The sequence below is a fragment of the Rattus norvegicus genome, chromosome 6 (genome assembly GCF_036323735.1).
Source record: "Rattus norvegicus strain BN/NHsdMcwi chromosome 6, GRCr8, whole genome shotgun sequence".
In the NCBI taxonomy this organism is placed as follows: Eukaryota; Metazoa; Chordata; class Mammalia; order Rodentia; family Muridae; genus Rattus; species Rattus norvegicus.
The window spans coordinates 27359009-27419956 of NC_086024.1; the positions used below are offsets into that span (position 1 = coordinate 27359009).

The 60948-nt window shown below is 46.5% G+C and overlaps 1 protein-coding gene across 1 annotated transcript; it reads right to left on the bottom strand.

Annotated features, from left to right (window-relative positions):
* Positions 1–33700: 33700 nt before the first annotated feature.
* Ehd3 (EH-domain containing 3) lies at positions 33701–58437 on the bottom strand. The gene is made up of 6 exons (NM_138890.3): positions 57816–58437; positions 47160–47336; positions 42625–42722; positions 35544–35956; positions 34894–35058; positions 33701–34332 (listed from the first exon to the last, which is right to left on the bottom strand). Exons 1-6 carry the CDS (start codon positions 58040–58042, stop codon positions 33805–33807), a joined length of 1608 nt encoding a protein of 535 aa, NP_620245.2. The 5' UTR covers positions 58043–58437; the 3' UTR covers positions 33701–33804.
* Between the last annotated feature and the right edge of the window lie 2511 nt (positions 58438–60948).

Consider the following 60948-nt stretch of genomic DNA (forward strand, 5'->3'; position numbering starts at 1 on the left):
ACAGTACTTTTCTTTTGAAAAATGGGAGTGTATAATTCATAGATCCCAGAGCTCTAGAGATGGGAAAACGGACAGCATGGTGGTAGGACATCTTCCTTTGGCTTTCTCAGGCATCTTACCTGGGAGATACAGATCTTCAAAGGGACACTTAAGAGAAAAGATCACATACAACTCAAAATTGAAACAGTGAGTGCTTCAACCAATGCCACGTCATGTTAACCTCAATGTTTCTGGAGAAGGCTACTCTGGGAGAAGAAAAGTATGTTTAAAGACTCTAAAGTCAGCTTGGATTCAGGAGAGGATGGAGAGGTGTCCTCCTGGCTTAGTGGACATTTAGCTGTAAGGCTGTCCATGGGGAAGCCCTGCCTTCTTTCACCTTAGGTCTGAAATTCTCCTTCAGCCTCAGCTTTATTCCAGAGGCCTCTCTACCATAAACTAGGCCAGGCCATTCCTTGGGATGCTGATGGGTCCTGGGGGAGTCTTTAGAGAAGATAACACAGCATTCTTCCCCTTTTGGTGATAGCACCGGGCCCTTGTCTGAGTGCTTTGATTCCATGTCTCGGCTACAAGGAGAAATAACAGGCCTTGGATGGGTTTAATTCTAGCTAGGCATTGCTAGGCCTTGGGTATAATTTTCTTCTAGGCCTTCCAGGTTGTGGAGGAACTTCTGCTTCCAGAATTTTCTACCAAGGCTGGGGGCAGGCCCTTTAAGCTGATTGTGACCTCAGTGGGCTTCTCTCACCTGTCTTAGACTAGGAAGCTCCAGTGATTGACTTGTCCTCAAGGGAGACCCAAAACATAGTGAGGATTGTGGGAGCACAGTGGGGGTTTGGGTTGTGGGGGTCTCTATGGTTATTGTTTCTTTTCCTGACAGCCATCTGGGCAGGAATGTCAAGCTGTGTGTATTTACAGAAAGCTGCAGGGGGTCTTGTGAAAGGAAAGTGACACACTGACCTCCATTCTGAAAAGCCAGGAAAAGTAACACACTGACCTCCATTCTGAGGAGCCAGGGAAACTTCCTCTTGCCTCTTTCCAGCCTGTTACCTAAGGCAGGATGCTGAAGAGATGGCCAGTCTGCACCAGGAAGAGGGGACCTCAGCAGCTGAGCCTCTCAGGAACTCTGAGCTGTCACTCCCACTCCTCCAAGACTTTCAGAAAGTCTTTTGAGAGCACCACTGCTATGCTATCCTCAACCTATGGACTTCTAAAAGTTCCAGGTGTGTTCAAATCAATGTACAAAGGTTGTGTAGTCCAGGACAGCTATGAATGCAACCCCAAAACCAAGTTGTAGGCTGAGTTAAAACATTGGAGGTGGATGGGGGTGACTGGAGGGATAAGGCTTAGAGGTTAAGAGCCCTTGGTACTCTACAGAGGACCCAAGTTCAGTTCCCAGGACCCACATTAGGCCACTCACAATTGCCTATAACTTTAATTTCAGGGGATATAACTACCTCTTCTGGCCCCCTTGTGTATTGAATACCCATGGTGCACACACAGACAAACAGGTACACACACACACACACATATATATATATATGTGTGTGTGTGTGTGTATACACATATATACATACATACATGCATATATGCATACAAACAGAAGTAAAAATAACTAAGTAAATAAAAGAAAACTGTATGAAAGGCTTATTTTTTTGAGAACTATTTTTGTAATCTGACCACACAGTTGTTGAAATGAGAACTTGTTTGTTTCTCTGTGTAGTCTTGGATGTCGTGGAACTCACTCCCTAGACCAGAATGGTCTCAGACTCGCAACAGCCAGCCTGCCTCTGCCTCTGCTGAGAAGAAAGGTATGTGCCACCACACTCGAGCAAGAATTCTGTAGGTGACAGCATTGAGTCAGGATGTCGAAAGGCTGGACATGCTACCCACACGAAGGGCTGAGACAATGAGTAAAGCCTTTGTCATAGAGGAGTGCCTCATAGGCACTAAGTGAATGGCACTCGGAGCTAATTGTTGTCTACTAACCACTGTGTGTGCAGCACTTTTCTCTACAGTCTAACTGCATCCCAATATCTTCCCATCCTCAGTGCCCGTTCCCTCAGCACATGACAGCCCTGAAGAAATATGAGCAAGGTGCTGCGTGGTTCTTAGAAGGAGGCTCTCATGTGACTGACCACCACCTCCCTCCCCACTGACAGACCTGGATATTTTTGTAGGATGCTTACTAGTTCTGGCACAGACCTCTTCTGCAGTAATTCTGCTCTTGGCAGACGGGTGTGAGGAGAGCTGAAAGCAGGCTTCATGATCTGCTGACTTAATTACCGCTCTTTGGAGAAGCTGGTTTGGGTCTGGAATGTTCCTAATGGAGGGTCTGTCTGTGGAACTAGAGCAGGCATTTTGAGCTTTAAATAGGGAGATTGCCAGACCATATCCAACAGTAGCCAGTCAAGGCAGAGAGTCTTCCTAATTGGGCTCCATTCTCCCCCCATCTCCAGGATGGGACATGGTAGTCAGAGGAGCCCTGTGGCCAACCAGGAGGAGTCTGATGCTAGAATGGGGTAGGGCAAGTCTGGGGTACCCCATAGAGGAAGTGAAGCCAAGCATGGATTTGTCCATAAGGTATGTTTTTTTGCATTTATTTCACTCAAAAATGTTGAGTAAGGATTAACACTGTTCACCAAACATCTTTCTTTCTTGAAGATACAATGGGGAATCAGTCCAATACGCCATCTTTTGTGGGTCTTTTCTTTGCTGTTCCCTTTAGTTGTTACTTGGGGCTTGCCCTTATTTTTGGAGCTTGTAAAGGCTTCACAGACATGGTGACTCCTACGCAGCATATATAATTTGAAGCCAGTCTAAAACAGTCCTAATGATGATCCTGGAGAATTCAGTAAAGATGTGTGTCTCCTGCCATCTGTAGCTCATCTTGGCTGCCCAACATCTTGACACCATGGACAGTTACATTAGATAGTGTCGGGAGTGTGGGGGAAAATCCTAGGCAGCTAGTCATTCCCTGAGAATTTGGGCAGAATGAAGTCCTCTGAAACAGTGCACATCTTTGTTCATTGCCTCATCTGATTAGTAGAGGGATTTCTATAGGTGGCTTAGCCCTGGGTGAGAAAATCTTTAAGAACCATCTCAGTTCCTGGTTGCAGTCATGGGTGATAACAACCTCACTGTTGCCTTTTGTCCCGTGTCTTGCTAGGCCAGGCTGGAACAGAGGGAGCTGAGCAGTTGTGCTCTCTCAAGAAGTCTGTGTTGTTGGTAAGGATTCAAGAAACTCAAACTTGAAAGAAGCAGTCACATGTTAGATCAGACCAGGCAAGGATAGAATGTATCAGAAGAGCAGGAAGTCAGTTTCCAAGTGACTTTCAAAATGGCGGCACCACGGACATTCAGAAAAGAGACTCCAAGTGTTGTGGAGGCCAAATAACTCTTAAAGAATCCCCAGGGATGAGTAAGGTAAGAGACAAGAGGGAGACTGGAGAGATGGCAGCCCCAGTAAAGTGCTTTCTTTACAAGCACAGGACAAGAGCTTAGTTCTGAGAACTGTGTAAAGGAGCTGGGCATAGTGGTGTGCTTCTAAAATTCCAGTGCTGGGCAGGCAGACAGGAGGATAGTTCGGGTACAATGATGGGCAGTCAGTCCAACCCGCTTAGCAAGGTTCCTGCTAATGAGAGACCCTATCATCAAACAAACAAACTAACATCCAAAGATGTTCTCTGGTCTTCATCACACACATACACACACACATACACACACACACACACACACACACACACACACACACACAAATGGAAGGAGAGAAGAGAAATAATGATGGAGTGGGGGGAGAAGTAGTCCATTTTAATTCCTTGTTTACTTGCTATGCAACGTGGACTATGTTGCTAAGTGAATCTTCTGTACTTTGATTTCCTCACTTGAAATGTATTTATTTTTATTTTATGTGTATGAATGTTTTTCCAACTAGTATGTATGTGCATTGTATGTGTTCCTGGTGCTAGCAAAGGTCAGAAAAATCTCCTGGAGGTGGAGTTAGACACAGTTGTTAACTGCTGTGTGGGTGCTGAGAACTGAACCCACGTCCTCTGCAAAAGCAACAAGTGTGTTTTACCACAGAACATCTCTCCTGCCTCTTATGTGCCATTTCTATTATGGAGATGGTTATGTACCTAGCAACCCACAATTATTATAAATACTGGAATGTTAATTAATTAATTCTTTATTTATTTATTATTTATTTTTGGTAGCCATAATCTTTGCAAAGCTAGCTGCAGAATCTCAATCTTCATTGAGTCAACAACAAGGAAAAAAAAACCCAGCTGTTTAAACATTCCCCCAAACACACAAAGAACCCCTTAACTCATGGCACCATATGAAAACACTTTCCTCCATAGCCCCTTCCATAACTCTATTAAGCTATGCCCTCAGACCAGAATGGAAGCCGGCCCACTCCTCGGGACTTGATCTTCATGTCAGAGGTTTATTTTGGAATGATCTCACTTCATCTTTTCTTAGGATATCTGGCTTCCATACAACACAGTGCTACTCCTGGCTAGGTAGGCTCTTGTGGCAGGCGATTATCCTGATATTTCAATTTCCAAGTCATTTGCCCAGACTTATGAGGTCACACAGACAACCAAATTCCATGAATCCTACATATCTACTAGGGGAGAGGTGAAAGGGAAATAAAGATCAAACAGACATGTAGGGTAAGAGAGACAGAACACAGAAGGGAAGGTGGAAGATGTTTGCAGAACAGAATCAGTACTAAAACCCACAAATGATGAGTTCAGAACTGCTTGATTCTCTTGGAAAAATGGGAAACTGTTCATGGGAAGTAGAAAAAACTCTTAACACTGCCATGTCTTTCCTAGTCCAGAGGGCTCTGCTGAACTCCTCACCTCATCTAAGCAGGACCAGGGTCATCCACTGAGAAGAAAGTATCCTCATTAGAATGGATAGTCTTGGCCTCTTCTCCTCATTCACCTCCTTCCCTTTGGCACTTGGCCTTTTGGTGTGGACTGGGGTCCCCTAGTCCTTCCTTGCTGCCCCTTCAGCCTTTCCTTTCAGCCCATCTTCAGAAGCTAGCGACCCTCCCTACTGCAACAGGCCCTGAGGAAAGCAATTTAGTCAAAGAACAAGACAAGGACTCCAAAAAAATTTAGCAATTATGAATATGCAAAGACCTTAAAGAGGATATGAATGAGTGTCTTAGTGAAAATCATGATACGACAGACAGTTGAATGACATGAGGAGGAGAATCCAAGACCTGAAAGCTGAATTTAACAAAGAAACAGATTCGCTAAAGGAAACCCAAACTGAAAAATAAACCTGGAAATGGAAAACTCGGGATATCAAACAAAAAACTTAGAGGGAAGTCTTGCCCACAGGTTAAAAGATGGAAGAGAGAATTTCAGGTGCTGAAGACAAGGTAGAAGAAATGGATAGCTTAGTCAAAGAAAATGTTAAATGGAAAAGCAAACCGAAGCAATACAAAACAGAACAACCCTGGGAAATAGGGACACCACGACAAGAAAGAATGTGTAAAGGAAGGAGGAGAAACCCAGGTCAAAGACACAGACCATATTTTTAAGAAAATCATAAGAGAAAAGTTCCATGTTCTAAATAAAAAGATATCTATCAACATCAAGTAGACAGGACCAGAAAAGAAATTCCCTATGATACATAATAGTCAAAATATATAAACAAAGAAAGTATATTAGATGCTACAACTATTGACTTAGGGTTTTATTGCTGTGAAGAGACACCATGACCAAGGCAACTCTTGTAAAGTAAATAAAATTTAATTAGGGCTAGCTTTCCATCTCAAAGTTTAGTCCATTATCATAACGGTGGGAAGCATGGCTGCTTGCTTGCAGACATAGTGCTAGAGGAGCCGAGAGTTCTATATCATGATTCACAGGCAGCAGAAGGAAACTGTGTGCCACCATGGGTGTAGCTTGAGCATAGGAGACCTCAAAGTCTTCCCCTACAGCGACACTTCCTCAAACAAGGGCACACTTCCTAATAGTGCCACTCCCTAGGGGCCAAGCATTCAAATCCGGGAGGCTGTGGGGGTCAAAGCTATTCAACCACCATAACTATAAAGACAGGCCCATTAGAATAACACCTGACTTACCAACAGAGACCCAGAGAACCACAAGTGCCCGGACATAACGTCCTATACACTCTTAAGAGATAGATATTGGCAGTATCTAGTATCTTGTTTTGTTTTGTTTAAGTTTGTCTTATGATTTATGGACTTAAATTTCAGACATAATTTGGAGTGAAATTCACAGAACATAAAATCAATCCTTTTGAAGTGAACAATTCAATGCTGTTTAGTATTTGCACAGTACAGGGTGACCTTCACTGCTGTCTAGTTCCCAAACATTACCATAGAGTAACACTTCTGTCCTTACACACTTTCTCTCTAACTATACCTCCTTCCAGACTCTGGGGGTCACCAATTTATCTTTGATCTCTATGAATTTATTCTGAACATTGCATATAAATGGCTTAGACACTATGTCTAAGACACTCTGTCTCTGACTTCCTTGGCAGGACATGGCATTGATGAGAATGAGTCACAGTATGCGTCCTGTGCTCCACTCCTTCCTGGTTGAGACCTCTCTGTTGTGTAGATACACCACATTTTGATTATTTCATCTACCTCTTGGTGGGCATTTGATCCATTTCTACTCTTGGCTATTTAAATTGTATTGTTGTGAGCAGAGAATAAGAACTTGTCTTTTTTCTGCCATTTTGGCTGCAGACTCCACTTTAACTAAGTTGACCAACCCCCTCTCTAAGCAACAATGGTTCTCCAAAACATACTTGTTATTGACCCTCTCTTTAAGCAACAATAGCTGCCCAAAACATAATGTCTGTTTCTAACAACAGAAAGAATGAACGGATTCCATTGGTCAGGTGAAAACACATTAGATGTCAGCTGACAATGACAGGACACTGGAGAAAGCCCCTAGTCCCCGAGTTCTGATTGGTAAAAATTATACTGTAACTTGGCTCCGATGCTTACTGGCTTTAGGGTTCTAAACCCTGCTTCAGCCCCATACTAGGGGTTGCCAGAAGAAACAGGGCTCCTGGGTCCCTATCTGGTGGCCCTCATTGATTATCAACTCTGCTTATGTGGGGCTAACGAAAGACCTTGTTTCATGAGCCCACTGTATGTTCTTTCCCCTTGCTTGTGGCCCACAATGGACACAGTAGGGCCATGCAAGTCTCTAGGCATTGTCCTGGTGACATCTTAAAAATGAATTTAAAAGTTGTCACAAGCCCTTGTACGTTCCCTCCTTGGATGCTATGGCAAGCCAAACTTTCTGAAATATCTATGAGAAATCGGGATCCCACTTGAAGTTATCGGCGAGTCGTAAGTCCCCAGAAGCAGCATAGGTTACAGACTGCATAGCTCGCAAGCCAGTGAATTCAGTCCAGCTCTGCTCAGAGCTCCAGTAACCTGAGAGACAGTGCTGTCTGGTGTGGGCCTTCTGGTTTGGAGTCAGTAAATACCCTAGAGTTGAAGGGACTGTGTTGCAGCTCTCAGCCTGCAGAGTTGGTCTCTAGACCTCAGCTACCTCCTTCCTCTGACAGGACTGAATGCTTGCCTTTCTCATGGAGCTGTAAAAGGGGCAGGGAGTAGTCATGTGTGTGGCTGTTTCTCAGGCAGGTCACAAGATCACACTTTTGTGCTGTGGCTATTAATCCCATTAGGAGTGACACAGGTGGCACTTCTGACTCTGACTCATGGTGACAGTCTTTCTTGTTAGTCACCTAGTGCCTGTAAATGGAGATCTGTCAGAGGGCTATGGAGCCCATAGGAATTAGTGAGGCTATGAAAAATCGATTGCTGGGGTGGATAAACTGTAGTTTTGTTTGTTTGTTTGTTTGTTTGTTTGTCTGTGTTACTCAATCAAAGCTCAAACTCTGAGGAGAGGGCTGATGGTCAGGCTTTCCTAAGAAAAGGTTCAAAGGCCTTGACTGGCAGTCCCATCAAGCTATATACGGAGGAAGAGAGGACTGACTTAGCTGAAACCAGGGCACTATGCTTCAGAAGGAACAGATACTAGAGGCTTCCAAAGTCTCAGTGACCCACTGAAGATGTGCTCTTTGAAAGCCCCTTCCACAGAAGCAAACACAGGCTGAGTCTAAGGCACTGGGACTGCCCAATTGGAAGAGAGGAGCCCAAGTTGGAGTGACAAGGGACTCGGGAGGAAGTTTGAGGCTCCATATCTGTAGGTCCCTGTATGATGGGTCTCATTCTACATTACACACCATGCTTTAGGTCCTGTGGCCCAGACCTCAGAAGTCTGAAGCTAGCTTACCTAGCATCTAAAAATATTCAGGCGCCAGTGGTGGAGTGAGCTTTTCTAAAGCCAGCAGAGTTCTCAGTGTAATGCATGTAGGAAATTATTCATCACACCCTGTGTTATGAGCTGTCTTAGCACTTCAAAAATAAATAATTGTGAACCAGGGCCCACGGGGCCTCTGCTTTTCTTAACTCTTCATCTCGGAAATAGTTGGTAACCCCCGCTGTCCGTGCCTGCCCACAGAGGTTGCCCTGCTCCCTGGAAAAACAGGAATTTCTTATCTGATCAACAGGAAATTCTATTTTTGCTTGATGTTCAAATTAAAAATATCACACACGGAGAGAAGCTCTCCTCTATCGAAGCCATGCACTAAATTTGTCCCTTGCTGGAGACGTTCTGTGTTCATACTACTGCTATGAGAGTTTCCTCCCTCCGCACCTGGCCACTGATGGTACGGGACAAAGCACTTTGATACCTCACCTTTGTTCTTGCCTAACTCCAGGTAACGGTGCTGCTGGGTTTAGGAAGGGAATCAAAGCTGACGCCAGGCAGGTTGGGCTTGGAAAGTGAGTCCAGAATTGCCCTTGAAGAAAAGGACACAATGTAAATGGCAGCAATTAAGTTCTCTCTACTTCCCTGGTCAAAGTTGGCCCTCACGCCAAGCCATCAGGAGAAATGAAGGCAGTTTATTGAGCCCTGACAGTGTGATACTGGCTAACATGGGCTAAGCTACTGTATCTTTATAGCAGACGCCTAGGAGACGTTAGGACTCAGGACTTCAGCATCTTCCTTCATCTGCAGAATTAGGTGTAGGGGCTTCTCATCAAGGTCGGAAGCCAGGATAACCTTGAACTTCTGATCCTCAGGCCTCTACTTTCTGAGTGCTCAGATTACACCACTTCCTGCAGTGCTAGGCATTGAACCCAGGACTTTGTTCATGCTAGGTGAGTACTAACTGAGCTACACACCGTCATCCCTATTCTTCACCTGGACATAGACATCTTGATTCTAAACTCAGGCGCTCTCTCTCTCTCTCTCTCTCTCTCTCTCTCTCTCTCTCTCTCTCTCTCTCTCGCATCTTGCAGGTCAAAAGCAAAGCTAATGAGTCCAAAGTCTTCTAGTGTGGACACTACCAATTCAACATCTGGTGGTCTGCTATGAACCCTTTCTCTTACAAAGAGCACCTATGTTCTTACAAGTTCAACTGCTTTTGCAAGACTTTAACCACAGCACAAAGAATAGGGCATTTAGACAGTAGTTGAGAAATCCCCTCGCTGCCCAGCTGGCTTCAACTTGTAAGTCACATGACTTCTTGCAAACCTGCTAATATAACCTCAAGTTTTGACCATAAGATTTGTGTAAATCAATGCCTCATGTGCTGAGTTTTCTGCCTAGTTGTGTTTTGTGGTGAAACAAACAAACAAACAAACAAACAAACAAACATCCACTGGGGAGCTGGGGCTGGGGAGATGACTCTTAAGAAGACTCAGGGAGTGTAGGTGGATAAAGCAAGGAAAAGTGGACTCCCTGAGATGGTGTCTTCTGGCTTTCAGGAAACATTGCAAGGAGCAATGGTGGAAAGGCAGGGGTATAGGTTTCTAAGTTGGACAGAAAGGGGAAGGGAGGACCCACAATACCCAAACAGCCAGTGTCTGTTTTCAGCAGACTTCTGGCCTTAATACTTGCTCTGTTTGCCCAGTGTCTCCAAACCTGTTTATGTCCTGTGTCCTTTTGTTTCTGCCCCTTCATGCCTGGGCACCTGCTTCTGTTTTCACTTTTCAGTTTCTGTGACAAAGACAGGCAAAGAACGGAGGGCACCCCATATTCTCTAAATTATGAATAAGTTACCCACTCTGAAGGCATTAACAAGAAGTCAAAGGGAATGTTTATCCTGAGGATTCTTTTGAATGGTAGATCTTACACAGGGAATATATGATTATCACTGTGTATTAAAGAGTCACATTTATAAGAATAGGCTCTTCCTTCTTTCATGGTCACTAATGAGGAAGGAGAGGACGCAGGGATCCATGTCCACATCAGTAAATATCCAGAGGATGTTCAGGAGAGAGAGGGAGACAAGGGAAGTCTGGAAAACACCACAAAATAGGTTACTTTGTCTTACAGATGAGTAGTCATCAGCCAAGGGTCCCCATGGCCAGGACATCTCCTTGGATCAGAGGATACTATTAACTTAGTGACCAAAAGTATCTTTGCTCATACTTTTCTATTCTGACTGTGACCTTACCCATTGGGACCTCTTTAGTCCATGGCTCTTAAGAAGTGCCTGATTTTCTTTTCTGTATTCTGGCCTGGCTTAAAAATTGCCTTTAGTGGAAAATATCTACCAGATTATGCAAAAAAAAAAAAAAAAAACCCCAGCAGGGTAGGAAAGTCTCCATGGCCATGAGCAGACTCTAACAAGGGTTGAGAGCGGGATGGATGAGTTTCTTGCTGGGTGAAGCTCGATAGGCTGTTATCTGTCTCTCAAGTCTAATGGAAGCGCCTTCAGAAAAGCCCCAAAGCAAAGGAGGAAAGCATTAGGTCAGGAGAAGGAGAAGGAGGTGAGCTCTGGGGCTCTAGAGTCAGACTGTGCTGTTCCAGACACCTGAGCTGAGGCTCTGTCATTCCACGGTTAAGATGGCTGGCCACCAAACCCAGTCACCTTAGTTTGATTCCTGAGACCTGTGCGTTAGAAGAAGGAAGCACAGCCTGCTGCTCTCCTCTATTCGTCACAGCGAGCTATGGGAAAAAAAATTATAACACCACCTGATGCCAAGCTTTGCATATCCTTCTTAGTAAAATTACCCTACTGTCTTTCTCTGAAAAAACGTGAAGTGTCTAGGTTCACTGCTCCTGTTGCTACTTTTTGTCTTGGCCTGACCCTGGTCCTAGTTGCTATGGCCAGAGCATCTCCATAGATCATTGTGGCCAAGGGTGTCCTTGCTAACACCTACTAGTTGTGCCATGGGCCCTTTCTATTCTGAAGATCCTTAGGACTCTGGCCATTTTTTCTCTCAACCAGCCAGTCTCCTTCCAAACAGGAATGGCTTCAGACCCTTTCCATTGAGGAGCCACTCTCTGGGACTGATTTATATGATACAGGTTTGTTCTGGCTAGTTTTATGTCAGTGTAGCACAAGCTAGAGTCATCTGAAAGGAGAAAAACTCTATTGAGAAAATGCCTCCTCCATAAGATCCAACTGTAAGCATTTCTTTGTGGTTGACAGGAGAGGGCCCAGCCCATTGTGGGTGGGGCCACCTCTGGGCTGGTGTTCCTGGTTCTACAAGAAAGCAGACTGAACAAGCCAAGGGGAGCAAGCCAGTAAGCAGACTCTACTCTGGTCTCTGCATCGGCTCCTGCTTCCATGTTCTTGCTCTGACTTCCCTCAGTGATGAACTGTTGCTACCTGGAAGCCCAAGCTCAAGTAAACCCTTTATTCCTCAATTCGCGTTGGTCTCAGTGATTCATCACAGCCATAGTAACTTTAAGTAGGACAGGGTTCTACTCATTGCAGCCTGGAACCTTTGGTCTTGTAGTTGTATGACGACGTGCAATAGGAAAACTGGGTGTGAATAGCCAGTTCCTATTGGAAACGGGCAGAGTAGCAGTGACCTCAGTGGAGGCTCAGCATATGGTCTGAAACCTGGCTGGCTGAGTCTAAAAGACCTGGTAAGCTACATGTAACCTGTTTTAGTTGGGTGACACTGGTCTCAGAGCGAAGTCCCAGGTCCCTACAGAAAACAGGAAAACAGCCAAAGAGTAAAGGCACCATGACTATTATTTATCATACGATGTAAAACTCTGCCTATATCTGCTACTTACACTCACTCAAAACCCAAAGTCTGGTTATGGTAGATCACTCTATGCACTGACTGAGGACTGTCTTGTATTCTGTCTTCCCGGGCCCCAAACTTTAACAGGGTCCACACAGGTAATCATGATTTATTTCATATGCAGTTTGGATTCAACTTTTTTATTAAGGTGGTGTTATGTACAATTATTTTCCAAGTTAAACAATGGCCATGGTATCATCTGTATAGACTTGCAAAAGATCACAGTGCTAAACTTGTTGATTTGTTGATGTCACTATATCTAATTGTGGGATGATGTCACAGGTGAGGCAGGTACAAGATAGAAGAAGGCCTGTCATTGGACGAGAAGGAAGGATGGGCGGGAGAAAAGTTTGAAAGAAGAGGAGGAGACTGGAACAGAAAGGAGGAAGAGACAGGAGGGGGAAGGAGAGAAGCCGTGGCAGGACAATATGGCGGGTGACGTTAAGATTCTGCTCTGTGTATTTACAGGTTTTATTAATGTTCTTAAGGGATGCATGGTACTGGGCTTTGTATGTTTAGGTGGACAATTATAGCTTATCAATTGGGTCAAAGGTTATTGTGTTGTGTATTCTTTTATGTGACTGTTTGAGTGTAGGAAAGTGGTGGCTGGAGACAGACACGGGGCTGCCACCGCAGAGTTAGGATGTGTTCCTGCCAAGATATTTATCAGATATCTTGGGGCACTGCGGTGTAGATCTAGTAGGGATAAAAGACAGTGTTTTTATTTTTTTATATTTTACAACAACACCTAATCAAATTTTATTTATTTGGTTTTTATCTAAACTTTACCTAAATAATGCACAGTAGTTATATCTTCCAGACTTGTATAATGAATTGACCTTCTGGGTATTCAATAACTATACTTGGAGGTTATACTAATGTGGTCAGAGGGATCATATTATTTTGTCCTTTGCCCTCCAAAGCCCTTCCAGGGGAACTGTGGGGGCATCTCTCAATGTTTTGTAACTATGGGGAGTCACCCATTTTCTTGTTAAAGGAGGCTATTAAAAAACCTCCTGGTGATCTCTAACCAGGGTCCCATCTACAAAGGGACGTTTCAATACAGAAGAAAGTCTCCTCTCTGCTTCCAAGTGAGAGCCGTTGACTTATCCTGATATAGATGGAACACCTGGGGGGGAAAGGCTAAAGGAACCAGAAGTTTCTTCCAAGCCAAGAGACCTTCAGAGATCAGATCTTCAAATGGCCTTGATAGTGAAGGAAAAGTGATCAATTTTGTCCACTGGGCTTAAATACCTAACAGGAAAGTATAACCAAGGACTAAAATGATTGGCATTTCTCTAACAGTTCACACTTCCTAGATATGAGGCTCAAAAGCACATGAGACGCTACTTAGACAACTGTTTCTCATTAATGATAATTCTTCTCGATAAGTAAAACACTGCCCAGATATATGACCTCATGATCTTGGCTCAATTCAATGCTGTAGAACCTACACACAGCCAAGAATGACAAGCCCACTATTATTTTAACCTTAAAATTTAATGATGTTTAAACTTCTTCTCTGTCTAGAAGCCAGATGGGAGTGGTCTCACACTGTGTTATCGGACCACTATAAAGGGACTCAAAGCAAAATCCTTGGATCGTTACTTGTTAAGATTAGTTAGTCTTGTATTGATTGTTACTATGTGGGCCTTTCTAGGAATGGTGACCCTACTCTGGGCCTTACTGTGGTGCCTTGGGACATTCTCTTCTGCATTCCTTCAGTCCCTCTGCTTCTACCAATGTTTCTGCACTGAATGCACTGCCCACATGAAATCCCACAGAGGATTTCAACACAAATCTCTGAACTGGTCCCATGAGCCTGCCTCTTAAAAAGCCTTTCTCTCTTGGACTGACATCCTGACCCCTTCATGGTATTAAGCAGCTAAAATGGCCATGCTTCCCTTCCCCAAAGCAGTGGGTGTCCATCTCTGAGACAGGAGAGTGAAGGCAAGTTAGAAAGCCATAGGTCGATAGGAAGGTAATAGTGGGTTCCCCAAGATCACAGCTTCTTGTTCTCTGAACACATTGTGAAGAAAGAGAAGCAGTGGGAAGCGGGGGGGGGGGAGTTTCTAAACAGGACCAACTGCAAAGGGAAGGACCCAGGGTCTCTATAAAACACCCAAGCTGGTATCCATTTGGTAGAATCTAAACCTTAGGCCCCTCCTATCCCAAAGGGATGAAATTGTTACTTTTCTTTCTCTCTGGGCTGATCCTTTCACTTTCCTGGACATTCGATTCTTTAATTGTACCAGGAGATAAACTTCGACAACCACCAGCAGCCCATTATATTTCAGCAAGAAAAGGCCTTGTTGCCAAACCTGATGACTTGGGTGCAAGCCCCGGGATAGGTAGAAAGGGAGAATCGACTCCTGAAAGCTTTCTTCTGACTTCTACATATACATCATAATATAGGTGTGTCACAAACAAACGTAATTTTAATATTTTTAAAAGAGAAAATAAGCAATGCAGGGGGCCTGGGCTTAGACCTTTGCTCTGAAGCCGGAGTCTTTATAAAATTTGCTACACACACGCACACACACACACACACACACACACACACACACACACACACACACGGTTTCTTCACCCATATTATTAAGAGGCTGTGTTCTCACACAGTAGACAGAGAGCTAGAGAGCCCCCTTTGGGCTCCTTTTTACTAGTCCTGTTCATTAAGACCATCTCCTCGTGATCCAGTTACATCTAGGAGGTCCCATCTCTGGCTTAGGTTGTTAATGTATACATTTTACAAGCAATTCATAACAGCCCCATCTCTAAATATTATAGGCTCCTCTCTTCTCTGCTACCAATATAAAGGTAGAATCAAGCATGCTCTGAGATTATCCCTGCTATGGGGCTGACTACCTCTAAAAGAAGCCAGGCCTTTGGCCACCTGTTGACTGGAATTTTCAACTTTGAGTACCTTGTTTAGGATTGAGAGATTGTCTGCCACATTTTACCACCTTAATAAATAAATTTCTTAACTTCAAATTTTAATTTCATTCACACAGTAGCATAACAATGAAAGGCAATCAAAAGAAAAGAATTAGAAACAATTGTCCTAGGTAGAAACTCAGTAACACATCAAAATTCTGGCTGATCTTAAAATACTCAAGAATTATATCTGGACAAGAGCCTATCATAAGTGCCCTCTGAGAGGCTCCACCCAGCAGCTGACTGGAATAGGATGTGAGGAGCCATAGCCAATCATTGGATTTTATGGATCAATCAGGGACTTGTAAGGAAGAAATGGGGGAAGGATTCCACACCTTAAAGGAGATAGGAACTCCATAGGAAGAGCTACAGAATCAACTACTCAGGACCACTAGGAGCTACCAAAGGCTGAATTACCATCTAAAAAGCCTACAGAAGCTATACCATGACCTACTGCACATTTTTAGCAAACGTAAAGCTTAGTCTCCATGTGCGTCCCCCAACATGTGGAGCAGGGCTATCTGCAAGCTCTTGACTTGAAACCCCTCCCCAACTGGCCTTAGGGGAGAAGATGGTCTAACCCTGAACAGAGTTGAGGTTCCAAGGTGGTAGGATAAACCAGGGGCCCGTAACTGGCTCAGAGAAGGAAAATGTCTTTGTGAGGAGAGAATGGGGGGGGGTGTCAGCACAGGAGACATAAAATTAACAAATAAATAAATGTAAAATAATAATAATAATGATTATAATAATGATGATGATAGTAACTAACAAAATAAATGAACAAAAAAAATACTCAAGAATTACAGGATGGCAGAAAAACCAGCTCACACCTCTCATTGTGAGGGTGTGCATCATTGCCAAAGGCAAGGTACTCAAAGAGTCAGCTAAGGGATCTGTATACTAATGAACGGGTGATAGGTAAATCTAGGTCTGAGGGTTAAAAGCTGGCTCAAGAGTATTAAGTCTGGATGGACTTAGTCTCACTCGGGCAAATTGGATTTGGCTATTCCCATGAAAGCATGAGACATCTATGGGACTGCTAGATGGTCTTTGGCACAGTTCCTGCTGTGTGCAAAGCAACATGACAGTTACTGTTGGAGGGCAAGGCATGGAAGGGTATATAGCAAGATTTTGTCTAGGACTGCATTTTCTTCATATTCTCCTTTTAGAAGTGGGAAACTTAGAAATGAGACAGGAGTGAGTTACCCACATGAGGCAAGGAGTAGAGGGAAAGAGGTTAAGGTCTTAGAGCCCTGTCACAGTCTGATCTTCAAGCAGCCTACAGGATGGGATCATGGAAGAAGCTTAGCCCGGCACTTGGAAGAAGTTTAGTTGTAATAATGATTAACCAGGCGAGACTGGGCAAGTCATCTTATCTCCTCTAAGCCCTATTTTGGTAAACACAAGGTGGGACTGGGTGATCATTTAGTTCCCGTATCATTGCAGTTTGGGTCAGCTGGATTTAGTGCTGCCACCAACAATGCTTATAACCCAGTGACTTACAGCACAGAGTGTTACTTCCCATTCATACAATGAATTCATAGGAGTTTAAAAGAGACTCAGGCTGATCAGGGCAAAAGTGACATTGGCTTTTAGAGATTTATATTTTATTGGCCAAAATGAATCATAAGTCATTGATCATGTGCCTAAAAGGAGAGGAGAATGGAGATATTAGATGACAGTCCTATCACGTGACTATATAGTGCCTAGTGCAGTAGAAATGACACCGAGAGCTGCGGGGATCAGTGGGATGGGACTTGTGAGTAGATTTCATAGAAAGACTGTGTTCTGTGTTAGGCTGCACTCAGAGATAAATATTAACACGCTCAGGGAACATTTGCAGGGTAGGGGAAAGAACAAGACATGATTTAATGGGGGACACATACAGTTTGACACATACATACACACACACACACACACACACACACACACACACACACACACACACACACACACACACACAAACCCAGGAAGATTAGGAAGAGAGAAACTGGAGAGCAGACCTCATAAGAGTCTTAGAGATGAGTCATACCAGGGTCTCTAGACTTTGAAGAAGGGGCCAGTCCTTCCTTCATGTTCCCTTGGCTCTGGAATTTCCAGGCAGGTTTGAGGGCTTATCAACCATTGTTTGGTCAGTTTTAGCAGCTCTCTAGAAGGTCCCCACCCTCCTTTTGGCAAGTAGAATGATGTTCTGAGGACCTCATTTATTCTAGAACACAGCAGAAGAACTCAGACAAATGCAGAGGTTTCCTGTAAAGCCTAGCAAGGCTTTGGCATCATTGCATGGTTTGGGTTAGCTGATAGATGGGTACCATGTGAGGAAGGAGACCTGAAAATAAGAGGATGAGTTGAGTTCTGATGCTTAGTCAAATGGTGTGCCACCCGCAACAAGATGGAGTTCATGTGCCACAACAGCAGGATGGACCAGTGAGGTGGTAAGGGAGAGTGCCTGTCCTGGAATCCAGGAGTTAGTCTCTTAGCTGCCTTCACCGAGCATGGGAGTGTGGGGAGAGGGAAGCCATTGCTAGAGTTTCAATGGGTCTGAAGTACCCTTGCTAGGTATGAAATTTCAAGTCAGCAATTCCCCAGGAAATCTAGGAGAAAACTTCATCTAATGTTTCCCAAAAATGGACCTCATATCCAGTAGCCTTGTCATCCCAAAAGGGTACTGTCTGAATTTTCTCTGACAGCTGCATTTTTCAGAGGCATAAAACATAAAGGGGATAATAACTCTGCTCATGCATTGGCTTTTGGAGCTCCGTCCTGAATCCCCAGTGCAAGCCAGGCTGAGAGACAAGGAGGACACTCTAGCCAATACCGATTCATGGTAAAAGGCATAGGCAACATCTAGTGTCAAATCAAGATGGGGACTGGAGGTGTCAGCCATTCATGTCTCTAGGAATTGTGTGTGGACATTTTACCCTCCACAATGAGACACCAAGTGCTTCTCAAAGTCAAAAGAAAAGGAGTCAATGAATTAATCTACAAAGTCCCACCATGAGTGTCTGACAGAACATCGGTCGCCAGTGGGCAAAATGGGAATCCCCACAAACCTTGTACTCAGAGCTTGCAGAACAGCTGCACTGACACCAGACCATCCCTCCAGCACGGGCCCGTGTGGACATTTTGTGCATTTTGATCATTTCTAAAGCTACTGCCATCACTCAGAATTAATCTAGAAAAGATGCTGACATGCCCTCTTAGCCCTTGCTGCTTATGATTTTCCTTTAGGACTCAGAATATGATTTTTTAAAGTAATAATGAAAAGCAAAACAGGAAATTCTTATCCTTTCTGGCCGGAAATTCTTCGGCTGCATTGGAAGGTACTGCACCCTCCAGGAACTGTTTAGAAATGATTTATGGTTCAAGATGGCGCCAGTCCTTCCTCAACCCATTGGCACAGGAGAGGGAGGAACAGAGCAGATCCTGGGAAGCAGGGTCTGCATTATCTTGGAATGTACATTTCTGTTGATAACATGCTCACTGGCTCTATGAGTAACATATGAGCTTGTTTTTGTCTTGCTCTGGGGTAGGAAGTGCTAAATACAGAAGCAAAGATGTTCCACTTGAGATGGAAAAGCTTCGCTCTTGAATATCTACTTTCGTAAGTGAAGTCCTATGTAACAGGTCGGAGGGGGCATTTATATTTTTTTCAAGACATGAATTCCGTCTATTGTGACCCTACATTTATACTCGGTCTTCTCCTTTTTTCAATCTCACATTTATGGAAACTGAGGCTTGCAGGAGTTAAGCACACTGGTCAAAGTCACGTGAGTGGTAAGAGAACCAGGAGAAGCATGGTTTCAGTAGACTCTGTTGATGAGGCCTGAGATGTTAGCAGATGCTCGCTCATTGCTGTACCCTCCAGAGCCAGCCAACTGCCTGGACTGCAGGAGGAACTGGACTGAAATTTTAGCTGCAGGAGTGGAGGAGGTCAGGCTGTTATTCTGTTTTACATTGAGATATCCCTACACCAGGTTCATGAAGACTTTCAATAATTTCTAGGATTATGAAACCAAACATGACATGTCTAGGGAAAGTATTGAGGGATGGTTAGGTGTGACCAAAGTCTCCCTGGCTGGCTATGTCTCTCTTCCTCTCTCACTACCTTCTGGGCATACTATCTTTACTTTGACTCTTTGATTATCACCTCTCATTTCAATGTGATTCTTTGTCTCAGACCCTGCATTATTAGCACAAGGCCATTCATGCCCACTGAGGCTCTGTGTTTGTGTCTTCATTGTCCACTTCTCTCTATCTTCCCTGTCATGTGCTTTGGAGTGTGAGTGTGGGGTAACAGGACTGTCATTGACTGACGGTTACTTCTGGTCACTTGTCATTTCTCATATGTATCTTGTTTTGCTGAAAAGCGATGTTGTTTATAAATAACTTTAAAATGTCCTATCTAAGAGGACATGTGAGCTCTGTTTGATCACGAGTCTAGCCCTTCTGTCTGGCTTAACCTACTCTGCTTTACTCATCTATGGTTGGATTTGAATCTTCAGACAAGATGACTCTTCCAGTGCCAGTCGTCCTTGGGTGTGTGATTTTAACGAACTCTATCACGTGCACGCTCCCAGACCAACATCTTTATGTAAGAGCTTTCTAGCCAACACTGTGCTTTCCTCCACAGTAGGGCTTCATCTAATGCTGCTCCATACCTGAGGTCTGCACCTTGCCTGTCTTTATCCATACAGACTCTTTACATTTTTACATCTAGGTTTTCCCAAACTAGTATCTGGTGAGTGTCATTTTAGTTAATATTGATTAGGTTATAGGTATATTGATTAATATAAGCCACGCTTATTCATTCATTCATTCATTCATTCATTCATTCAGTCAGTCAGTCAGTCAGTCAGTCATTTAACCAATATTTATTGATCACATTCTGTTACATCTTTTCAGCTCACTGTCATCTTTGGTGTATCTGAGAATTAACGAAATTTTTTGTTTTCTCTTCTAGCCTACCCTTTGGGCTAGCATTTTGCCGTAGGCATTATATGGCGATCTTAGTATGTTTGGGTTGCTATACCAAAATACCAAAGATTATCTGCCTTATCTACAATGCAAATTTATTTATTATAGTTCTGGAGGCTGGAAGGCCAAGACACTAACATATCCAGTGCCTGGGTAAGATCTGTTTCCAGGTCCTTACATTACAGATGAGGAAAAGCAGATCTCTGCAGTCCCTTTTACAGGGGCACAAACTCCATTCATGTTCTGCCCCTATGACGTACATTCCTTAATTTTCACCTCCTAATACTACAGCTTTGGGGCTTAGATTTCAACATGTGACTTTTGGAAGGACATTAACACTCTGACTTCTGTAATGGGAAGAAATCTTCTCTGCCCAGAGTCATATGGTTACCAGCAAACATAGCTGGCAGCGACTCCCTGGTCATTTGGTTCTACTTTTCTGGCCTTATGTTTGCTTCTAGGTCTTGATAGAAAGGGAAATGTCTTGGCAGCTTTGTGGAATTCCTAAACTCTAGGGAAAGGAATTGCATACCTCAATTTGCATGAAGCATCACGGGCATGGGATGTAGGAGAGTAGTAGGAGATGAAATATCAGAGGGATTTGAGGATGTGACTCCAAGAGGATGTAGCTGGTGGGGACAGGTAAAGGATGAAGAGGACTTTAGAAGCTGATGAGCAACCCTCAGCAATCCTCTGACGCTTGTGGGCACCTGGTGAAAACTCAAGGTTCACAAAAGACCTACGTGAGGCCATGGATATATGAGTCCTATCATCTGTTTGGGAGAGCAAGAAATTCATTTAGAAGAGGAGATTTTGGAAGCCCTCCAAGAAGAGGCAAAATCTGAAAATTTAGGGCCTTAGGCTTTGGGGCCTTACACTATTTAGGGACATGCTTTGATATGTAGCAAGTGACCAACCAATGGCTCTGGTTTTAGAAGCATTTGTTTGTGTAAGTTTATGGGACAGCTTACAGTGTGAGTTTGACCTTCATTTGAAAGACAGAGAACTGAAGGTCAGTGACCAGAAGGTTCTGGACAACTTGAATAAGCAGACTGTGAACATGAAATATGCACTAGTAGAGACTGGTCCTTGAGCTAAGCTAATGGAGCAACTGAGAGTGTTTGTCTAATTTATCAACCCATCTGTCAGTCTCAGTGTAATGAAAAGTGGTGTAGAACAATTTGTCTTTCTTGCCCGGGTTAACCTTTCTACTTCCTCCAGGATCCAGTAGTTTATCATGTTCTATCCCTGCCCTGTTCTCTTTGTATTTGGTAGATGCCTTGCTCATTCCTGTTTGCCTGGGACTGTACTAGTTTTAGCACTGAAAGTCCCATATCCCCAGACACTCCTATGTCATGAATAAACAAGGACATTGGGTCATCCCAAAGGTCTTTTCCTTTCTTAGCCCTCAACCGTGTCCTTGTCAGCTAATTGTTTATTAAATAATTCTGCTTCCCCTGAGCTCCTATCCATTTTATAAAAAAAAAAAAAAAAAAAGGATCACTAAACTTCTAGTCAGAGGCCATGCTGTCACTGTGTCCCCTTGCTTTCCGGATGGTCCCTGACCCTTTCCCTATTACATGTTCTCTCTTGGAAACTGCCCATTTGCATTTAGCACCACTGGTGACTGAGATCACATTTTTTCCTTTCAGGTTAGGTCTGGAGAGTGAGCTGCTGTCCCATTGCTTATGCTGCCTGTTTGAGAAACCATTAGAGACTCAGATCTTTGTCCCAGGTTTTCACTGATGTCCACAAAAGCCTTTAAGAGTTGGGGTAGGAAATAAAGTCTGTTGGGCAGAGACTGCGCTTCATCTAAAGAACTCTTTATGTCTGCAGGCTTTGAAAGGAGTTGCCCCCACTAGCTTTGAATGCACTTCTGAATTGTAAATTTAAGCAAACTTGCAGCAGATCACATGATCCTTATAGGGAGCGATACATCACCATCCTGAGGTGTGATGGCAAACTTGGATCTAAAGGAAGAAATCGCTTCTCAGAGCTTTGGGGAATATGACATCTATGACTCGGGAGAAGAGTTCTCAGTCTCACACTGGGAGAAGAAGGCTCTTTCCTGCCCCTGATTTTCTTCGCATGGTTCCACATTTTTTAGTGACTAATTATCAAGTTTCTAGTCACACAGGTCATCTTTGAGCAATCATGACCTTGATGGAAATATGTAAGGGTCAGCAGGTCAAGTCTTGGAATTATCTTCATCTGGAAAAAAGAAAACCCTCGTAGGCAATGGAGGGTACATCATTCAACACAGATTCATTCATCTTTCCATTGGAATTAAAGGTCAGAGTGCAGCACTCATTGGGCCCATGATCAACAGCAAATGAACAGAGAGATAACAGGTAGTTTTGGACATGAACAAGGTTGGCAATTCTACACATGATCTTAGCCAAAAGGCCGAGAAGCGATAAGGTTGGCAATTCTAATCTCTTAGCTATTTTTAGTATTAACTATCACAAGTCTAGAAAGGAGTTATAAAGAGCAAGTTCTTCTTCTGGTTTTGCATATGTAAACAACATCATACTCCTTATACTTCAGTTTTTATTTCCCTAATGACTATGCCCTTGGCTCTTAGAAAAAAGTCCTTCATTCCTTCTTTACTTACGTGATTGTGTGTGTGTGTGTGTGTGTGTGTGTGTGTGTGTGTGTGTGTGTGTGTGTGGTTTCTAGCTTATGTAACTAGGTGTAAAGGTAGTAGCAGTGTGCCTTTGATAAGTCTTTGTTAGAGCTGGGAAGATAAGATATACCTAAGAACAATGGAAATGCCTCCTATTGTTAACCCCAATCTATGCTTAGTGGATAACAACCCCAGGCAAGTAATTTATTTCTCTTATCTCATCTAAGCCTGTCTCTTTAAGGTTTCAGTTGCACCAGGGGAACATAATGACAGTACTTGCCTTAGAGGATTGTTCAAAGGTTTGAATAAGATCACTTAGGAAAAGAAGTTGAAGGTGATCTGCTCACATCAGACAAATGCTTGCCTTCTACTTACCTGCCTCATTGGCAGACAGCTTAGGAATGGGAAGGGTGCGAGCCACTGCTCCTGTTGCAAGGCCAAGTCTTAGGATTGACCAGCACTCTGCAATGGCTCCACAGTCATGTGAGTCTGGAAGCATCTCCGGCTGCTGCCTCATGAGTTATCACTCACTGAATTCGTGCAAGCTTGTCTATCACCACGCCATAGATCACTGGTGATTCATCTCAGTGGTTGGGAGGAAGCAACAGCAACAGGAAGCAGTAGCCTGACTTCCCTAGCTTACACCTGTTTGGCAGGCAAAGACACTTGGGATCCTTAGCAAGTGATTCACTCACACGCCATTGGGTGTTAAATTTGCAGGAGTTACCAAGTTCAGAAAACGAGCTGCTCAGGGTAGACTTTTGAATAGGACTGAGAGTGTAAAAGGGTAGAAGCCATATGAAGTTCAACCCCTACCTGCTGTTGGCAGGTGACATTAGAAGGACAGGAGGTAGAGGCAGTCCTCTGTACCTTGAAGAGGGGAGGGAGAGGAGGACAAGTGTTATTCTCCCACTCGGGTCCATTATAGGCATTGTCTCATTGAGCTCTCACTGGAAGCTTGTAATTACCTGCGGGTCGCAGACTCAGCTTAAAGAAGGGCCCAGCAGTGTGCTCAAATGACAGGTTGTTCTAGTAATGGGTTTTGTGACCTTGAGAAAGAGTTGTTCAATGACATTTGAACAGCCCAGTATTCTGATTCTTTGAGTCATTTAATGCTTTTCTCAATGCCCCCTCCACAGCTGGGGTTACACACTAGAAGCAGGATGGGAAGCTGGTGGTGAGATGGTTTTCAAAGTTGTTCACAGGTACTGTCCCAAAGTAGTACATCTTTAAAGAAATCAACAAACTCATAAGCATGCACACACCCATGGGTATGTTCGAAGTACACACACACACACACACACACACACACACACACAGAGAGAGAGAGAGAGAGAGAGAGAGAGAGAGAGAGGTTCTGCAAACACTGCAGTGTTCTCAATATTATTTTTTCAAAGTTGGAGTAAGGCCAGAAGCTGTCATAACAGAATAACTCTGTGTGAAGCCATGGCAGGCAGCAGGAAGGCTGAGGAAGGACATTGGAAGATTTATTTTACTTTTTAATTAATCCATGTTTAATTAATGTTCACAGAGAAGAGGGTGGACTGAAACTGGTCATCTTTCCCCCATTGCAAGGCAGCCTATTTATGTTTTCTAAGTCTGTGGCTTGGAAAAAAGAAACAAATAAGCAAACAGCAGCAGCAGCAACAACACCCCAGTGACCTGCGGTTCGGGATACATGATTGGGATACAGTGCATTGAACTTCAAGGGAAATTTAATTTTGCATTGAAAGACAGCTAAAGAGTTTGCTATTTAAAAACTTATCTGCAAAAGAAAAAAATCTCTTTCCCCCCTTTGTGACTTATCTCCTGTTGCTTCAACAATAAGTTGTCCTGGGTTGTTTTTTTCCACATGTGGATTGAATGAGACCAACAACAGAAGGAGATAGATGATAGGACATAATGATCTCAGGGCCATGGGAGAAGGTAGGCTCTCAATGGGAGCTGAGTAGGGTGCAGAGAAGGGGAGCTGGGCATATAGAAATCAAATTAGCTATGGTCATATAGATGAATCAGATACAGGTAATTAACTGATCAGGTCTCAGAGATCAACTCGCAGCAGAAACAATCCCTCACACTGCTCAGCACCGACCCGTTCTTTTTCCTTTTCTGAGATTGGGAAGAGGCATGAAATGACACAACATCAGTGGCTCCCAGGCTCAAAGGGGCCACCAGTCCCTCTTCTTACACAGAGAAGGCTCTAATTTCCTTGTTTTAATTAGTGAACTCAATTTTTCCAGAGCAGTTTTAGGTTCACAGAGCATTTCCATATAACTCCTCTTCCTGCGTACCCACAGCTTTTCCTGCTGTCAGCCTTCTACCTGTGGGTGTCTGTTTGGTATAGCCAGGGAGCCTATATAGACAGCGTTAGCACTGAAGTATATGTTTTGCACCAGGGATCTTGGGTCCTGGCAGATGTCTGAAGACCCCCGATTCCTTCTCAGATACAGATGTGTATGTTTTGAAGGCAAAGTGTTCTAATTATTAGCGAGTGGCCGGTCTGTATTATAGGTAGTCTGCAGCCGTCTGAGGAGGAGGATGGGTGGGAGTGATGATTTCCAGCATTCCCCCCAACCTCAAGTCCCCAGGGTTGTATAATCCAACGGGTGTCAGTCATGAGCAGACTCATGAGGCATACTCCAGAAGGGGTGATCCCTGCTCACTCTGCTACTAGGGTCCTTGTCACAGAGAGCAGTTGGGATTCTGTAGCCTGATTGCTGTTTGTTTGAAAGTAGCTAAGGAGAATTCTTTCAAGACTTTGGCCAATGAGGGTGTGGCATAAGCTCTGCTCGGGTTGTTAACATGGCAGCTGTGTGCTGCAGATGCTGGTTTATACAGCAAACCACACAGAACCTTCTACCCTGCTCTGGCACCAAATGTGATTCCTCTTCATTGAGGAAGTGCTAAAGCTCTTGAATAGACATGTTTGATGGACATGCACCTCAGACTCCCACCAGAGCGGTACTCTGTGCATTTCTTACTAATCCACAGTCACCCGGACTTTGAAAGCAGCTGTAAGTGACAGTTCACACCCAGTGTTCCTTGTTTTCCCCTTTTAGGTGGAAAAGACCCACTGATCTTTATATTCCAGAAGTCTGTGTTAGAATGAAAAAAAATCTCTTGTCCATCACCAGTCCTGTGCTGATGAATGTCAGGAAATCAGGCTTTACCGAAGTGTTTTTAGGCAGATGCCTAAGAACAATATTGTTTTAGTATTGGTTTCTCTCTTGTGCAATGATGTTTGATTTTTTGTAAAGGTCAGACTAGAATTGTACCTCAGGAATGCAGTCTCTCTCTCTCTCTCTCTCTCTCTCTCTCTCTCTCTCTCTCTGCCTCTCTCTCTCTGTCTCTCTGTCTCTCTCTCTCTCTGTCTCTCTCTCTCTGTCTCTCTCTGGCTTTTCCCTTTCTCTGTTCATGTTTCAGAAGTGAGAATTCTTGATTTTTTTTAGACTTTGAGACATCTGAAAAAGTACACTTTTGCAGAGAATATGAGTCACTGATAGCCACTCAAAGTTAGGTACAGCTGACTGAAGTAAAACTCTCGGACTCCCTTCTCCTGTGTTCCACAATCCCAGACTCCCCTAATAAGTCACAGCCAAGTAGAATCTGGTGCTGAGTAGCACTTACCTTCTGGCAAGGACCTTGTATTTACTTGCATCGTCAGCTAACTAATTCCCAAGAGGTCATCTCGGAGTGGCTTCATTACCAAGCAGTTGGCTTTTCAATTATGCAAACACATATTTACTGAGCATGTCCTATTTGCCAGATACTTTAGACAGGTTGGGCTGCCTGGAAGTCGATTCTGAGCTAGATTCTGAGCTAGATTCTGGGGAACTTTCCTAGAAAGTGTGCCCTTGGAAAACAAAGGAGAGATAGCAAGCTGAGGCAGAGGGACAGTTAGGTTGCAGTGCAGCCACAAGGGCTCAGTTTGGTCCCATGGGGAGTAATGAAGCTTGGCAGAGCCTCACATGATGAAGCAAGGGATCTAGGTCTCCTGAGCTTACACTAACTCGTCTCTGACTCTAACTACCCAGGACAATGAGCCCAGGAGGCGGATTGCTGTCTCTGCAGGAAATTTCTGGAGACAGTTTGAAGTCCAGGGCTAGCAGCTGGCAACACAGGCACCATCCTGGGAATGAAGTTTTTGAGCCTCAAAAGGGGATCCGGTGGCACAGCAAGATGTCTGTTGGCCTAAGCGAAGCACGTTCTGTGCTTACGGGCTTTTGTGATGAGCGTGGGTGGAATTATTCAAGCATGGGGTAGTGATCGTTTGAGTGGTACCTGGGCGGTGGAGGGATCTCCCGACGATCCTTTTTAGGCAAGGATAATGGAGGCGAAGAGAATCAGATTTGGGAAGCATTTGTATTAGGGATTAAAAGATTCTGAGCTTGAGGCTCTTCGTTATTCTTAAGCTAAAGAACGAGGGTTAAAGTCTGTGGTGGGTAAAGGAGGTTTCTTTTGTATAGACCTCTAGATTAGGACATTGGCCTAGAAGCTAAGTGAGTCCCTCTGGCTAAGGGATGATATCTCTCCCAGTGTTGAGGCTGAGAATCATCAGTTTGCTTGTTTTTCTCTTCATCTCTAGAAGTTCCAGGAAACACCCCCAAAGAGATCATGGCCATTGGTATCTCCGGCCTCAGTTCCTGTGGCTCTGGACGCACAAGGGTGTCAGGAGGATAAGCTGCAGCTGCTCCAGGGCCAGAATGGTCACCGTGCTCCAGGCACTGGAGTACCCACTGGCTTCCCTGCAGGGGGCTGTGTCTTTTCATTCCATAACACATTGCTCAAGACTTTTTTGGAATGAGAGGAATTGCTTCCTCAAGCCAAAAACAGCTGAGGAGACATTTAGCAACTAGGTGAAGAACTAAAGGGAATTCTGCACGTAAGTGCTGCTCTGGGAGGGGAGGGGAGCTCCTAAACGGCTTCTTTAAGCTGAATCTCTTGACTTCTTTGCCAGATTGATAGGGTCCTTTTACCCCTGGCTCATAAGGTTCCCAAGCCATGGCAGCAGTGGCTGTCCTCGTGGGCTCACCTGAAATCTCCTGGTTACCCAAATCAGCCAGTGGGCTCATGCATCTCCCTTGGAGATGGAGCAGACATGGTGGACTAGAATGGATGACTGGCCTAGTTAGGGACAAAAGGTCCAGATGATAAAGGACTGGTGCAGACTGGGATAAGGGCAGTAGAAGGGGGTAAGGAAAGAGAGTGTCCTTATAACACTTAGACCAAAGTCAGACTTCACTAGCATCCTCATGAGGCCAATGAGTTTGGCTACTTGTTCAATGGTGAACCAAACCTGAGTCCCATCCTGGGATAGGACTGGGAAGCAAGAAAGGTCACCTCCTTTCCACAGTGACTTATTTGTCACTGTTATAGGTTTATAGGATCTCAATAGGGAGTCCTAACTGCATGTAGAGCAGGCTAGCCTTGAACTCACAGAGCTCATCTTGCCTCTGCCTCCCTAGTGCTGGGACTTGAGGTGTGTGCTATTATGGCTGCCTTTACTGCTTATATTGTCTTAAACAAGGTTGTAGACATGTCTTGAAACCAGCAACCCAGGTGCTTTGATAAGGCAGATGCTTGCTGCTGGGGTCCTGCCATGGCCTCGAAAGTTCTCAGGTGATCTGCACTGAAGCCACTGCTCCTACAAACCCATCCAATGTTCACAGACCAGTCAGCACCAGATCACAGTGGCTGTGCTTTCCTGAGTGGCAGTGGGCTCAAGAGGTCTCAGGTGCCACCAGGTAGTATACAGGTTCCTAAACACTTTTTAGATGTCAATGCCTGGACACAGCTGCTGTCCCCTCCCCAACTCTTGTCCTCCTCCATGCCTTTCCTGGTGTTGTTTGGTCTTCTTCCTTGACATAGAAAGAATTTTCTGTTCTCTGATGCCTGTCTCTTCTAGTAAATGCCAATAAAACTAACCCATGTAGAGTGTTGATAGTTGTGGTGAGCTTTCTGTGTCCTCATAATGGCTCCAAAAGACTTACCTAACCTCTACTTAGGGGAACAATGAATGGAGGCAAGAGAGCCACATGGCTGATACCATGCTGAAACTCAGGTCACCTGAGATGCTAGCACCTGCTCTCCCCAACTCTACCTATGCAGCTATGTGTTTATGTGATGACTCGTCCTCCAGTTGCAGTAGCTACCATGAAGTTTCAGTGGTACTTTCTAGCTTAGGGGAAGGGACCTGTCTCATGCATCCTAAGGGAAGTAAATAGAACCTCTGTTTCTAACATGTTTTATTTTACAGTATTGAGTGTCCTAAGTATTATTCATCTCAGTCAATTCTTAGGAAAGAACTATCATGTGTTCATGTTGTGCATGTGCATGTGTGTGTGTGTGTGTGTGTGTGTGTGTGTGTGTGTGTGTGCACATGTGTGTGGAAGCCAGAGGTCAACTTCAGGCATTTTCCTTAGTTTCTCTCTGCCTTACTTGAGATAAGTTCTCTCGATGAACCGAGAGCTTACCAATTAATTGGTCGACTAATGAGCTACTTGTCTGTCCCTTAACCCCCCAGCTCTGGGACATGGGCGCACACTACTGCATTCTCATTTTTACATGGCTTCTGGGGATCCAAACTCAGGTTCTCATGTCAGCATAGCAGGCATTTTAGCCATTGAACCCTCTTTCCAATCCTCTGGGGACTATTGCTTTGAAAATTCCTGTGTTGCTCTCTCTGGAAAGCCTTGCCATGCCTATTCCTCTTCACCTATCCGAGAGGCACCACTTCAGGGTACCCTCCCTAGTTGATAACATCACACACACACACACACACACACACACACACACACACACACACACACACACACACACACACACACCAACAGTCTGCTAAGAGCGACACTGGAACAAACACATCAGTTGAAAAGAGAAATAGACAATTCCAAGGCTTCCTTGCAGCCAGATCTCAGAGATGGTCTTCGGTTCTGCACATCAGTGACACTTATAGGAAATTGCTTAAATGGACTGCTGGAGGTGAACCTTGCAACCATGACATTGACTTCCTGGCTTTTTGGCTTCACAACCATGATGAAGAAGTGAGCTGGAGGTTTTTGTCAGGTTAAATAGCCCAATGACCAACATGCTAGTAGAAAGGAAGCTGTGAAAGCCCACCAGTCACCTGTGTTTGCCTATCTAATCTTGGGGGACCCTGCAGGCAGTGTGGGTGTCATGATGATGATGATATGATGTATGTGTGTGTCTGTGTGTGCGTGTGTTTGTATGTGTGTGTATGTTTGAGTTTGTGTGTGCATGTGTATATTTATGTGTGTATGTGTGTGCACGCATGTGTGTGCATGTGTGTGTGCATGTGTATATTTATGTGTGTGTGTGTGTGTGTGTGTGTGTGAGATGAAGAGGCTGTACCTTTCAATGATCCCTGTTCAATGTTCTCCATCCAATTAACACTACACTTCCTCCCATGGGCACTAGTAACGAGTACACAGTGTGGCGACATGCTTGATTCTCTAAGTCAAGGACAGTGTGCTCACACTCTCATCTCACTAGCCAAAGCTCTCACACAGCCCACCAACCTTTAAAGGAAAGGGTGAGGTTCAATTAGGAGGGTGCACCCTTGATGCTCAGCTGGGACGGCTGACATTCCTCCATGACCAAATTTTTCTTCCATGTGCTGAAGACACTGATACTAATTTCACTTACAATGTCTTCTGGAAAAAAAAAAAGCTAGCACAGTTCCCAGAGGCAAAATTCTAATCGTGCTTTGCAGTCTTTCTAAGTCTGCTATGATTTGCTGGGCTGGAAACACTGTCTAAGTTTGTATAAAAATTCTGTCTATCATTCTTGTGTTTAGGAGGCAAGGAGAGGCCCAAGAGGCTGGCCCCAGAGATTTTCCTGCGTTCTTGGTAAGCATTTCCAAAGAAGGGCAGAGTTCTTGGATTTAGAATACTGAGTGAGCAGGACCTAAAGTGAGCTCTTGAATGTGGACACAAGGAAACCTGGGAATTGCAGGTTCTCTTTTCAACGACACGCCTGCCCCTGGGTAAGTCTAGGGACTGATGCTGATGCCCAATTCCCTATAGTCCTCAGGTGTCTATCCTCTCTGGATGTTTTCTCTCACTTCTACCTTCATTTTGTCTTGAAGGCATTTCTGACTCCTTTGAGTCCCACCCATTACTCCTTCTTTGTATTATCAGTGCTTTATAAATTCCTCACTCCTCCACCAGGATGTGAGCTTTCTGACACTCCAGGAAGTTGGTTTGATTCATCTAAAACTATAGTAGACTTTATCAAGTATTTCTGAATGGTTCAAAGAATAAATCTCCTAATGGTTTTCCTAAGTCTTTCTGTGGGAAAGGCTTGAGATCTCTGAAGAATGGTACCCAGATGGATGGTCGGACTACAGAATAGTTTGACTGTGTGCAGAGGCCAGTTAGCATCTCATAGGGAGAGTGAACAAGCTTCTTTCCCCCAGAGAGAACCTGGTGGACAAATTCTCACATCCTAGTTCTTAGAACAGAGGGAATCACATGGGAGTGAGGATGACTCAGAGAAACGCTAGTCTCCGGAAACCAACACCCTGCTGTGGTGAGCAGTTCACCTAGGTGCACGTGTACATCAATACATTTTGGTGAGGATTTAACTCTTTGGTACAGAGAGGCAAGCTTCGCTGGGTCAGGGTTGTGGGATGTTTCTGCTTCCCTGACAATCTTCAGGGCCTAGGCTGATCAAGCCGGAAAAAGGAGCATGGAGGATTTCGTAAATGCAATGGCCACCATGTGTCTTTGCTTTTCAGGTGAAATGTGTTCTTGGTTGATGCATGGGATCACTGCAAGTCCTCATGTCCTGCAAGTTGTCAGCAAGTCAGGACAGCTGGATCCAGAAGAGCACTACACTCGCCCCCCCCCCAAATACACACACACACACACACACACACACACACACACACACAGAGGAGACCTAAGCATGACCTCCTTTTTCCAGATGGCAGGAGAAGAAATGTGGAATTCTTATACTTTCTGGATCCTTCTGGGCTGTCTTGAAGGCAAGATGGGGAGACAAGGAGACAGAGAAGGGCGGGAATGTGGTATGAGCATCAGACACTGTGGCATGAGGCACACACACATCCCCTTTCTTATGAACTAAAGCAGACTTCATCTACTATTTTATCTTACTTCTGGCTCAACACAAGGCATAGAGGATCGGGTCCTCTGCTGGGTTACTTTGGGGCTGTCTTCTGAGTTCAGTCCTCTCTGTCTTGGTCTCCCTCTACTACTGACTCATGAGAAATGTAAGTTTGATGAAGTGAACAGCTCCACTCCATAAAGGCAGGAAGCAGTGGTCATTGTGACTTCATGTAAGCTGGCCATTAGGTAAGATCACCAATCCAGCAGAAGGTGCTGCGTTCATGACCTTTGAGTGGATGAGCCACTGTCTTCCAAGTTGCCACTAGGCGTGCTATGTCAGAATCTAGTGCTATGCAACGATGCTCAGTCGCCAAAAGAATACCAAAGGGTAAATATGTTGTATTAACATGAATCCTAATGACAATTATAAGCACATCGTAGATACACAGAACAGTCTCTATTGTCTGAACATAGATACAAAATAAGTTATACTTGCTTTGTTTTCTATCACAGTAGGAGTGCAGCAGACAGCTACTGTGTCAGTGGCCATGGACCAAGCCAGGAGGAAGATGGAGGGCACTGAGCACAAGGAGAATTTTTGCCAACGACACCAGTGTCTCTGGAACACTGTAGAGAACAAGGTTCCAGTCCTCTCAAGATGGCCTTCTGTGAATTAGCATGGAGTCCTGCTTTGTAAAAGCCTGTGGCTGAATTCGAGCTGGGATGTTTTAGGTTACTAAATGGGAGGCTGAGCAGGAATAGGCACAGACAACATCTAGCAGGCCAGCCCACTCTCCTCATGGCTTGGTTGTACTTCTGTGATGTTGTGAACATGAGGAGCAGGCCAGAAGGCACAGTTTCCTTCTACAAGGTAACAGATGGCCAGATTGATGGCCCACCCAAGGCTGGTGAGCCTCCCTCCCTTGCCTGGATGCTCTGGAAGGCTGTGTGAGAGGTTCTGTGTTCAGACTGTCCTGTGCTTTGTCACCAGGTAGCAATACTGGGATCTTTCATCCATGACAGAACGGGGACAAATAGAAGGGTCTCAAATTCTGGATTTGAACCTTCTCTCCCTGTGAGTTCCAGTTTGGGGAGGTACCCCAAACTACTGAGTCCTGCAATGACAGGAAGGAAGCACACTTGCCTAGGACATTCATGAAGGTCACAGGGACTAAAACATATAAAGTGCCTCGCCCTGCTCCTGCCACACAGGAATGGCTTGGTATGTATAAAGAAACTGAGCATCCAGAGATGCTAGGCTGGGGCGGGGAGCGGGGTGGGCAATAAACCCATGAGCTGCACATGCCCTGTTCATGAACACCATAGGGCAGCTTCCTTGTGCTTTCCTATCAAATTGTTCTTTCTCTCTTCTTCTTCTTCCTAGGTAAGCGCTCTACCACTGAGCTAAATCCCCAGCCCCACTCTTTCTCTCTTCTGATTTGGGAGTCTTTGACACAAAGCGGCAGGCAGTATTTAAGGTCCAAGTTTACTGAGGAAGACAGAGAGTCTTAGGTTTAGAGAACCACAGAGAACATAGGCCAGTGTCTTTTCAAGTGTGGGTGCAGTGCCCTATGGAGGTTTCTCAGTTTGAACATCCCCACTTAGCTTCTCCTTTCCCTCCCAGCTCCCAGCCCCTGAGTAAATTTCTACTTAGGAAGCCACAGAGGAAAAATAAAAGCATAGAAAATAAAGCGAATTGTCTATTCCACAAAAAGCCTTTCCCATCTGCTCAGGGCCTAGATGTGAAGGCACTGGGGAGAGGGTGGGTGGGCCATCTGTGTTAATTGCCTCATGTCTTTGGGGGAATGGGAGGGAGATGGAGAGAAAGTTTGGACACAGGCCTATATCCTAAGACAGAGGAGGTAAAGCGCCCTTCCTCCAACCCTGGGGACTTGGAGAGGTACTCAAACAAAGACAAACCCTTCTCATTTATAGTGTGACTGTCAAGTCGTGTGTGTGTGTGTGTGTGTGTGTGTGTGTGTGTGTGTGTGTGTGTGTGGTCATCACGTCTATCCTCTCTTTTGACACTGTCTGTCTGAAGCTGCCTGGCTCTCTCACTCCGCTACTTTCCTCTTAGATGGAGGGAGGAGATGGGCAGGCAGCTCACTGGGCAGCTCATGCCCCTCTAGCTTGACTTTGATAAGGTGGTTGGCCAGGGCAAACTCCTCATCATCCAACATGCCATCCTTGTCAATGTCGGCTAGCTTCCAGATCTTCCCCAGGACGCTGTTGGGCAACTTGGAGCGCACCATCTCCTTTTTGGCATTGGCGCCCGTAATCTTGCCATCCACCGGGGATAAGGTGTAGAAGATTTCATCATACATAGGCTTGTCCCGGGCCACCACCCACTCGGCATCATCAATGCCCTCCCCAGCTCCCTCTCCATAGCCATGCCCAAAGGGCCCTTGGAGGGTTCCCTCAAATGCTCCGCCCTTCACCATCTGAACAGGCCGCTGGGTCTCTTCCTGGCGTACCAGCACCATGAGCTGGGCAATGTCATGGGCCAGCATGTCATCAACCACTTCTAGCAGCTTGCTCTTCAGTGGTTGGAATTTGCTGAAGTCCTGGGCCTGCAGCTGATCCTGGGAAGAGAAAGAAAAGGGAATCCAGTGGAAGGAGATGTTCATATCAGGGAAGGTATCTCCTATTAAAGATAGAATCCTTGCCCAATTATCTTTCTAATGAAAGTAGTTAGGCCAATGGGCTGCACCAGGGGAGGGGAGCAAGGACTGGATGGGCTAAGGATAGGTCTTTTATGAAGGAGCAGAACAAGAGCTGGGGACAGGGAACAAAGTCAACTAGGGTTGGTTTGTGTCACAGACTGTTCCTAGGGAGTTCAGAGGTTAACCTAAGCACTTAAAGGTGCATTATCCTAGAGATGGTGGAGACGTTGAACATCTAGCCTTTACTAGGGCTTCACTATGTAAGGGCTTCAGTGTCATCAAACACACCTGTGCCCTAGGGGACAACTGGCTGTTTCTGTCCAGTTTGGCTATGGCATTTGCTGTGAGTGATTGTGTCTAATGCCACCTCCTTGCCTTATGACTCTGGCTTCTCCCAGGAGCTCTGTCAGCCCCTTCATTCTCTGGCAGTCAGCTAACAAGATGTTTTCTTACAGCCATAGGGTCCCTGACCCTCATTACCTGCATCCTCTTCAGGTTGGGGAAGTCCCCAGGGGAGATCTGGTGTTCTCGCTCAATCCGGCCATAGATCTCAGCCAGGTTGTTCACCAGCTCTTTCTTTTTGGTGTCCTTCCCAAACACTGAGGGCATCTCCTTTTTTAGGGAGCTGATGATATAGGCATGGACCTGACAAAGAAGGACAGAGGACAACCTCAGCAGAAGCCTGAACTGGCCCTTCAAGTCCCTCCTCCTGACCCTGCTTCTGAAGCATTTCTTTCATCTAGCACATTACCGGGCTAGCCTGGTGAGACTATCGAGAGGGAAGGTCACGGTGGAGGGGGTGAGAACATTGCTGTTGTAGACACAGACAATGGCAGTTTCTGAATACTAAGGTATCTGGTAAAGTGACAAGGGCTTTCAGACTCTGTTTCTCTTCATCTTCCCCCAGCCCATTCAGTTTATAAATGTAGAAAACAGCACTGAGAAACTACAAAAGCACGGACCTCCTGGGGATCACCGAGGGAGCCATGGAGCCAAGCTCCAAACTGGCCATCTGATCCAGAGCCAGCAGCCATAACCACCCACACTCTCCTATCTAAGGGACCTCAGTTCTCACAACTGATTTCTCCTTTAGAACCTGTCTACATTGCATTTACTTGTGGCAGGGTTACCTTGGCCAGCCGGGCTCTCTTGATGAGATCATTGAGCTTTCGAAGAGCAGCATTACGGGGTAGACTCTGAATGTCTTTGAACAAGTCTTGCTCTTCAGCTTCAAAGAGCTTCCTGTTGTCAGGAATGAGGAGAGGGTGGGACCAGAAGGAGCCAATGTAGACCCGGATCACCTCTGGTGTGTTCACAATCTTCCCCAGGGACCACATGAGGGCCCCATACACCCGCATCAGCTGCTGGGTCTCAATCTGGTCAGCCTTGTTCAACACCACTCGCATCTTGTCCTCGTGGTTCTTGAGGGCCTTGATGACTTCTGAGAACTCATCAGAGATGTCAAGCTTGTGGGCGTCAAAGAGCAGGATGATTCGGTCCACCCGCTCAGCAAACCATTCGAGGACAGCAGCAAAATCATACCCTGTGGTGGATTGACAGTCAGTGGGTGGAGCTTTAGGGCATGGAAGTATAATGAAGGGGCCAATGTAAGATAACACAGTCTTGAAAATTGCCTTTGTGTCCAGATTCTGGTTCCTCCCATTGGACCGTTTGAGCAAATTACTGTGTGTGTGTGTGTGTGTGTGTGTGTGTGTGTGTGTGTGTGTGTGTGTGTGTGTGTTTGCAGTCCTAGGAATCAAAGGGCCTCATGCATGCTATCCAACTGTTCTTCCACTGAGTTACATGCCCAGACCTTCTTGGCCATCTATAAAATGGTCACTAGAAAGTATTTGGCTAGTAGGATGATGGAGACACTCAGGAAATGCTGGACTCTGTTACAGCATCACTACTCTCATAAAGACTGGCCACTATCTATATATCTTATTGAAGTTAGGGGACAGGGATCATGATGGGAACAGAATTCTGGACATTATTTTCATGCTGATATTTTGAAATTGGGTCTTACTGTCTTGCAGTAGCCCACACTGGCCTTGAACTTTCTCTATAGGCAAGTTTAGCCTTGAACTTGAGATCCTCCTGCCTTTACCCTCCAAAGCGCTGAGGTTCCAGGTGTGCATTATCATGACCCATTTGGATACCTGTTATGAATTTGAACAAAGACCCAGAAATTCTTCACAAGGTACAGGCAACAAACCAGAAGATGCAGGTTACTGATACATGTTCAGACCATGCCCATCTCTGGTCGGGAAGAAGTCTGAGTTCTCGGTACAGACTCAAGTGACTTATTCTCCTATAGTTCACAAGATCGCTTCCTTCCTCAACTGCTGCAGCCCCACCCAAATTCCCAACTCCTATCCTGTATGGGAGTCCTTCCTGAGGATGTGACTGGACCTCTGGCACCTGGTTACCAGCATTGAGCTACTTCAAATCCAGCTGGTTCCAGGAAATCTAGAACTCCTGCTCCGCTCAATGCCAAGCAACTGTGGGTCTGGGAGAGGGAGACAGTTTGGTTATGCAGTGGTCTCCAAAGGACTCCTATTGGGGGCTTGGTGTCAGCTGGTAGGCTTTTGGGAAATGAATGGATCATGAGGGCTCTGAAATAACCACTGGATTAACTCCTTCGTGGATTCATAATACCAAGGGCATTACTGGGAGATAGGTGGAAACCGGCAGACAGGGGTTATGTGGAGGAAGGGTTCACGGAGGTGGGTGAGTGGTGGGCAACCTTGGAAAAACAGACTTTTATTCCAAGCTCGTCTTTTTCTCCATTCTGGCCCTTAAAAGGTTAGCAACACTGCTCTGCCATGTTCCAATAACTTGCTTGATGTTCTGTTCTTACCAAAGCCCAGAAACAGTGAAGCCAAGAGGCCATGAACCATGAAACAGACCTGACCATCCCTCCTTTTAAGTTATTAGCCTTAGATGCTTGTTACAGTGATGAAAAGCCAACCACAGAGGGAGAGGCTACCCCTGGAACTCACCTAATAGACAACGATGGCTGCCCAGGAAGCCCCAGGGGTCCACCTGTCTCAGCTTCCTCAGCGCCAGCATTGTAAGGGGACACATGTGCTTCTAAGTCCAGCTTTTATTATATGGACTGTGGGGCTTAAACTCAGGTCTTCATGTTTGCATGACAAACGCATTACAAACTGAGCTGGGTCTTCCTAACGGTGTTTACCCATTACCCTCCTAATTTAAGGAACTCTCCCCATAGCCTCAGCCTGAGCAAGCCTGCCTTATGCTTCTCCATCTCTCCTGCACCCAGGGCACGGGGGGGAGGGGGGGGCGCTCCATCAGCATATGCTGCTCACGATTGACATATAATCTTGTTCTGTCTTTTACATCTAGGAAACACTGAACAGGTCACCTCTGGACCTTTAGTCTTCCAGTCTCTAAATCCAGACCCACAAGTGCTTTGGCCCCAGGGTTGCGATGATCAAATCTAAGAGGAGTGGCTGACACCACTTACTTATGACCTTGGTCAAATGCCCAGTCCCTTCATAAAGAACTTCTTGGTGTGTTCCCACAGGACGGAGCTTGCTTGGCGTGTCTGTGTCCCTCTCTGTAGGCTCACTGGCCTGGGTAGGCTCCCTGTGGTTTCTGCTTAGTTTATTAATTTGATATGCTGGGCAATAGAATCCCCTTGCTAATCCTTGGTCTCTGCTTCTGGGATGGATGACCTTTGAACTTCCTTTCTTGGTTTACAGTTCCCGGCTTCCAGGCCCAGAGGTGTGAGGACAGGGGGTGCAGTAATGTGGAAGTGAGACACAAGGGGAGAGGAATGCTGAAGGCCGCTGCCACTGGGGCCTTAGGTTTGCCTACAGGAAGCCTGCTGGGGTCTGCGGACAAACAAACCTTTCCTATGAGCAATGAGGCCTCCCATCAATCCTCCTACTTTTGCAAACTCTGCAAACTCTGGTAAGCTGCTATCAAATGACAAGTGGTGAGGAGCCTCCTCTGAGGTGTGTGGCTGTGAAGACAGTGAGTGAATCTGAAGCCCTGACTCTGCAAGCTCCCCGGAGCCTCACCCTCCAGGGCTCCTGGCTACTCCAGGGTGTGTGACCTTGAGGATGAATTGTTAAATTGCTTCCATAGCCTGGACTTATGTGCATGCCCAGAAATAAAGGCGCGGGAAAGGCAAACACTGGATACAGTCAGGAGAGGAGCACAGGGGTACCCTTCCCATTTGTTTTCTGAATGGCCTCCTGCAAGTCTGACCGTCTTTGACTTGGCTGTAAAACTGTGAATTGTTACAACTGGCTGGATGCAGAGCTCATGATGTAGCCAGGGAAAGCATACCTGACCACAGGAGGAGAGAGAGCTCAGTCTGAATGGAGACTGCAAACCATGTACAGCGTGCCCAAGGTGACCGTCAGATGGCGATTTCCCTTTATCTCAGGAAGGGCTCTGAGACTCTGGGTAACTATGCCTGAATACATGCAACAGCTTACGGTCTCTGAATTGTAGATCAGGGGGTGGAGGACAGACTACAGAAGTGGACCTTCCTGGATTCTCTCTGGAATGACTGCTGGCACCCAGGGATCCAGTGGATAGGCTCCGGGCCAGCGTCTGGGAAGCCTGTGGGGATGTGCGGTCCCCGCCCTCAGGCTCCAGGGGCCGGGAAGAAAGCATTTCTAATTAATGCCAGGCAGGAGGAAATCAATGAGACAAACTCAATAAGGCAGGGCCACTCCTTAATCGCCCAGCACTCCCCTCGCTGTCTGACGTACAGTGTGTCATTCTTTGCATTTTCAGTTTCAAAACTGACCTCAGTGGATGCTTGCAGCTCCCCATCACCCAGGGTGAACAGGATGCTTGTGGTGGCCATGTAGCATATCCCGTGAAAACCCGTTACCCTCTAGAGATGTTTTTAAAGAGAGAGAGGTGCAGAGGCATGCAGTACCAAAAGTGAGGGAAGGGCTCGGCTGACAATGGGGAGCAATGCAGCAGACTCGTCACGGGCTTCCAGACGGCCCCAGTAAGGCAACAAGACGTTTGGAGGGTGTCAGGGTTCAGCTGCTCTTTGACAGCACATGAATGCCCACACGTACATGGGTTTACCAGCTGGTCTTCTGAGGAACCCCAGGAGCCCTTAAATGCTCAGGGGTAAGCTATAAGGAATAACACACACCCTCAGAGTCTCAAGAGGGAACTTGGAGTTGAGAAGCTTGTCCCCCATTCCTCCCTGGTCTTCCCAACAGGTTACGGTAACATGCCAAAAGCCAAGGACTGGGGCTCAGGAGCCCAGGGCTCCCATTCCAATCGTGTCACCCGCCCTGAGCCTGCTGAGCGCTTGGACCAGGAGTTTCCGTCTGTGTACAGGGGTACACGTTCTCATCCCAGACTGAGGTGACTTTCCCAGAGTGGGGCTGTGCAGGGATTCAGTCTGAGGCCCGGTCGGGAAATGTGGCTTCCAGGTGAAAAGGTATGAAGCCTTCCGGATCCTTCTGAGCTCCCCCATTACTGCATCCTTGCTCCTTTCCAGTAATGAGCCAGGGCCAGCCACATCCTGCCCTTTCCAGGAACAGCTTTCTGCCTGCCTTTCCTGCTTACTCCAGAGCCTTTTCTTCCAGACCTGAGTGCCAGCCCCCAAATGTCATACACTCGGTTTCTCTATAGACATACACCCCTGCCCCCACCACTCCCCGAGCCTGGACAGAAGGCTACCTGGAAGCAAGGACCACACTTTGTTTGGCATTGGCCTGGAGCAGAAGGCCCACCCCTATAATGCCTAAGGTCCTTCCTAGGAGCCTCAAGGAGCAGCTTCCTTTTCAGGATGGCCAGGGGTTGGGCAGTCTAGATCAAGGTCTTTGTGCTGACTTGACTCCAATCCTTGTGCTAAGCCACAAGCCCTGAGCCGGCAGTGGTGTGGTGAGGGGACTAATTTCAGGCTCTGCTAATCTTTTCCTTCAGCTATAGCCCTCATGCAAGGCTCGGTCAGCAAGAATATGTGAGGAGGCCTGGCCCATCTGGGCTTGAGGAAGGTAGGAAGTACCAAATCTACTGTGGCCAACCCCAGGGGTGAAGGACGTCTTGGCAGTCAACTTTAGATCTGTGTAGTATATACTTGTGTCGTGTGTGGGTGTCAGGAGGTGTATAGCATGCATGTGGGGGAATGGAGGGGATGGGCATATGTGTTAAGTATGTGTGGGTAATGGGGCCTGGAGTGGTAGGAACTGAGATTCTGGCTTTTTGGCAACCATGAAGAAGAATGGGAGAGATTGTATATCCAGGCACTGTTCCTGATTCAAGTCCCATCACCACCATCACCACTACCACTACCACCACCATCACTACCATCACCACCATCGCTATCACCACCACCACCACCTGCATCACTGGGATATCTGATGTCCTCCCTGATTCTGGTCTTCTCAGGGTGCTATAGTCAGCACTGTTGCAGGCTGGTGGCTGCCCCACCCAGTTCCTGTTTGTCTCAAAGGCTGCTTTTGCCAGCAGCATCATCAGTCGGGGACTCAGGACCACAGAGAACACCTGGCATAGTCATCGTTTTGCTTGGAGACGAGAAGAGCCTGATGTTTTATCAGTTTTCAGAGGGAGGGTATGGAAACAGCCAGGAACACCAGTGCCCTGTGTGTGCAGAGTGGCCACTGAGGTTTGAGGACGGGCGGGAGAGAATGCAGAGGAATGGAGCAGGGTGGGAACGGAGGAAGACAGGGGTCCCTGGAGACAGGGCTGCTTTATGTATCTGCACAGGCACAAACACAAGGGTGGCAAATCACATAGTCTACCCTGGACTCCTGTAACACGAAGCTCTGGATAGCAGCTAAGGAGGGAAGAAGGGAGCCCATTGTGAGCCAGTCCCTGAACTAAACAGGAAGGCCCTAATATGCATTTCCCTGTGACTTCTGGGGCTTTGTCTGTCCACAACTCTGAACTGCTAGTGTGGCGCTCCTGGACCCTTACAGGCTGTCATCTCCAGACTTCCTGGCCAGCCATGCTGTGCTGGTCTCGCAGGTGCATGGGATGTACTCTCCCCTCCCCACAGCCTGAGGTCTGACCTCTCCCAGGGTTCCCAAGCAAGCTGCAGACTACCCTGTGAGCCTGTAAATCCCTTTAGGCCTAGATTCAGACCCAGGGTGAGTGTAGACAGATTGCTTCTCATTCCATCAGAGCCCATAGTTATAGGCCAAGGGACTGGGCTTCCCGGACCCCGTGACAAGTCACCAATTACAGGAACTGGGAATCTGTGAGGAGGAACCTGGGAGCCTGGGAGATGCCCTCCCGACTCAAATGCTTCCTTCTTCCCAGGTTTTACCTCCCAGGACGGAGGGAGTTTTTGCTCAGACATTTCATGATACTCTACTTCCAACACGGTTTTAAAATGGCAGCTCTAGGAGGGTCTGCCTAGGGATCACCTAGAGAAGGCTATTTTCCAGAGGGCCTTGCCAGCAGTCTCTCCAACTGTTTGTGCTCACACACACCCACTGTATGACCCCAAAGATCTGAGCAGAGGAAGCAGGGCAGCTCAAAGAGGGATGAGAGAGAGAAGCCCAGAGCCTTCCCGGAGCCAAAGGCCTGCACTGCTCACCCTCAAGGGTCTAGATTCATGGATCGTATAGACAGTTACTCCATGTCTGAGGACAAGGATGTGTGGGAGTGAGTGGGTGTTGACTTGTACAGGCCACACCCTTGCAGAAAGGCTTCATGAACCGTGCTGTGATGATAAGATAGATGGATTAGACCTCTGTCAGTTAGAAGTCAGGGAGCACACCGGGCAAGGCACATGCCGCAAGGAGGCACGTGTAACCTGAGGTCAACTCAGGAGAGAGCCCTGGCTACTTCCCAGAGAAAATAGCCAGTCCAAGGCTGACCCTTCCCGGAGGCTGGCTTCTGAGTGCTGATTTGGCCCCAGTCCAGGCTGCCAGCATGAGCTTTGGGGAAAGAGTGTCCCGACTAATTTTGTTGCTAAAGACACAAAGCAATGTGTGGAAAGGATAGGGCAGCTGGACACTGGGGCACGGACCCATAAACCTAACCAAGTACTTAAGAGGTAGAGGCAGGAAGATCAGGGATTCAAGGCCAGCCCCCGCTACATAAGACTCTGTCTCAAAACTCCGAAATCCAAAGCTGAAAGGACAACGGGCTACTTAGAGAGACACAGCAGCTATGGCGGGAGAAGCCAGGAGTGGGAGGCTGGAGCTAACGGCCGCCAGGAATGTTACTTACCTCGGCTGATCCTCTGTTTCTCACCAGAGAGGATCCCCGGTGTGTCGATGACACTGATACTTTCTAGAACAGCGTTGGGCAGCTGCGCACACACAAACCTGCACAGATGGTGAGAAGAAAGCTGCGGTAAGCCACTGAGGCACCTCATTGGCTCAGCCTCAGGGGTTTAATCACTGGACTTTCTCATGGGCTGCAGGGTCCCAGGCCCCTAAGATGTGGGCCTGTTAGGTATGATAGCTGACCCCGGGAGTCAGTCAAAGTTTTCTTGTCACTTGCTACATCCTGTTTTGGAGAGTTTTGTATCCAGGGTGCTTGGTCAAATGTTGGCTGGCCAATAGGGCTACTCTACAGTGACAGCCCATCCCCCCATGTCTGTCCAAAGCCTTGGCTTAATGCTTGTGGCCCCAGGTTATTAATGGTCCTTGGCCAGCCTGGGAGCTTCGCTGAGCTTGGCTGGCTCTGATGGTCAGTGAGAACTCTACCTCCGGTGCACACTGTTTTCAAATCCCGAGGTCTGCATATAGTTAGGGTATAGGAACCCCGCTCTGACTTGGTGCTTGGTGGACATCCCAGTGTATATCCTGCATGTGCTGTTATCTGCAAGCCCACACGAGACCAATCTGCAGTGTACCTGGAGATCTGTTCTTTGAGGAATCTCCAACGTGATCCTGAGGCAACCCGGACACATACCCTGAACCCCTGGTGTCAAGATCCCCACGAAACAGCAATTTTTATCCTTGCCCCTGGTGAAGGCAAAGATGCTATCCGTGTGTGGCGATAAAAAACCAGGGTGCAGAGGGGCCAGCACCTCAAAGTCAGAGAAAGTTTGTCAGAACCCAGGCAGAAAGATGGCTTTGAGGGAGGACTTCCTGGGGGAGGCAGCATTGAGGCTGGTCTTGAGGGATGGGCCACACTTCCTTCCCAGGAGTGTGTTATCTGGGCATCTAAAGGCCCAGCTCAGCCAGACAGTGCCCTAGGATGGCTGTCTAGCCCTACTCAGGAGGAACAGGGATGCGTACTGATAACATGTGAAACAGATTCTCCTTGGCACAGGGAAGGTGACCAGGAATCTATGGCTAGACCAAGACAGATGAGTGGTCACCACTGGCAGGCCCCAGGTGGCCCTACCAGTCACTGTCTTAGTGTGAGTGCACAGTACCTCCCCCCACCCCCACCCCAGAGAGCTAGTTATAGAGCCTGACACTGAGATGGTTTTTTTTTCATCCTTCTCTGCTTGTGTTCTTTCACTTTCCTCTTCCTGGAATGCTCTCTGTTCACCCACCCAGGGTCATTCCATGTCAAATGCTAGCTTTTCCACATAGCCCCTCAGGACTCCTCTGCCTGATTGGGAGGCATCTTCTAGTAGGTGCTGGTGGACTCAGTCCTTCTCTTGCTGGACTTAGCCAAGCTGCTGCCTCCAAGGCCTAGAGTCTCCTGCAATAAAACACGCACTCCACCCTCTGGCACTGGCACTGTGCCTTAAGACAGATACCCTGCTTTCTTGTCTCCAATCTTTCTTCACCAGAGCAGCACTGTACAGGACCCTGTGGCCACAAGCCCTGAAGCAGGACCTCACCTGTGTCTGCTTCTCCAGGCTAAACACCTCAATCACCAGAAGCACAGATTGGAAGAGAGAAGGCAAGGCACGGCCTCCCGTGTGTGTCCTCCCCCTCCCCCTAACAACAGTCTCACATATCTGCTCGTTATAAATTGCTTTCAGAACCTTTTAATCTATGTTCTTCTATGGTTTAAGAAAGAAATCAGTACAGTGAGACAGACAACGAAACGGTGTCTTCTCTCATCCTTCTCCCCCTCAGTTCCTAATGTGAAATTGAGGCAAGAACAGTTACCCGCTCTCTATACACATTTCCTCTCTCCGGTTCCTTTATACATTTGCAGGAAGAGAACAGGGCCTGGAGTTTTTGCAATTTGCATTTTGCCATCTCATGGATGAAGAAAGCAATACTGAAGAAGTTTGTGCATTGTTATACAGACTTCACACACACACACACACACACACACACACACACACACACACACACACATACACCCACACTCACACACACACACATACACACACATACATACACACATACATATACACACACATACACACACATACACACACAAACACACACACATACATATATGCACATACACGCATACACACATACACACACATACATACACATACATACACACACATACACACACATACACACACATACATACACACACACACACACACACACACACACACACACACACTTCCTTGGTTTCAAAAAGGGTTAGTGGAACCTGGTGGGCTTGGTTAATGACACAAAGGCACTCCTCTGTCAGGAATGTGCTGGCTCCTATGTTAATTACACAAATCTGCTATCGTAACTGACCATATGCCATTACATTCAGATACTATTATCATCACATGCAGTTATCCTGAAGGGAGGCTAACCACTAGCCTTGCCCTCCATCTCTTTTGATGACTGACTCTGTGTACCCCCAGTTCTTCTCCTCCCTCACTTAGAAGTCAGCTCCTCTTTGACTCAGAAGAATGAGGCTACTTAGCTGACTCACAGACACTCATTATTGCAAACTGAGGCATTCAAAATGGAGTGCATCATGTCTCCCACCCCGGATGCCTCAGTCACACCTCCTGACTCATTCTTTTACATCATCTTCCCTCAACGCACAACTATTTTGTGTTTAATATCCAATGTGCCTCTCTTCGCCTTTCCCTGGATCTGGCCTTCCTCACTCAGCTCCAGGTAGTAGGGACTCCAAGTCTCAAGGACGCCGACCCAGTGCACCACCGTACTGACCATCTCGATTCAGTTTTGCTGATTCAACCTTCTTTTCTAGGAAGCCAGCCACGCCCACCTCCTGAGGGTCCCTCCCCAGTGATTTTTCTTGTCCCCCTGGCTCTGTTTTGGAATCATGTCCCAACGCTTGGCATTCCATACTATTTACCAGGCCACCTGTCCCTTCTTGTCTCAGAGTATTATGGGTTGCAAACCACTAATAGGAAAGTTTACAGAACAAAAGACACTGGAAATGTCTCTGGATAATAAGCTTCAATTTCTAAAGATGAATATGGCACCAGTAGATACCCATTTCTCTCACTGAATAATTAGGAAATCAGTTTAAAGATTATTTTTTAAAAAGTTTAAGTATGTGTTGATATGTGTGTCTATGTTGGGGTATGTACACATGAGTACAATGCCTATGAAAGGCAGAAGGCAGTGCTGGATCCCCTACAGTAAGCAGCCAGAGGGTGGTGCTATAAAGAGAATTTAGATCCTCTGCTCTTAACTGCTGAGCCATCTCTCCAGCCCAGGAATCAAATTTAAAAACAAAAAAGTGAAAAATCCACACAGTAACTAACCATCCCTCCACAATCTAATGTTTCTGTTAGTTACTATGCCCTAGACATGAAGTGCCTTCTGTTCAGTATTCCTCAAAGATATTATTACCATCCTATATTAGACCCAAGCAAAGCGAGACACAGAGAAGGGTGGTCACTTGTCCAAAAGCCACAGTTCAACCTGGGATCTGTGTCCAGGATCGTCTGAAGCTAAACCCCAGAGTCTATTTTCATTTGAAGTATCTCCAGTGAGAAAAACAGAAGCTTGAAATTGAATGCAAGGTGCATGTAAGTTGGATTAATCATATTAACAGCTATATCCAGGGGATGTGTCCACATCCAGTTGAGTACAGTTTAATATGAAGGCCAGATTAGCTTGTCCAGCACTCACCAGAGCAGCACTTCTCAATTTGTGGGTCACAACCCCTTTGGGGGTTGAACCACCCTTTCACAGGTGTAGCCTAAGAACATCTAACAGCAGACAAATATTTGCATTACAATGTCTAACAATAGCAAAATTTAGTTATGAAATAGTAACAAAATATTTTTATGGTTGGGGGTCACCACACCATGAGGAAGTGTATTAAAGGGTCACAGCATCAGGAAGGTTGAGAACCACTGCTCTGGGCTTTCTCCACTCAAAGTCTCACGATTACCTTGGTATTTTCAGGCCTGAGCTTGCCCTAGGGGAAGGGAGGTGACTTCCCGAGGGCACACAGGAGCTTAAGAGAACTATTGCTCAAACTCAAGGCTTCTTCTTTAAGACCAGTATTCTCTCCAAGTAGAACACTCAGGAACAAGAAGGAACCTTCTGTTGCTTCCTTCTGCTTGGACAAATAATCCCAGGTATGGTGTCAGCAAATGTTGGGAACCATGTAACTTCCTTTAATGCTTTTTATCAGGGTAGATCAGGGTAGGGCAGGGTAGGTCCATTAGATCCAGGACTGTCAAATCTTTCCTTGGTCTTTAATCAGGTGGTAGCAGCCCAGCATTTACTGCTGTGAAGTCCCATGCCATGATGGCTGACTCAGTTACACTCAGGTACCAGTCAAGAAGCTGGTATGGAAAAGACACAATGTCTCCCAGGACCACGCCCCTCTCCTTTTACCCCCCTGTGCACCAAAAATAAGCCAAGAGACCACCCAGCAGCGCACCCCCACCCCACCTGACTCACCTGTTCAAGAAGGCATTGCCGAAGGCGTTGAGCTTTCTGAAGGGTTTCTTCGGATCCACCACCAGGGCGTTCCCAGGGATGATCCCCTCCACATCTCCCTGCATCACTGCTATGAAGGAATCAGTGGTTGGCTCAGGCCCAATCCTCATGCCTGGAAAATCCTGTTCCAGCAGGTACCTGCAGGAAGGAGCGGAGACAAGTAGGCATGGTGCTCATACGAGCCCCTGTTTGTCTACTACACAGCTGGTCATGCATGGGTCACGGGAGAAGGGCAGCGCCAGAGCAACCACTGAGCCGAGGAAGTAGAAGTTTAGCTGAACTTCACATACTCAGGTTTCTTGATCCTCTCCCTGCCCTAACTCAGGTTTGGGCCATGAAATAACCCACGGACTGAAGCTGGTTCCTAACTCCAGTATTGCAGACTTCACAAATCAAAGTAACCAGCTGAAATTTCCATACACAGGCACATAATTAGACAATCCCGGGGCTCTTCTGGCTTCCTAGGGATCATTTGTTATACATGCGACCAGTTCTTTAATATAAAAAGTGTCTGTGTGATATAATGAAACAGCAGCATAAAGGATAAACTATGGAAAACGAGTCCTAACTCACCCTAGAGTTTGGTTCCTCTGTCCAGTCTTTGTTCTTTGCGTTCTGTAGCCTTCTAGAAATATTCCATGAATACATGTGCTATAGGCTTTGTGCTTAGGCACACTTGCACACAGGTGACTGGAGGTTTTTCTTACTATACTCGTATTTATTTATTGTGTGTGTTATAGTTTTATTTAGGATATGTGTGTGTGTGTGTGTGTGTGTGTGTGTGTGTGTACTATACATGTTGATGTGCCAGTGCCATCATGCCTATCTGAAAATCAGAGGATATTTTAATAAGTTGCTTTAATAAGAAGCTTTCTTCTTCCACTGTGAGTCCTGGAGATTGTACTCAGTCATCAGGCTTGGTGGCCGGAGTCCTTACCCACTGAGCCATCTCACTATCCCTAAATGAAGTTTTTAAGCAGTTTATACCTTCCCTTCTTGTCATTACTCAATTGATGGAAGCTTCTAGCATAAGATTATATTCAAGACATCTTGTGCTGTACTTGCACAAGACACATTCTCTCTTGCATCCTTAGGCACCGGGCAGTTTGATCACCAACATTTCAGTTCATGGTGAGGTTGTTGGTTTGAGATATTAACTGTGTGTTGTTTTTTAAGTGTTTGGTTTTTTTTATCTCTGTACCTGAAGTGGAGTAAATCAAATTTTATCTTTTATCTTTTATTTTCTATTGCACCTGACACCTGTGTGCACGCGCGTGAACACACACACACACACACACACACACACACACACACACACACATCCTGTCCCCAGCTTTAGTCTTAGTAACCACAGAGGATGTTGTGCAGCCCATGAGTAGGAATTTACATACTCTACAGCGGTTATGCTGATAATAGCCATGATGGATTTTGTTTTATGCTTAACACATTTGAGAGACAGCAAACCAGACTACTTTACCCTTGTTATGCAGAATTCCATGATATGAATTATAACATTTTAAGTGAAATTCCTATTGATATCTGGTGGCAGATTCTATTGTTTAGAAGGGAGAAAAATGGTGGTACAGGAATTGATGCATTATTTCGGCGAAAGAAGGGAAGGAGGGGACAAATGGTTGCCTATTTTTACGGGGTGGTTTTTAACCTGCTCACTTTCTACCTCTGGAAACTGATTCTGCTCATGCATGGCCCCAGGCAGGCCCCTTCCCTGCTCTGAACCTCGTGGTCTGTTTCACTAGGAGACTGGCCAGTGTGATCTTCAGAGTTTCTTCTGTTTCCTGGGCTTCCAGGAATGGACTTCTGAACAGTATCATCTGCAGCCACTTATTTTCATCCCTGGTGACGGCACTCCTGAGGGGGCAGGAGGATGGCGGCTTCTGAAACTCTGACAGTGTCATGGCATGACAGGTACCTCTCTGCTCTTCTTGCCTGGGTAGTGAGCACTCAAGGCCTCCTGCCTCCCCAACTCTGTTACCCCTTGTGAAGGCCAAGAGAAAGGAAGCAAGCTTAGCCAGGGAGCAGTTACTAAGGACAAGGGACAGCAGAGCCCTTTAGGATCTTGGGACAAGTTTGGACTCAGACAGTGGGAGCTGGACTGAGTAACACTGCATGGATCTGCCCTGAGGTAGGACTGGCCAGACGGAGGACAGCCCCAGAGCATCCTCTCTGGCACTACAGCATGCTGCTTGAGAAACACAAACCTACACGTGAGGGCTCAGGAACAATGGGAACCACAGAGGCCTAGCTTCCTTAGTACTGGCTACGTAGTCAAGACCCTTGAGGAGCATCAGCTGATGGATTCAGGGCTCTACTCAGATGGTTCTAACCTGCTTGGTCAAGACCTTAGCAATGCTACTCTTTATAGGGCTCCCACCTGATTCCACTAGAGTGGGTTCCATATTAACCCTGCCGTTTTCTTAAAACAAACAAAACAACAAAAAACCTGCTGATATATAATAGCAAGTCTGAGTGTTACATTTTATTCTGAAAGTCTGGACATGCTGTCTCTTGTTCCCGGTAGTGGTGCTTGAGGCAGGCACTGAGGAAGCTGAAAGCACATGGCTTCCTCAAGTAAGAGGTCTGGAACCCATGCCCCCAGCAGGGAGACATTGGTGCCGCTCTTCCCCCACCTTTGAGTCCTCTGAGAAATCACCTCCTATAAAGCTGACCAAGGTCTAGGCAAGGACCGCACAGCTCTGGGACTAGAGGTCCAGCCTCCCTGGCTCAAGTTTCGGCTCCCTTGCCATCCTTAGCCTCTATAGGGTGGGCAACATCCAAGGAGGCCTGCTGGGTTTCCTCTGGGTCCCGGCAGGCTATCTGTGCCTCCAGGAAGCATGTGGAGCTGTACTCGATTCCATGTTTCCTGAGCTGGGTTGCTATGGACTCCGTTCCCAAGGAGCCCGTGGAGCAGCTGCAGTAGCCTCAACCCCAGAGGAAGCTGTTGATCTGCTTAGAGACTAACTCTACAGCAGCAGTGTGGGGGAACCTTTTATGTCTTGGGTTGCCTTGGGAATCTCCTCAAACCTCTACCCTCCCAGTCCAGCGACTAGGAGGAGCATTAAGGAAGGATTTCTCCCAGTCAGAACATTGTTTTGAGAGCTTGTGCTGGAGCTGGGATCAGAAAAACAAAGCCACACGTAGGACTATGGTTTCTGCTCGCTTGGCAAACTTTTCCCTTGGGAGCTTCCTGAGTGAGACAGGCCCACTGGCTCTCAGACTATGAGGAGTATGCCCTTTAGAAGGCACTTATTGCAAACACCATGGCCTCGGCACCTCCCCCCACCACGTAGGGCATCATCATTGGGCTTACTTCTTTCCTGTGTGCCAAACATTGTTCTAAATGTTCCATGCCCATCTCATCTCATATTCATATCCACTGGGCTAATAGTGTGATGATCTTCCTTGTGGAATGTACCTAGGACAGGGGTTCTCAACCTTCCTATGCTGTGACCCTTTAAGACATGTTACGTACAAACAGGTAGGTGTACGACTCCCTTCATGTTGTGGTGACCTCCCAACCATAAAATTATTTTTGTTGCTGTTCATAACTGTAATTTTGCTACTGTTATGAATCACAATGTAAACATCTGCGTTTTCTGATGGTCTTAGGCGACCCCTGCGAAAGGGTTTCTCAACCCCCAAAGGGGTCCCGATCCACAGGTTGAGAACTGCTGACCTAGGGAGTAACTCCACCTTATAGACTCTTCTGGGAGTTAAATCAGTGACACGTGTACCCGTGTGGAGCATCTTTTCTCATTTTAAAGGGGAAAAGACCAAAGTTACTTTGCCTAAATGTGTACGTAAGTTACAGAGAACCTGGGATCTGAGCCTGGCACTTGGATTTAAGAACCCATGCCTTTCCTCACCATAGCCACAACCTATGCCTCCTCCAGGAAATGCAGCTGCCTCTGGGGACAGGCCAAAAAATGATGCCCCTCGCCCCCCATGTGGAACTAGAAGAGAAAAGTGATATAAGCCCCAAAAGTATATAATTTGGCAAGAAGCTAGTTAGAGCTAGGGCCTGGGGCAAAGGGGAGGCACTGGGATCCACAAATGTGGGAACACATGTCTCCAGAAACTCAACTTCTGGTTGCACACTTCATCTCAGTGACCACAGGTGTGTGCATATACATACCTATGTATATGTGTACGTATATAATGTACATGCATATGCTCTTGCTATCAGACGACAGGAGAAGGTCTTGACCCTGTGGTTCTGAAAAGGACACTGAGAAACAGTAAGGGCAGATTCCCTGTGATAATCTGTGTGCTGATTTGGGACAGTCGATGTTGGCTGCTCAGTCCGATGCAGATCCATAGAGGAGGTGTGGCAGAGTGTGGATGGGGTTGGCTGAACTAAAGGGATGGAAAGAACCGTTCTGAGGCAGCCTCAAAAATGCCCAGAATGAATGAGGCCACAGCAGCAATGAGCTAATGTTCTTTAGAAGGCTTCTCAGATTCCGGCTTTGGAAGACATGCTGTACTCAGCGGATGAACAAAGGGTGACACAGCCCAGCCTAACAGGTCAGCTTCCTGGGGAGTTGTGGAGCCACTGCCTGAGGTGGCTGGGCCAAGGGCTCTAGGCTGGGTCTGCTGACTTCTTGTACTCACGGGACCTAAAACTTGACCACGTTCGAGTCTAGGGAAACCCAGAGACTAAAGAGGCCAACGGTATACCCAGAGGCTACAGTCGGGCCATGCAGGAACTGGACGGGATAAATTCTCAGAGACATTTGGGTATGGGTTGTGGCACCGGGGGCCTCTCAAACAAAGCCACCACTGTATCCAGAAAGGAAAATCTATTGAGGAATCTCATGCACTACTTCTTTAGAGGGTGTGGGACAGATCGCCTCTGTTGCCGGGCGAAAACATTCCCACAGCTGTGTAAAAAGAAGAAAAGTTAATTCAAGCCTGGGTGGGACCAGCTGAGACAGGAACGCATGAAGTGAGGAGGGACAGAACACTCCTTACATTGTGTTTATGTTTCTTCTGTTTTGAACTTCCTCCCACGTAGTCGACCTTACCTGCACCGCGACACGACAGTGTTAATTCAGGTTTTGCAGTGGAGTCAGGTGAATCACGGCACGTTCAAGTTCAGGGTCAAAATTCGAGGTCCCATAACGCTGCAAGGATTTTGGTTGTCTCCCGTCCCTTGCCATCCAATGCAAAATAAATAAAGGCTAAACCATAAAATATGTGTGGGGAAACTCAACACAAATCTGATTTCCACCCTCCACGAGGGTGATTTTTCTTCATATGCTTCTTAACTAGAAATTATTTCATAACATTTTCCTCACTTTTTATGCCCTGCTTAGTTGGCAATTTAAGCATGTGGTCTGCTTTCCTGATGACCTAAGTATGCAGGGTATGGCATAGAGCCCAAGAGTCTCAACTGGGCCTGTCTCCCAAGCACCCATCTCCCCAGCAAGGAGGCCCGGGCTTTGAGCAGCTGCTGGGTTTAACCCCAGACAGGGAAGGCTGAGGACCTGCAAATACTGTTGCTGGGGGCTCTGGGTTAGGTGGCCCAAGTCATCTGAAGAATCTGTTGTTGTCTTGAGTGGGACCACAACTCTACCAACAACGTGGTCCAGAACAAGCTGCTCAAAAGCACAGCAGGGCCAGCAAGATGGCCCAGGGGGTAAAGGTGGCTGTTGCCAACTCCGACAGCCTGAGTTTCATCTCTAGCATGGTAGAAGCCGTCCTCTGACCTCTGCACACAGGACATACACATACACACAGGCGAGCAAGCATGGACACACACAGTAAATAAATACCCAAGTAACTGAACGTTTTTAAAAGAACAGCCTCCGCCTCCCTGGCTGATAAACAGGGAAACACCTGGTTTCTAACTATGACAGCTAAAACCTTAAACGGTTTGAGGTAATACACAAGAGTTTTGAGAAAGCAAGGCCCGTAGCAGACTTTCCCCACAATGACACAAACAATAATTAGAGAAAATGAACCCTTCGGGGTTGACGGCAGGTAGTTGACACATTCCCATTTCGTCTCTAAACCCAGGTCAGATGTGTCCTCTGTGAAGCCTCAACAGATTCATGCCCCACCTCACCCACAAACCCACAGACTCTGCCCTCTCTCCTGTAACAGGATCTCAGTGTTTCCCCTGCAAGCAGTTCAAGCACGTTCGGAAATACAACTGTCCCGTCTTTATGTTAGCCGTCTATATCTTTTGAGTATCTCAGCCATGGGTCCTTCTACTTTAAAATAAGGTCAGGATAAATCTTGCCCCATTACTCTGACTTAGTTTTCGGGAGAGAATAACATATACACGGAGACACAAAGCAGATGGAAAACTGTAGCTAGGTTAAGAAGTCAGCTCTACACCCAAGGAAAACTGGCCATGGTGCCTTGGGCGAGGATGCTCTGCTATGGGGGAGAAGCACTTGTAGCAGAACAGTTTAGAGCTGGGATTGGCTGGCCTTAGCATTCCCTTGCTGGCTCAACCCCATGCAAGCCTGCCCATCTGGGACACTACTTAGTCCAGCACCACGTCCCTCCTCTGCCCTGCTGTAGTATAGTGGGGCAGCATGCCTTCGCCTTCACCAAGCTGTGGTGATACAGGAAGAAGGCTGCCCCCTACCTCCTGAGGGTCATCCTTAGCTAGAAAGAGGGAAGGGATTGATACCCACCGTCCCATTGGTACCTGGAACTAAACGGTGCCAATTGGCTCCGAACTCTGTTCTTACGAAGTGGTTACTAGGATTCATAAATTATGGATAAGGAAACAAGACCAGAGAGAAATAGAGGTGTAACCTCCCTTGTCAGCCCCTTGGCTAAAAACTAGGGGAGCCAGGTTCTATTGACCGAGCCTGGGTTAAGACCTCTGTCCCACAGCCAATGGGAATGGTATGCAAACCTTTCTCCACTGTTTCTCTACTGACTTCTAAATGCCTGGCTTCAAGGTGATTCCTCAACTGGACCTGAGGCAGGCAGATACTCTAGTCTGAAGCTTTTTGCTCCCTTCAGTAACCAATGAGCCTTGGATAAAGGCAACTGAATATATCCAGCTTCACTTTGAACCCAACAGATTAGGACCATAGATAATAAAGGAACAGCATCCACTGACTCCGGATAGCAGAGCCCTGAAGTGGTGGAGGTACTGATGTAGGCAGAGTTAAGTCCACAGAGGAGTGGGTTTCCCTAGGATGGTGAACTCTCTGCCTTTGGTCTCCATGAAAATCATCTTTCATGAGGTAATCACATATTGAAGCCCAGGATAAGGTCTGGGCTCCCAGTCTTGGGACCCCATCCCTAGCCACCCTGGGATAACCGATGGAGCAAACACAGGAAAAACCACCTCAGTCACCTTTGGTGGAGGCTGCAGAGTCCTAGAAGAAATGTGAACAGTTCAAAGAGCCAGCTAATGTGGGCTCACTTTGGAACACCCAGCATCCCAGTGGTCCAAGGCTTACTACAGAAGAGGCCCAAGATCAACCCAGACATTCCGGTAGGGGCTCTGAACCTCAGACCTCTCCCCTTCAGCCCAGGCAAAGACCCAGCAGACCACAGTAGCAGCTGGTACCTGGACTAGCGCCTGCCTACCTCTACTTCCTCTTTCCTGTCTGTCAGAAGACAGAGGAGGCCCAGAAAATAAATAGCAAGAAAGGGTGGCCAGGAGTCCAACAGGTCCAAAGAAGGAGGGGTTTAAAGCTTCAGGCCAGCAAGAGAAAGAGCAGAGGTGGAAGGAGGCCACCAGGGACACCGAGCTACTGTGTGTGCTCCAAAAAGACAGACTGTGTTGGAGGGAGCAACCCACAGACCAATTTATTGTTTATTTTATTACTCTGGGTTTGCTGGGCCTTAAGCCAGGGAAGTTATTTCAGGCAGAGATCATAGCACGTCAATTAGTTATTAGAAGAATGTCCTTTCTGTGTGTTCTTCCCAGGACAAGAAATAGATTTCATGGCAAACACACAGAGCTGAAAGTGGACGGACACTCAGGAGACAAAAAGCCAATGACAAGGGACTCAAGGGGTGAATCCTTCCCAGACTCAGGCCTCAGACAGAGATGAGAAGGCTTCTGAGAGCCAGGCAAGGGTGCACACACTCAGGGGAAGGTGATAGTTGTGCACACTACCGCCTTGGAAGGCAATTCCAGAACGTGACTCAATAGAGAAACTTTTTTTTAAAAGATTAAATAAAGTAACCTTTGACTTTCTTTTCCCCCTGGCTTCTTGTAATCTCTGGAAAAAAAACAAAAAACAAAACAAAAAAAAAAAAAAACAAAAAAAAAACCAAGACCAATCTGTGGAAAAGACGCTATTCAGGGGAAACTTGCAGCAGCAAACAAATCAGGAACCTTCAGAAACACTCAAAAGAAGCAGCTAATTAAGGAACAGACTGCATCTATCTCAAGTGGAATATTATACAGCTGATAAAATGGTGGTTATGTGAGGCATATTCACACTATAACTATAACCGAAAAACTAGCATATGAGATGACATTCGTGGGATGACCTCAACATAGTGTAAGACAGCTCTAAGGACAGAAAAGGTAAACCTATTATCTTAAATGTTTTTTTTCCTGAGTTATAGATTATGGGCGGCTTTGTTTCTTTCTCAAGTTAATTCTTTTCTTCACTTTCTAATAATAAATGAAACTGTTAGATTTAATGAGAAGAGAGAAAAATGTGCAGCTTGGTTTGGGGAAAACCCCTGTATTACAGTCTTCCTTGCCTTGATAGTTGACTCTCTCGACTCTTGCCCTCTCTCTAGAGGGGAAACTGCGTTGGGTGCGTGAGCTAAATTCAGTTATTGTTATGAGCAGGAAGTGCCCCTTGGCCTAGGAGGATAAGAAAAAAGAGGGAGCTGCCTCCCTCAGATAAGGGCTAACGTGAGGTACCTCACTCTGCCAATTCTTTAGATCTAGTAACAGCCTGTGGTGACTCAGGCAAAACCCAGAGGGCATCCCACACAGAGGCACTTAAACCCTTCTGCTGCTCAGGGACCCAGCTCTTAAAACACACTCACCTTTCTTGCCCTCCCATTTTGCAAGATGGCTGCTGGGAACTCCCCAGAACTTAGTCCCTGGAGATGCTCAGGCACAGAAGCTACCAAAGTGCTTCTGCTGGGGGAAGGAGATGTTCCAGCAACTTAATGTCCTCAGGGTCTTGACCAAGGATGACCAGAGAGCCAGGGCAGGCTGTGTGAAGCCAAGAACAGTGTGCAGATTGCCCACACATCCCACGAGGCATAAACCCAGTAGGGTGGAGAGCAGCGATAAAAGGAGCGTGTGTGCACAACTGAGGTATCTCTGAAGCACATTTGGCACCAACTGGCGTTTAAAAAAATTAAGGGCTGACCTTGAATCTAAGATTCTCCTTCTGTATTCCCAGCTAAATGCACTCAACACTAAACTTAGGGTCTACGTGTAATTTCCTAAAGAGAGCTCTACAGTTCTCATTATTTTCTTTTTTTAAGAAAAGCAATTTAGGTTTTTAAAAATAAAGTAAAAAAAAAGATTTATCTCTCATGTTTAAAACATATTAAAGTTGATAAGCCACGACCCCCAGGTCCCCACGTCAGAAACCATTTGGCCTTGCAAAGCTGTGGGTCAAGCTGACCCACCCAAGACTGTCCACTCCACAAAGACAAATGACTTGGAGCTCTGTTCAGATAGGACAGGTTAGCATGGTACACACACAACTCCCAGAAGCTTAGCACTGGAGACATGAGAAACTGGAAATGAGTCACCAGGCTGTCAACTCTGCTGCTGTCCTTACCAAGCAAAGCACATGGCTTTGTACACCACCGACGCCAACCCACAAATATGAGGACCGTTGGTTTCAAACCGTCTGCATGTAGGTAGCCTTGATTCTGGGAGGGTACTGCACCTGTAAGAGTGTGACTCTCAATGCATAGGGCCATAAGCAACCAACCCTTGGAATATGTGTACCCCTCAACCTTTGAAAAAGGCAGCCTGGCCTTACAGATTGCATACACTGAAGATGGAGAGAGGCCTGTTCTTCAGAGACACGGATATTTCTGACTCTCTCTGAATGCTTGCAGCCCCCAATTTCTATCATTCAATGGATAACGTCACAGGCACTTAGCTAACATTTTCACACACACACCTAGGGCTGCATTCATCCCTGAGGCTCTAAAACATCGCTTACCCTCCTGTCAACTCTATCTCATCTGCAAAGTCAAGGGCCGGATGAGGCCTCTCAGCATCTCCTCTACTTCTGTGAGCTTTAATAGGATTATTGAACTATTACGATCAAAGAAGAAAATCTATTAAAAGTATCCTGCTTCTCTTCTCTCAGAACAGACCTAAAAGCGCTGTCAGAGAGAAGGAAGAATGATAAAGAACGAGTGACCCCAGGGTCTCCAGTTCACCCCCCATTCCCAGGCCTGCGACCATGAGAACAACTAACTCAGCTGCAAAGGTAAACCAGACAACAGGGAGGATTCTTAAGTTGAATGCTTCAAAATGACCAGGGCTAAGGACATCATGTAGGACTCAATGGGGTACTTGGCAGCAGGGTCAAGTTTTGAGGCCTCCCACAGGGATTTCTTCAGAACCCTTAATGGAAGACTTTTCACGTAACCCAGAAGGCTCAGCACCCAGATGCGGCTCACCTGATGAAGGTGGTCTTGCCAGTAGAGTATTGGCCCACCAACAGGACCATGGGCTTGTTGTCGAAATCAGCATCCTCCAAGGCCGGCGAGTGGAACTCGTGGAAGCGGTAATACTCTTCCAGAGGCAGCAGCTTGGTCTTGTAGAGTTTCTTGAGCCCCTCGCTCACGGTCTGGAAGACCTCAGGGTCCTTCTTGCGGCGATCATCGTTACCCAGCCAGCTGAACATTGTGGCAGCTGGAAGAAGGCTCCCGGGAGTGGCACCCGCCTAGCTCGAACCACGCCGCCACAGCTGCCTTACCAGAGCTCGGGGCTCAGATACACCATGGCCGGGGCTGCCCCAGCTGCTGGATCCAGTCCAGCCCCAGCTTCATCCACAGCGGGGTTGGGGAAGAGGATGCTGCGGATCGTGTCAGGAGAACTGCAACCTTGGAAATTAAAGACGAACCTGCCGGGAAGCCGAAGCATGAGTTCTGGGTCTCCCCAGTTAGGTGGCTAAAGGATTCTGGAGCCCCGCTGCTGCGGTGTCCAGGCTGCTGGGAGTAGGTGGAGGCGCACACAGCTCCGCATCCGCAGCAGCATCCCGCCGCCCCCGGCGCTCGTTTAAATGCTAGACGTGCAGGAAGTCCCTGAGAACTGGCAAAGCCCGGCCAGCCCCACGGTCAGGGCGACGCGAAGCCAAGCCGGGCGCCGCCATGTCTGTGGGCAGGCACTCTGCGGCCGCGCGGACTCTATCTGCAAAGCGCTGTTGCCAGAGTCCTGTGGGAAAGCGCAGGCATTTCTTTCCCAGCCCTGGGGATTGGACTTGGGAGCAGCGCCCTCTCAAGGGCGGCGACTAAGACAGCCTTGGCCTACTCTAAGGTTTTGAGACTCAGTTCCATTGGTCGCTGAGGTCAGTTCCCCAGGGATACTAGTATTGGGGACAATTGGGGGAAAACTCTACTGTATTTTCCTTGGGGCATGGAAACAAGGTGCCCCTGACAAGTGACATAAACAAAAATAGCAGTAACTAAACTTTTCACTAGGCCTGAGGTGAAGTGAAAAACATAAACCGTTTTTCCCTCTTTCTCACCGCCCTCCCCCCACGCGCCTAATGAAATAGGTAAAACCAGCAACACACACACAGGCAGGTAGTGTTTTGGGGGCAGCGACTTAATTTGCACACAACTGCATACAAAGCTGAGTCTTTTTAGGAGATGCAGCAGGGTGGAATTACAGCAGACAGGAGACATGGAAAAGGGAACCATCTTTTGTTTTTTCGTGGTCAATTTGACAGTGTCACAGGAAACACAAGGCTGTGAGATGTCTCTTCAAGCATGAGCTGAGAGAAGACCGGAAGGCATTTGAGGCCAAGTAAAATTCATAAAGAGAATTCAGAGCGGTGCAAAGAGTTTAGCAGAGCTGCGTTCAAGAAGGTAGATCATGAAAAGGCATAGAAGGATGCACACACCAAGATAGGAGCCAAACAAAAAATGAGAAACCCATAAAAATATCATTACCAATAATTGCTATATTAACATAATGCTCACCAAGCGCGGGGGCTGCTGGGGCTGCTGGGGCTGCTGAGATCTCAGGAAGCACCATTTCATCGCAAAATTGTAGCTCCCCTCTGGGGAAGATCAGCCAGGTGTGGCAAAGGGTGGGACAACAACAGTGAACAAAGTCAATGACAGTCCTAGCACTATTCTAACCAGGGAGGTGGCAAACTATTCCTCTCTCCTAAGGCAGAGGGCTCCCACTGCCCTCCCTTCCGCAAACAAGATAAAGAGCTAATGGACTAGATCAATCTGGGGAGTCTGGAAGCATCATCTGGAGGAGTAGAGGCTGTGAAACTGTACAGAACGTCAGGGAACAGCAGCAGTGGGAGAACAGAGGAGATTAGAGTCAGGAGACTCTGGGTAGGATTGATAGTCTGATAAACAGTGAGGGAGGAAAGGGAGGTGACCCAAAGCCAAGGGAGGTTTCAGATTTTTCTTCTGCTGGGAACCAGACAGTTCCAAAAGTTCGTGCAGTGACTGAAGAAATTGGCAAGGGGGCAGGATTAGTAGGTAGAGGAGGGGCTTGCTGACACGGTGGGATTTCTGGGGGGACCACTGAGGGTGGTGCTGAATAGAATTTCCTTAGTTCAGGTCTCCCAACACTCTTGTTGAACCCAAGAGTGGACTATCTTCTTCTGAGCACCGAAGCCAGTACAGAGAAACCATTCAGACTCACGTTTTACATGACCAACAAATGTGAAGCCAGGAGGCAATTTCACAGACCTCTAGTGACTCCAGTGGTACACGCATGGAAATCCAAACTGAGTTGTCTCTGAAAACTAACGAGATGGAGCTAAATCGTATATTGAACCATGGTGTGCAAACAGCTCCGATATCCCATCCACAGAGGGATAATAATAATATGGGGGAGGGGAGGAAACAAGTAGCTGAACATACATTATGGGACCTGCCCTGCATTTTCACAGCTGTAGTGGGTAGCATGATGTGGTTTTAGCATGGAGATAGACCAATACAATCATGACACAGTCAAAATGCCAGCAAACTCAGAAACATCGTATACACAGAAGTTGCAGTAGAGAATGCATGAATGCCACCGCCCCAAGTAAGGAAGAAACCCTTAAGACACTGAAAACACAAACAAAAAGACTAGTAAGTTTGGATTTAGTAAAAATCAAGAAAGCCGAAGCAGGAGAATCACGAGTTCAAGGCCTAGGAGAGATGGATCGGTGGGTAAAGCCCTTAACATGAAGCTAGAAGGTGGGAATTTGGATCCCCAGATCTCACATAAAAGCAGGGTAGGTGTGGAGGACTGTCTGTAATCCCAGCACTCAGGTAGAAACAGGGGACCCTTGGGTAAGATGTCTAATCCAACTTAGCCTAAACTGTGAACTCTGGCTTGATCAAGAAACCCTACCTCAAAGTACAAGGCTGGGAATGATGAAGAAAGGCAGTCGGTGTGGACCAGGCCTCACATGGACGCACACATGCAATCACACTCAAGGCTACCCATGTGTGTCTGCAAACAAGCAAGCGTGCACATGCACATCTGTATACATACCCGATACAGACACATATATGAGAGATATAGACACCTATATGAAAGAAAACTTAAGTCCTATGCTGCAAAATGAGTCCC

What these genes read in the sequence shown, in the direction of transcription:
- Ehd3 (NM_138890.3), bottom strand. Translation starts at nt 58,042, where the DNA reads ATGTTCAGCTGGCTGGGTAACGATGATCGCCGCAAGAAGGACCCTGAG. An exon ending in GGCAATGCCTTCTTGAACAG is followed by an intron (nt 42,723 to 47,159) that starts GTGAGTCAGGTG and finishes CCATCTGTGCAG; the next exon opens with GTTTGTGTGTGCGCAGCTGC. An exon ending in GAAACAGAGGATCAGCCGAG is followed by an intron (nt 35,957 to 42,624) that starts GTAAGTAACATT and finishes AATCCACCACAG; the next exon opens with GGTATGATTTTGCTGCTGTC.